Here is a 72,089-nt window from a genome sequence, read left to right on the forward strand (position 1 = left end):
AAGGAGAGTTTATTTCATTTAACAGGTCCCTGTCAGATCCATCATGAAGGGAAGTCAGGGCAGGAACTCAAGGCAAAACCTGGAGGCAGAAATTGAAGCAGAGGCCATGGAGGGGCGCTGACTCCTAACTTGCTCCCATTGCTTCTTCAGCCCACTCTCACAGCTTCCAGGACCATTAGCCCAGGGGTGGCACTACCCGAGTGAGCTAGGCCCACGTGCACCAATTATGAACCAAAAACTGCACTGTAAGCCAATCTGATAGTCATGCTTTCTCAGTTGACATTCCCCCTTCCAAAATGATTTGAGTTTGTGTCATGTTGACACAACAGTCTTCACTATAGTTTATTTGTATCGTGCTCATTCGTGTTACATGATGTAGATATTGATTTTCTTTATTCTACTTGTTTGTTTCTTTGTTTGTTTGTTTGGGACAAGATCACATTATGTAGTGTTATCAGCCTGGAACTTGCTATGGAGACCAAGATACCGCCATACATGTGATGATACTCCTACATTTGCATTCCTAATGCTAGGATTATAGGTATGTGATACCTTGACCATTAGAGTAAGACACATCTGAAATATAAAATGTTGGGCTTAAGTTTATATATAAATATTAGAATTATAATTTCAATCTGATGTAATTGGGGTGATTAGCAACCAGGACACAAATCATTATATCAGGTCATATAATGTGTTTGTCAGTGATTAACGTGTGTTCAATGGTGTGTATCACATAGGCAGACGATGAGCAGTAAACTCCATTAAGGATATTCTTTGATATCCACATGATGATTAAGTTGCCTGGGAATTTATTTCTCAGAATGAATCTGAGACATTAAATGGATATTACTATCATACTATACGTCTTGTCTTTATTCGGAAATACTTTTTTAAGTATTTATAAATTTACACTGAATATTCAATTCCTTTCCCAAAAGAACCTAGTTATAAACTAGTTATATATGCATTCCAGTATTAAGAATTTCTACAAGGGATTTTGCAACATTCATACAAACCCATCTGTGCAATTGCCCGAGTAAAGTAACAGCTAATTACTAAAAAATGATTTGCTTTCTTATTAAAGTTTACTCATCTCCTGACTTAAAATCTCATATTGTAGCCAGCTCTTTATATTTTGCAGATGACACATTTCATGCACTTAATCAACCTCTCTTTTGACAATCCTAATATAGTTTTTTTCCACTAATAAACATTTGTATAAAGCATCTGTCCGGTTGCTATGCTGACAAGTGAAAGTGGCTTACAGCTTTGAGTGTGTTGAAAAGTCATATGTGGATAAAAGATGAGCAACAGAGAAAGACAGAGCCAATGTCCCCCTGCAGTCTGAGAGCAGCATGTGAGGACATTGTGCCCAGCAGTACCCTAGGCCACTGTGTCCAGCATCACATGAGGTCACTGTGCCCAACACCATGCTAGACCACTGTACCCAGCACTACTTTAGGCTACTGTGTCCAACACCATGGTAGGTCACTCTGTCCAGCACCAAGCTAGGTCACTATGCCCAGCAGTAGGGTACTATGTTTATCACTACACTAGCCCACTATGTCCAACACCATACTAGGCCACTGTATCCAGCACTAAGTTAGGCCATGTGCCCAACACCATGCTAGGCTACTATGTTCAGCACCATGCTAGGCTACTATGTTCAGCACCGTGCTAGGCTACTATGTTCAGCACTATACTTGGCCACTGTGTCTAACACCACACTAGGCCACTGTGTTCAGCACCATGCTAGGTTACTGTGTCAACAAGAAGCTGGACATCAAGTAAGAATATGAGTTGAGTTTGATATTCAGTTTTAGCTTTTGTCTTAGTTAGGTTTTATGGCTGGGAAGAGACATCATGACCAAAGCAATTTTTATAAAGGAAAACCTTTAATTGGGGCTGGCTTAGAGTTTCAGAGGTTTAGCCCATTATCATCATGGTAGGAAGCATGGCAGCATTCAGGCAGACATGGTGTTAGAGAAGGAACTGAGAGTTCTACATCTTGATCTGCAGGCTGTAGGAGACTGTGTACCACACCAGGCATCCTGCCCCCACAGTGACACACTTCTTCCAACAATGTCATATACATCTACTCCAACAATGCTATACCTAACAAGTACTCCCCTTAGGCCTACCCATGGGCCAAGCATTCAAAGACATGAGATTCTGGGGGCCAAACCTATTCAAACTACCACAGGTTCCAAGTCATTAATGCCATCAATAAATTCTGGAAGCTATCTCTGCCTATAGAATATATATGAATGATAGTCATCAGAATCTAAGGACAACCACATTCAATCAGTAACCTGTGTTCAGACCATTCTGCCCCATGTCACTTGCCATCAGAGAACAGAGGAGGAATCAGTGCCTAGAATATTCTCACAGCAAGTGATTAGCTTACCCTCTCGTTGAACTCAGACACCATCTCCTGCCCCACTCCTTGACAAGCAGCAGGCTGTGGAAACAGAGTGGTGTTTTTCCGAGATAAACAACCCTGATGGATACTCTGTGATGGAAGGCTGCCCATTTACGTCCTGCCAGCTCCCATCCCCAAAGAACTCACAGAAAGGTTGTCTGGCTTTTCCTCACTTCACCCCAAGGCATCATATTACTCAAGAAGCAATAAATGCAGCTCTTCCTTGTTTTCATGTATTCCCTAAGCTCCTTCATGGGGAGCTGTGAAATAGAGGTCAGCTCCTGACACAGCCTCAGGTCCCAGGCAGCTGAGCCCTGTTAGGTCATATGCTAAGTTTCATTTAGGAGTACTGAATCCCAGTGTGCTAGACTCAGGGTGGGGGTTGGGGGATGGAAAAGATTGACAAGCTCCCGCTCCTTCTCATATTATTTGAGAATAGAAGTAACTACAGCCAAGAAGCATGAAGCTTCTGTCAAAAATCAGTGATGATGTATTTGGGCCTACCGTTGCTGAAAGATGAGAATACAGCAAGTTGTAACAAATTCATTCTTCCAGAACGAGGTACGTACACAAAGCACCACACTTTCCACAGCCAGGGTATGAAAGGGAGACCCAGTGTTTAATGCAAAACAACAACAACCACAGCTTACGTCTACATAAACCAGGTCTCTGATAAGAAAACTAAAATGCTAAGTGCCTTCAAACCACAGCATAAATGGAGCCTATAAACATAAATATAATTGTCAACTCTTCTAAAAGTTACCTGTTGCCTGTAAACCTCATGATATATAAATCGCTCAGCCTCACTTGAAAACTGACCTAAAAGTTGAAAGAAACTCTAAAGATAAACAAAATTTCTGATCAGCACATTTGTGTGGCCACTGGAGTAGACTTGATCTGGTGCTCACACAACAGTTGATGGAGAAGTGAATGGTGTGGCTGGTGGGAATTGGCGTGGGTCAGCATGTGGCTGCATGTGCCAAACACCTATTTCTGCAGGGTGAATAGACCGTAAGTGAAGCTATCTTTTTCCAAGTCTTTGCGAGCCATAAACAATTAAGATGCAGGTTTTAACATGCTGTCTGCATTTCACCCCTAGAGAAAGTTTTGCCTTGCTTCGTTTTGTTTGTTTGTATATCTTCCTTAGAATCTTACCAAGAAATGCTAATGATTTGCATGCAAGGTAATTACTTAAATAAGAGGACTCAGTACAACATATTTCCAAACGCCATGCCCAATGCTCTAGGGCTTGACCTGCTAGCTTTTGAAAGGTTACGCCGCCCTGAACAATTGAATACGGAACAAACATTAGAGTCACAATCCATGTCTCAGTGAGAACAGGTTTAATGTCTCAGACAATACTACCTATCATTCCATTAGGTTGTGGAGTATATTAGTCTGTGATGATTACTTTTATACACTGAATGTGTATGGCTATTATTCTTCTATTCTCTCTCTCTCTCTCTCTCTCTCTCTCTCTCTCTCTCTTTTTCTCTCTCTTCCCCCCAACCCCGTGTGTGTGTGTGTGTGTGTGTGTGTGTGTGTGTGTGTGTGTGTGTGTGTGTTGGGAGAAGTATTTCTGGATCAAATTAGCATCTGAATTGGTGGGTAGGTATAATCTAGTCCATTGAGAGAAATTATGAAATAGAGGGTGGAGGAAGAGAAAAGCTACCCTCTAACTCTTAGTGTTGGAACTGGTTAAGCATCTTCATCAGCTCCCTGGACATCTGGCTCTTAGGTGTTGACTGGGAATGAAAGCACACACAAGGGCACCAGCATGTAGAGAGCAGATCATGAGAATTCTTAGCATCCATAGTCACCTGAGCCAATTCCACCTAGCAAAGCTACCATAAGGAATTGTGGGCACACATCCTGTGTTCTGTTTCTCTGGAGAACTCTGATACAGAATGTGATGACAGGAGTGAGATGGTCCTCTAGCAAATACCTGAAAAGTGTACACAAAGACATGGAATGAGTACCTGAGTAAACGCTGGAAGAGTTTTTACATGTGGACTAGAGAAGGGACTGCAGAACAGATCATAGTGAGGGCTCAGAAGAGAGGAGATCTGCAGAGAACACTAGCGTTTTCTTGGGGAATACATAAATAAAATGTAGAGGTTACAGGCAGGATATAGACATTAAGCACATTTCTGATGTGGTTTCTGACAGAAATGAGAAACACGCTGTTGGGAAACAGAGAAAAAGTGACCTTGTTATAAAGCGGCAAAGAATGTGACTGAATTATGTTTGCACCCTCATATTTTCTAGAAAAGGATTTGACAGTGATTAAACCAGATCCTTAGCTGGGTAGGTGTCCCGAGGAAAGTACTGAGGGGCTTGATTGCCCCTGGCTGCTTGTAAGACGTGAGGGGATCACTAAGCCAAACAGAAGCAGAACTGCACAAACTTGGAGTTCTCAGCATGTCCACACTGTAAGAAGTGAGAAAGGATGTTTGGAGCAGGATACAACACCGAGGAAGGCTGACTCACCACTTGATAAGACAATTGGTCCAGACATGAGCTATCAACATAATCACCCATTTCAGCAGAGGCCAGGAATAAACATGGGAATTTTACCAATAGAAACTTTGCCACACAGAACTAAAGCAAACAACACGGAATGAATGAAGTCTGAAAAAGATTTTATTTCACACACAAAAAAAGTGAGTAGCAATGAGGGTGGCAATTCAGAGGCCTTCAGGTCTGCCGCTCTCATTCTTGCCACAGGCGAACGGAGTAGGGCTAGTCTCTCCACACACTGTCGAAGGTACCCAGGATTCGTGTGGCACATTCCGTATTAGCTCCTGCTACAGTTGGGCACGTACCTCTGTGCAACGAAATGGAAAAAAATAAATACAAATCTGAGGAGTTCTAAACGTCTCTCACATAGCTACTCCATGGAAGAAAACAAGATTGAGTTTGGGAAATGTGGGTATATTAAGGAAACTACAGAGATGCCTTAGGATCCTGGGATACGCCAGCCCTCATCTCGCCAGCCCTCGTCTCTAGTATCTTCACATATTCATTCATTTCCTCCCTAAGACATTCATTCATACAGACTGACAGAAACTGTGCTAGTTGTCAGTATAAAAGATATGATTAACCTAGTAAGAGCACCAGTGGAAGGGGAAGCCCTGGGTCCTGCTAAGACTGAACCCCCAGTGAACTAGATTGTTGGGGGGAGGGCGGCAATGGGGGGAGGGTGGGGAGGGGAACACCAATAAAGAAGGGGAGGGGGGAGGGGATGTTTGCCCGGAAACCGGGAAAGGGAATAACACTCAAAATGTATATAAGAAATACTCAAGTTAATAAAAAAAAAGATATGATTAAAACCGAGCCTAGTCTCCAGGGACTAAGCCACTACCTAAAGACTATACATGGACTTATCCTGGACTCTGATCTCATAGCTAGCAATGAATATCCTAGTAAGATCACCAGTGGAAGGGGAAGCCCTTGGTCCTGCTAAGACTGAACCCCCAGTGAACGTGATTGTTGGGGGGAGGGCGGCAATAGGGGGAGGATGAGGAGGGGAACACCCATAAAGAAGGGGAGGGAGAGGGATTAGGGGGATGTTTGCCCAAAACCGGGAAAGGTAATAACATTCGAAATGTAAATAAGAAATACTCAAGTTAATAAAAAAAAAGAGCCTAGTCGTGAGAAAGTCTATATATCTAGCATGCAAATAAACACATGTGTAAATATCACTATAGCAAAATTTCACTGAAAAACTAGGTAGAAAAGAAATGTGTATTTTTTTCTTTTTTTTAACATTTGGACTTTTTTATTTACATTTCAAATGTTATTCCCTTTCATGGTTTCTCGTCCATAAACTCTCTATCCCATCCCCCACCCCCTTCTTCTAGGAGAGTGTTCCCCCTCTGCAACAACCAACTGCTTCCCACCTCCCCACCCTGACATCCCCCTACAATGGGAGTCCAGTCTTGGCAAGACCAAAGGCTTCTCCTCCCATTGATGCCCAACAAGGCCATCCTCTGCTACATATGCAGCTGGAGCCATGGGTCTGTCCATGTGTACTCTGGTTTGTCCATGTGTACTCTTTGGATGGTGGTTTAGTCCCTGGGAGCTCTGGCTGGTTGGTGTTGTTGTTCTTATGGGGTTGCAAACCTCTTCAACTCCACCAATCCTTTCTCTAAACCTCAAATGAGGACCTCATTCTCAGTTCAATGGTTGGCTGTGAGCATCTTTCTCTGTATTTACCATGCTCTGGCAGAGCCTCTCAGGAGACAGCTCTATCAGGTTCCTGTCAGCATGCACTTCTTGGCATCAGTAATATTATCTGAGTTTGGTAGCTATATGTATATGGGCTGGATCCCCAGGTGGAGCAGGCTCTGAATGGCCATTCCTTCAGTCTCAGTTCCAAACTTTATCTCCATATCTCCTCCTAAGAATATATTTATACCCCCTTTTAAGAAGGATTGAAGCATCCACACTTTGGTTGTTCTTCTTGAGCTTCATGTGGTCTGTGGATTGTATCTGAGCTCTTGAGCTAATATCCACATATCAGTGAGTGCCTATCATGTGTGGTGTTTTTTTGTGATTGGGTTACCTCAAGATGATATTTTCTAGTTCCATCCATTTTGCCTATGAATTTCATGAAGTCATTATTTTTAATAGCTGAGTAATACTCCATTGTGTAGATGTACCACATTTCCTGTATCCATTCCTCTGTTAATGAAGTCTGGGTTCTTTCCAGCTTCTGACTATTATAAATAAGACTGCTATGAACATAGTGGAGCATGTGTCCTTGTTATATGTTGGGGCATCTTTTTGGTATATGCCTAGGAGTATATAGCTGGGTCCTCAGGTAGTACTATGTCCAATTTTCTGAAGAACCTCCAGACTGATTTCCAGAGTGGTTGTACCAGCTTGCGATCCCACCAACAATGGAGGAGTGTTCCTCTTTCTCCACATCCTCACCAGCACCTGTTGTCACCTGAGTTTTTGATCTTAGCCATACTGAATGGTGTGAGGTGGAGTCTCGGGGTTGTTTTGATTTGCATTTCCCTGATGACTAAGGATGCTGAACATTTCTTTAGGTGCTTCTCAGCCATTTGATATTCTTCAGTTAAGAATTCTTTGTTTAGCTGTGTATCCCAGCTAAACATGAAGCGGTATTGAATTTTGTCAAATGCTTTCTCAGCATCTAATGAGATGATCATGTGGGTTTTTCTTTGAGTTTGTTTATATAGTGGATTGCATTGGCGGATTCCCACATATTGACCCATGCCTGCATTCCTGGGATGAAGCCTACTTCATCATGATGGATGATCATTCTGATGTGTTCTTAGATTTGGTTTGGTAGAATTTTATTGAGTCATTTTGCATCAATATTCATAAGGGAAATTGGTCTGAAGTTTCCTTTCTTTGTTGGGTATTTATGTGGTTTAGGTATAACTGTAATTGTGGCTTCATAGAAAGAATTGGGTAGTGTTTCTTCTGTTTCTATTTTGTGGAATAATTTGGACAGTATTGCTATGAGGTCTTCTATGAAGGTGTGATAGAATTCTGCAGTAAAGCCATCTGGTTCTCAGCTTTTTTGGGGGGGGTTAATGATTGCTTCTATTTCTTTAGGTATTCTGGGACTGTTTAGATGGTTTATCTGATCCTGATTTAACTTTTGTACCTGATATCTGTCTAAGAAATTGTCCATTTTATCTAGATTTTTCAGATTTGTTGACTATAGGCCTTTGTAGTAGGATCTGATCATTCTTTTAATTGCCTCCGTTTCTGTTCTTATGTCTCCATTTTCATTTCTGATTTTGTTAATTTAGATGCACTCTCTGTGCCCTCTGATTAGTCTGACTAAGGGTTTATCTATCTTGTTAATTTTCTCAAATAAGCACCTCCTGGTTTTGTTGATTCTTTATATGGTTCTTTTTGTTTCTACTTAGTTGATTTCAGCCCTGAGTTTGATTATTTCCTGCCATGTACTCTTCTTAGGTATATGCTTCTTTTTTTTCCTAGAGCTTTTAGGTGTACCGTCAAGCTGCTAGTGTATGCTCTCTCCAGTTTCTTTCTTCAGGCACTCAGAGCTATGAGTTTTCCTCTTAGCACTGCTTTCATTGTGTCCCATAAGTTTGGGTGTGCTGTGCCTTCATTTTCATTAAGTTCTAAAATGTCTTTAATTTCTTTCTTTATTTCTTCCTTGACCAAGTTATCATTGAGTAGAACATTGTTCAATTACCATGTGTATGTGATAGGTGGTCTGATAGAATGCAGGGGATTATTTCAATCTTCTTGTATCTGTTGAGACCTGTTTTCTGACTGATTGTATGGTCAATTTTGAGCTGCTGAGAGGAAGGTATATTCTTTTGATTTGGGATAAAATGTTCTATAAATATCTGTTATATCCATTTGGTTCATATCATCTGTTTGTTTCTCTGTTTTTCTGTTTAGTTTCTGTCTCCATGATCTGTCCATTGCTGAGAGTGGGTTGTAGAAGTCTCCACTATTATTGTGTGAGGTGCAATGTGTGCTTTGAGCTTTAGTAAGGTTTCATTTATGTATGTAGGTGCCCCTGCATTTGGAGAATAGATATTTAGGATTGAGAGTTCATCTTGGTGGATTTTTCCTTTGATGGATATGAAGTGTACTTCCTTATCTTTTTTGATAACTTTTGGTTAAAAGTTGATTTTATTAGATATTCGAATGGCTAGTCCAGATTGTTTCTTGGGACCCTTTGCTTGGAAAATTGTTTTTCAACCTTTTACTCTGAGGTAGTTTCTGGCTTTGTCTCTGAGGTGTGTTTCCTGTATGCAGCAAAATGCTGGATCCTCTTCACATAGCCAGTCTGTTAGTCTATGTCTTTTTACTAGGGAATTGAGTCCATTGATGTTAAGAGATATTAAGGACCAGTGATTGTTGTTTCTTGTTATTTTTGTTGTTTAGAGGTGGGATTATTTTTGTGTGTCTCTCTTCTTTTGGGTTTAGTGCAAGAAGATTACTTCTTGCTTTTTCTAGGGTGTAGTCTCCCTCCTTATGTTGGAGTTTTCCATCTAAAATCCTTTGTAGTGCTGGATTTGTAGAAAGATATTGTGTAAATTTGGTTTTGTCATGGAATATTTTGGTTTCTCCATCTATGTTAATTGAGAGTTTTGCTGGGTATAGTAGCCTGGAGTGGCATTTGTGTTGTCTTAGGGTCTGAATGACATCTTCCCAGGATCTTCCGGCTTTCATTTTCTCTGGTGAGAAGTCTGGTGTAATTCTGATAAATCTTCCTTTATATGTTACTTGACTTTTTCCCTTACTGCTTTTAATGTTCTTTCTTTGTTTTGTGCATTTGGTGCTTTGATTAATATGTGACAGGAGGAATTTCTTTTCTGGTCCGTTCTATTTGGAGTTCTGTATGCTTCTTGTATGTTTATGGGCATCTCTTTCTTTAGGTTAGCAAAATTTTCTTCTATAATTTTGACGAAGATATTCACTGGCCCTTTAAGTTGGGAATTGTTGCTCTCTTCTATACCTATTACACTTAGGTTTGATCTTATTGTGTCTTGATTTCTTGGATGTTTGTGGTAAGTTGCTTTTTGCATTTTACATTTTCTTTAGCGGTTGTGTCGATGTTTTCTATGGAGAACATTTTATGCCCCTGAGATTCTCTCTTCTGTCTCTTCTATTCTGTTTGTGATGCTTGCGTCTATGACTCCTGATCTCTTTTCTAGGTTTTCTATCTCCAGCACTGTCTCTCTTTGTGATTTCTTTATTGTTTCTATTTCTATTTTTAGATCCTGGATGGTTTTGTTCAATTCCTTCCCCTGTTTGATTGTGTTTTCCTGTAAGGGATTTTTGTGTTTCCTCTTTAAGGGCTTCTATTTGTTTACCTGTGTTGTCCTGTATTTCTTTAAGGGAGTTATTTATGTCCTTCTTAAAGTCCTCTACCATCATCATGAGATGTGATTTTAAATCCAAATCTTGCTTTCCTGGTGTGCTGGGATATCCAGTATTTGCTTTGGTGGGAGAACTGGGCTCTGATGATGCCATGTAGTCTTGGTTTCTGTTGCTTAGGTTGCTATCCTTGCCTCTTGCCATCTGGTTGTCTCTGGTGTTAGCTGGTCTTGCTCTCTCTGACAGTGACTTGACCCTCCGGTAAACCTGTGTGTCAGCACTCCTGTAAACCAGCTTTCTTCCAGCAGGATCTGGGTACAGAAAGCTGTGTCACAGAGTCAGCTCTGGGCACAGGCAGAAACCTGAAGTATCCTGTCCCAGACTGCTCCTGTGTCCTGCGGTCTCCAAGCAGGTCCCTGGAGCAGAAGTGGTGGTCTTACTTCTGCTCTCAGGTATGTCAGAGTTCCTGGAGACTGGCTTTCATCTCTTTGTTCAGGCAGAAATTGAAAGGATCCTGTCCCTGTCTGTTCCTAGGTCAGTGTGTCCAGAGGTCTCTAGGCAGGTTCTTCTTGTACCAAGAATGTGAGCAGAAGTAGTGGTCTACCCTGAACTCTCAGGATTCTCCATACTTCTGAGAATCCAGCTCTTTCCCCATGGGATTTGAGTATAGAGAGCTGTGGTATAGAGAGCTGTGGGACCGGGTCAGCTCTGGGCGCAGGCAGAAACTGGAAGGATCTTGTCCCAGACTGTTCCTTGGTTCCTGTGTCCTGAGGGCTCCAGGTGGGTCCCTCAGAGCAGAAGTAGTGGTCTTACCTCTGTTCTCAGGTGTGTCAGAGCTCCTGGAGACTGACTTTCAGCTCTGGGCTCAGGCAGAGGCCAAAGAATGTGTTTTTCAAGTAATAGTTTTAGTAATTCTTTGAGAATGTCATACAATTCTCAAAGGTATGTCCCATAATACCTGTATTAAGAAGTGTAACTACATGTACCTATTTATACCACACTAGGGCACTACCTCTCTTGGCCTTTGTGTTTTAATCCAGACTATACCAACTTTTAAGTTTTGGGTGTATCTACATCAAGAAGGTGATGAGCCAACATAATAACCAACCTTAATGCACATGTTTTATTTGAGATGCACAATGAGGAAGAAATCCATTGGGGAATTCATGAGTTAAGTATGGCAATGGTTATAGTTTTTCTTCCTCATATGAGGTAATGTTTTCCTAGGGATATTTAGCAATATTTAACCATCAATCACCTGGTATCATACCAAAATAGCACCTGCGTTGCCACTAATCCCTCATGGTGTCATAATCACATTAGCAAGGCACTAAAACAGCACACAGCATGAGATAAGAGAAAATTGAAGAAATCTTCCCTTACATGGCTATTTAGCAGGACTGTCGTTTCACTTGTATTTAAATTGAAACCACAATTACAAAATAAAAATCCATTATTCGAGACTTGAATCAATAGGAGCTCAAATATATAATACTTTGGGGACAAAGGACTTTACTCAGAAAAAGAGATATCATTTAATGAGGTAATAATTTTCCAGGAAGATGTTAAGGCAGTGTATGAGAACCTGAAGTTCTCTCATACCCAGAGTATAACATTTGATTTTTAATTAATATCTCATGTACCTACAAGCCTTTCATGACTAGAGAAGGAAGATGAACACATGTTGGTGTTGCTGCCTGTGATGGGCACAGGAACCATACAGCTTAGGGAGATCAAGAATATAAGACAAGCTCAGTAGATTTGTTAAGCCAGTTGTCCTTTTCTCCCTTTAATTGGCTATTTGTAGCTATGTCTCTTTACTTAAATATCTTGTTAGTAATTTCACTCTCAGCTTCATCTATTAGAGTATTTTAAATCTTGTAACATAAAATGAATTTATGAAATTGTCCATGTCTTTTAACATGCTCAATTAAAATATAAATAAAATATATAGCTTTTAATATGCTCAATTAAAATATAAAATGTATCGTGTCATGTTCAATTAAAATCTAAGTTATGTATTGATAACAGTGCAGAGTTCGTGACAGATCCTCCCTGACCAGGAAAAGATTTATTTTGGTGTGTGGTGTCAAGGGGATTTTGGTTCTTCATACCTAAAAATGCATGTAGCAGTGGGTCTGTTGTGGCAAGTGGAAGATGAGGAATACACCTTCTGACTGCATCCGGGTAACGCTCCAAACTGAATGAGAGTCCTTGTAAATGTCCTAGAATAAAACATCTATTCAAGAGAAAGAGTGCAGAAGGTAGTTGCTAGTGACCAGAACGTTAGAGTGCGGCAGAGCCAAGAATCTTGTACAGGCCTATGTTACAAGCTGAATGTGAAGAATGCAGATGACAAGAGGCACACATTCTTCAGGGACTAAAATGCCTTTATTCTGTGTGGCTGCATAAAAGGAAATCTATGTAGGAGCAGTGTCCCCAGCAGGTGACTCAGCAGTCCTGGCAGCCCCCGTGAGATAGAATGGAGAAGAGCAGCGCCTTTCAGATAGATCGCAATCACTTTGTCTCAAATAACCTCTCCCTGCTTCTTGGCTGAGCTTCCAAAACTTGTGTGGGTGTTTCTAGGACTGAAGCCAAAATCCTGCTGCTAGCAAGGTAGCCCCAGGCAGATCCCCACCCCAGCCTTGTCACTTTCCTATGTTAAATTGTATTTTTCAACAAGAGAGTGTCTGGTTATCAGTATCAGATGCAGACTTCCTTGCCTTCCTGTACAGATCCTCTATTAGCTGACAGATCCCTCAGCCTTGTTTATTTTTTGAAGCTGGGGGACTTCAGAATGAGAAAGCAGGTTGTGTCTTTCAATGTGAAATGGCGTCTGGCTTGAGATGAACAGCTTAATATTCCTCTGAAATTAATGGGTGTACTGCTTAGTTTTTGTAAGTCTGAGACAAACTGGTGTCATCTGGGAAAAGGGGGCCTCAGTTGAGAAAATGCCTCTATCAGACTGGCCAGTAGGCAGTCTTGGTTAAGGATTGATGTTGAAGGAGTGGGCAACCTATTGTGGCATTTCTGGACAGGTGGTACTGGGTTGTGTTGAGTGAGCTGCAAGATTCATGGAGAGCAAGTCCATGAATGGAGTCCCTCCATGGCCTCTACAACAGGCCTGCTTCCAGGATTCTGCCCTTACCTACCTTTATTTTCCTGAGTGATGGACTGGGACATGAAAGTATAAGACTTCCTTTCCTCCTCAAGATGCTTTTGGTCATGATATTTATCCCAATAGAAAACAAATTAGGACAATGAGTAAGGCAGGGAATGGAATAGACACCTGCCCAGCTGCTTGCTCTGGATGGGATTTGGGGGAACTCAGAAAAGTCTCATTTTATGACAGGCAACATTAGTGTGATTTGCAATTTACAAAGTGATTCTGAGAAGTCAATGAGATGAACTCTTTGGAAATGAAGAAGAGCAGTAAAGCTCTTAATGGGCATGCATTCTCATTATTTCCTTCTGTATGTGTCTCTAATTCCGTGTAACTCTCACCACAGTCTGCTTTGACCATAGAAAGTAACTAAGACGTTCTTTCTTCCCAGAAACAGAAAGCTACATGAAGCTATTTTCATCATTCGCCTCCCAGAGAACAAAGCCTCGGATTTCACATATTCTTCAGTCAATGACTGTTGGGGTGAGCTGATGGTCTGATGTGATAACAGGCGCTTATTGTAGTTTGTAGACACACACACACACACACACACACACATACACACACACACACACACACACACACACACACACCCCTCTGAAAGGAAAATAACTTGATTCCTTCTTGGATGTAAACATTTTTCTAGATTATCACATTGCATAGCAGCCTTCATACACAACTTGTGCGCCCAAATAACCGCGTTATTTACCTTAATACGTGCTCTTCTCTGCTCCCAGTGTCGTCTGCTCGCAGTATCTGAGGTCCTTCCTTGTTCGTCTTCCTTAAAGCTAGTGTGGTGGCTGTTTCTTCCCTCCAATGAAGCCAGATGGACCTGGAACTTCCCCTTTTGAATGTAACTTACCACCTAGCTGACAGTTCTTCACAGTACATATCTTTCCATGAATGGCTGGTGTGGTTCCTGTCTCCTGCCTGGCCCTGCCCCAGCAGGGTTAGTGCTGACTTGAGATACAGTGTTTCTTCTGCTGCAAAAGAATCCAAAGAGGCTTTTGCCTGGAGAAAGGTATGAAATATCTGCACCAATCATACATGCTGGAGAAAAATATCCATTTTCTAGCACCAGGTCATAATATTTGGCAATACTTTGACCAAGCCTCTTTGGAAATGGAGTGAGATGGGATCTTTACATTTCCTCAACTGAAGGTTCATAATTTTAGTTTGATTTTCTACACCAATTATTCACTAAGTAGAAACGGACTTATTCATACTTCATGAATATAGTTATAAGGCTCAGATATTCACTCATGCTTTAAGTGTACAAGTTGTCTTTCACAACTTTCTGAATGAAATGTGTAAGTCATCCTTACAATTCAGCCAACACTTTGCAGTTGCTTGCTCAAACAGCAACAGATCACCAACAAGCAGAGCTGGGGGGTATTGCAGAAGGGGACCATCCCCGTACACAGGTGAGGAAAGAATGATTTGTGCTTTGATAGGGGATCTTTTAGCCAAAGTTAGGATTCAGTTCAGCATGTGAGCCCTCTGGCTGTTTCACTGTTTTGTTTCAGATTGGGTACCATGTGGTCCTGGTGGACCTGGAGCTCTCTATATGCTGAGCTTGACCCTATTATAGGAATGTTTTACGTTGTGCTGGGTATAAAGCTTGGAGAGTTCTGAACACACTAGACAAGAACTGGACAACATCCTAGCTACTTATCAATCCAAATCACTATCTTATTAAACTGCCTACACCTCTTTATCACTTTATTTATTCATTCATATTTATTTAATATGTGTGTAGGTCAGAGGACGATTTATAGTCATCTGTTTGCTCTCCCCACTGTATGGATCTCAGGGATCAAACTCAGACAATCAAGCTTAGCAGCACATGTCTTTCAGTATGGAAAGACACACTGAGCCATCTTGTCTGCGCTGAGTAAGTTCAGTTTGGGACGGGGCCTTTGTTCCATTTTTCTGAGCATTTCATACACCCTCATACCTTCTCCCCCTCTGCAACTCCTCCTGTGTCTCCTTCATTTCATCTCAAAATCACAACCTTTTACATACTTCATTACATATTACATTATAAGTATTATATAGTACATTAGAAATGGTATATTTTACTATATATTATATATTATACATTACATATTATTATATATTGTATTATACATAATATTGTTTATATCATATATTTTATGTATCATATATTACATTATACATGATATTATATATTATATAATGCATTAAATATTAAATACATTATAATTTATAAAATAGGATACAGAATATAGGATATTGGATATAATATATACTACCACATATGATAAAATATATGATATATGATGTATGATGTATAATATATAATGCATAATATGTAATATTATGATTATATAATATAATTATATATAACTATATAATATATACCATATATCATATTGCATACTATATATAATATATATTATTGTCACAGGGATGGGACATATATATGAATAAATTATATATACGGCTATATATAAATATATAATTACATTATTTGTTATATATTAATTATATACTAATATGTATTAATTATATTTTATACATTATATAATTTACTATATATAACATATGTATTATAAACTATATATATGTGGTGTACGATGTATGATGTATGGTATATTGTATATGGTATATGGTATATGATATATGGTATTATATGTAATGTGTGATATATCACATATAATGTTAATTATTTGATTGAATTAATGTATTATTAATAAAAAATTATAATATAGTATATATCATATATAATTACATATTGTATAATATGTAAAATGTAATATATTATACATTATATAGTATTCATAATATAGTTTATATATTTACTATATTTTACATTATGTATTATATATAAATATAATGCTATATATATTATATATAATATGTTATGAAATATATATAGCATTATACAGATTACATCATATATAGTATATATTATATATGCAATATATATTAGCTATATAATATAATAGGTAATAACTATGTACATATATATAACCTACAGAGTATATCTAATATTGTTTCTATGTGCATGTGTTTAGGGCTGTGCACTGGGATTATGTAACCTAATATGGGCAATAACTCTGGAGAGAACTGGTTCTTCTTTCCTCTGTACCAAGTGACTGCCTGTGGCTCTTTATTTAGGAGTAGAACTCTGTAAAATATGCCCCATTCCTGTTACAGGTCAGCTGGGTACTGCCCATCAATGCAAGTCTTGTTTGGGCAACCATAATGTGCAGATTTTACGTGAGCAGGTTCTATGTCATATTTAGAAGACATTAGCTGATACTAAATATAAGAAGATTACTTTAAAACAATAAAAATTAACTATCTAATAGAAATGAAAATTAAGAATATGACTGGTGAATTATATTGCAGATCAAAAATTGCTGTGCGCACACACGTGTGCTTATGCACACACATACATAAAGAAGGCAAGTTTGGCCTTGTCGAGTTCGGTGGCTGCTGTGGAGTGCAATTGTCCCTTCGGAATTACATGCTAAACCTAATCTCTAAGGTGATGATATTACAACCCAGGGCTTGGGAAATCTTGCTCATTAAAGCTCCACACTCAAAAGATAGGATTAATTTCCTTAGAGAAAAGCCTTCAGAAGGCTCCATGCCCCATTTGACCTTTGACCTATCTACTATGCAAGTTCACCTGTCCAGTGTCTTGTGAGGAGCAAACCTTTACCCATTACCAAACATGTCAGTGTCTTCCTCTTGGGCTTCTTTCTCGGCCTGCAGAACTACCACACCAAATAAGTTTTTATCATTTATAAATTCTCTAATCTGTAAAATTTTATTGTTATAGCATAGATTGATTTCAATAGCAAAAACAATACGAAATATACAATACACTTGACAAGTGTAAAGTTATTGGTTGAGAATAATAATATAAATAATCATATTCAACATAAAATATGGAATATTATATTCAGAAGCCTACAAAAAATAAGAATTCTCATATTCCAGCATCAATAATACTTTGTCACAATTCTAGATGGTACATAAATATACATGTATGAATTTCTCAACAATGAATTCAAATCTTTAAAAATTTCAATTGCTCAGTAATGCTATAAATATAAAAATGTACACACAGATGAGCATACAGTGTTTACTATGGTGCTTGTTTATAAACCAAAGAAGACGATTCATGATGGCAACAGAAGAAAAGCAAGCTTAAGTGGTCATCAGCAGAGGGCAGGGAACACAAACCTCAGTGATTGACAGCACGGCCTGGTGCCACAGCCCCAAAGCAAGGAAAACCTTAGCAGGCATCCCACACACTTCACCAAAACCTCCCCACGTGGGAAAGTTTCCAGGAAGGTTGTTTTGTTTGTTTTTATTTTAATAATGTTAGTCTACTTTAGCATTCTGGAATGTTATGAATTTATAGAAAATGCAGTAGATGAGAGAATATTCGTCTAAATGCCAATAACACTGCTCTGATGAAAAATGGGAAGAGGACTTTTACATTTTTACTATTTACAATTCTCTAGTTATAATTTTTCATGATTTGTTACATTATTTTTTATAAAAAAAATGAATCTCTGGAAGGCATAAAATTGGACCAAATTATGCTTGCTAGATATGGTGTGGCAGTTAATTGTGCCCTGGCACTCAGCACAATGGCTTTCAGATAGCAGACATCTAGAAATATTCTCCTGAAAGGAAGATGGATGAGATAAATGAGGGTTGACATTTGAGGCAGGGAGGCAGGCAAACATGTTTTTCTTTTCTTACTACATTATAGTTGCTTACTCTTTTTAAATTTAAGAAAAGCCTATTCTCACAGTAAAAACTTACTTATCCACATACTTTAAAGAAAAATGTAATTCTTCAATCCTAGCCTTTGTGTAATATATGTAGATATATGTATGTGTGTGTGTCTGTGTGTGCCGGTATGTGCCTCTGTATGTATGTGTGTGTGTTTGCATGTGTGAGTATATCTGTGTATGTGTTTGCATGTGTGTGTGTGTGTGTGTGTGTGTGTGTGTGTGTGTGTGTGTGTGTGTGTGTTCATTCTCTAGACTCCCCTTTTCCAGAATCCATGTAAATATATGCTCAGACTTTCTGGGAGACAGATCCTAAATAAACAGAAGTCCTTAGCAAATCTCTGCAGAAACAAAATTTGAGGGACAAAGAAGACTCAGAGAAAAAAAAAACATCATTCTGTGTCTATATCAGTGCAGAGAACCCAGAGAGAGCATATGGCCAGTGAGAGGCTGGGCCTGTCCAGTGTTCGCCTTTCTTTGAAGGAGGCAATTGTAATCCAAGAGGTGGAAATCAGCATAATATAGGGTGATCCTGACTTCAGTGTTTGCCCAAGTCAGGAAATAGTGAGCTGATTGTGACATCAAACTGCAGAGGAAGCCAGTGAGTCACTTGTTTGTCTTGGTCAGGCACATGGCTGCAGAGATGAACTTTCTTGCCCCCATTCTCTTCAGGGCACTAGACATGGCCTTTCCTCACCTGTAAACAGAATCAGGATGTGTCCTGAAGTTCAGCCAAGTGTCTGGCCTTGGGTAAGACACATAGATGGTGAGGGAGCTTGGGAGGGAAAGGGAACAAAGGCACTGATATCTTGCTGCTGATAGATTATATCAGATACCTGTGAAGCTGATTCTATCAGTGTTCTGGTGAAGCACAGGGGAAAAGAAACAGGTACACCCCCTCAAGCATTGATCGTTCATATTGTAAGCAGCCTCAGAAGTGCAATTCAGGCTATGCCAAGAGAGAGAAGAGGAAGCAATTTCAAAGGAATGGGCCCCAAGTACAACAGAAGACCTCCCAGATGTTGGTGTTATGAAACAAAGAGGGAGAGGAAAATTTTATGACACTCGTGAGGAAGACTGAGAGCCCTGTTATGCTCCAAGTGCCCCTTTGTGTCCTGGTCTTTTTATCCACAAGATAGGTATCAATGTATTTATATATCTTAAAAATAGAAACTCCTTTTGAGTATGACTTTTCCCCAGGCATTGCCCAGCACACTTAGTAAAAAAGAAACGTGGATAATTATAATAACAGACATTGTAGCTCTCTCCTGATTTTCTAAAATAAAAAAAATTATACTTCTAAAAGGTGGAAAAAAATTGTCATATTGAACAACAGTTTCAAGAGAAAGGACAGCAAAGCTATGTGGACAAATGCCAGTGACTTTGGCCAACGGCAAGGTGATGCCCCATTTCTGTCAGAGAATAGACCATTTGTACTATACAAGGAGAGCCAAAGACTCAATTAGAAGAAGTAACCTTGGGCATTAGTCGATGATCTGGCAGACTTTTCCTCTGGCCTGGGTGAAATGACCATGCAGTACAGTCATGGACACCAAGTGATCTCTGCTTCAACTGTACACTAGACAGAGAGGAGCATGACCTGGGGGACAGCCCACACCATACCTTTCACATTACGTATCCACTCAGCTTCATGGTACTGCTTCCTGCCACAAGTTTGAAACACAATGGCTGGGAAAGCTGGCATAGGTAAGGACTGGAGTCTGGAATCACTGAGCAATAGAAAGCCTAGAATCTGAATTTTCTGACCTTTATGGAACTAACCAAGGAATTTATCAGAGACCCACGAAGACTTGAGAAAGGCAAAGGAACAGAGAAGTTTTGCCACTAAAGAAGTGTGGGGATGTACTGAAAAATAGTCTGGGGAGCCAAGGTCCTGATTTCTGTCTGCATTCCAGAACTGGCTACCAGTTATCCCTAGGGGTATGAGTCAAAGGCTACTGGGACTTCCTGACTTGGAAAACATTCCACTGTGCAAAGAGTAGAATGGGGAAACCCAGCCCCTGGACTTGAAGGAGCACATTGATCAGAGCCACAGAGGACACTGGTCAGGAGAAATACAGTTTCTTTGTGCTCAGTGCTTTGGGACAGATATTCTAGCATATTGATATGAACTCAATGACAGGTGGCAACAATTCATTTCTTTGTTCTTGATCAAACTCTAGCCAGGCTCTCGAACTTTCTTCTCAACTACACTTCAGTCCTACCTTTATAAAAGCTATGAACACTGAACCTTATGGGGTTTGGGGGACTGAAATGAATGTCTTAGAGCTGGGTACTCAGTTATTTCATCCTCAATACTATGTGCAGGCATGGGTCTCTATATTTACCACTGTTCACTGGACAGAAAAGGCTTCTCTGATTAAGGCTAGGAGTATAATTTTCTGGAGGTATAAACAAGAAATATTCAAATGGTGGCTTGATGCTATGTCAATAGTATGCAGTATGTCTCTTAGGTCTGTGATCTCCTCTGTCACATGTGTTTGTTTGTTTGCTTGTTTTTACCAGCTGTCTAGTACCACAGTACTGTTAGACATGAATTCTTCCCTGCAGAGTAGGTCTTGAATTCAATAAGAGAATAGTCCATTATACCCATAACAATCAAGCCACCATTGCCCAATCTTCTCTGGCAAATTGGTCTTGTAGATCTTAGGAGTCAGAGCTGGATAAGATCATCGATTCATTTTGTGCCAAGTCTCTCCTTCAGGAGATTTTATAGCACCTTTGAGAACTATTTAAAATAGCCAGGAGGGAGACAGTTTCCAACTCAGTTCTAGCATTATTTATCAATATATCCAGAGTATGTGATATCTTCAACAATAAGGTATTATCATCTAGTTCTGATGGGTAACCAAGATGAATAGGAAGAGTCTATATTGTTTTGGGGTATCTCTTGAATCTCAACTGGCAAGGGAGTCTCTTACCTCCATCACTGGGGCTTTTGTTTAACTCACAGCCTCTGGGAGCATTTTTTAAAGCATTCAGCACATGCATATTGGCAGTTTTCCAGATGGCCTTTTTTATAACTTCTTTATTTTGGTTAAACCTCCTCACCCATTTTCTTGAATTCCTTACCCTAATTCCCACCCAAAGCCCTCACCCCACTCTGTTACCGTGAGAAAGACACTGCTATTATAATCATGAACTTATAGCACTCGGCGGCATAAGAATGGGCCCCTAACAACAGAGGTATGGGTGGAGGAGGGGCTCGGGCCCTAGCCCTCACTGCTGAAATATTTGTTACTGACAGATTCAAGGAGAGTGGGAGCCATACATTCAATTGTATATACAATGATGGCCATACCATGTTTTAATGAATTATTTCATACAATGGTCACACAGATGGACTTAGTTAAAATAAATGGACTAAATATAACACAAACCCAAAAGTTAGGAAGCTCTGATGAGGTGAGATTGTAGTGGGAGGAAGATAAGAGGCTATAGGGAGAAGAGTAACCAGAACACCCTATATACAAGTGAAACCTGTCAAACAAAATTAGTCCATTAAAAAAAACCCTATAGGAGAGAGAGACCCAACCGCCTGCTCAGGTGGGCACTCCTGAGGCTGCAGAGCGGAAGAGACCACCAACACTGCTCACCCCTGCCCACATCCCTGGCCCAAGAGGAAACTGTATAAGGCCTCTGGGCTCCCGTGGGGGAGGGCCCAGGAGCAGCAGGACACCTGCCAGAGACACCGCCAGACCCTGAAGGAAACAGACCGGATAAACAGTTCTCTGCACCCAAATCCCGTGGGAGGGAGAGCTAAACCTTCAGAGAGGCAGACAAGCCTGGGAAACCAGAAGAGACTGCTCCCTGCACACACATCTCGGACGCCAGAGGAAAAAGCCAAAGACCATCTGGAACCCTGGTGCACTGAAGCTCCCGGAAGGGGCAGCACAGGTCTTCCTGGTTGCTGCCGCTGCAGAGAGCCCCTGGGCAGCACCCCACGAGCGAACCTGAGCCTCGGGACCACAGGTAAGACCAAATTTTCTGCTGCAAGAAAGCTGCCTGGTGAACTCAAGACACAGGCCCACAGGAACAGCTGAAGACCTGTAGAGAGGAAAAACTACACGCCCGAAAGCAGAACACTCTGTCCCCATAACTGACTGAAAGAGAGGAAAACAGGTCTACAGCACTCCTGACACACAGGCTTATAGGACAGTCTAGCCACTGTCAGAAATAGCAGAACAAAGTAACACTAGAGATAATCTGATGGCGAGAGGCAAGCGCAGGAACCCAAGCAACAGAAACCAAGACTACATGCCATCATCGGAGCCCAATTCTCCCACCAAAACAAACATGGAATATCCAAACACACCAGAAAAGCAAGATCTAGTTTCAAAATCATATTTGATCATGATGCTGGAGGACTTCAAGAAAGACATGAACACACTTAGGGAAGCACAGGAAAACATTAATAAACAAGTAAAAGCCTACAGAGAGGAATCGCAAAAATCCCTGAAAGAATTCCAGGAAAACACAATCAAACAGTTGAAGGAATTAAAAATGGAAATAGAAGCAATCAAGAAAGAACACATGGAAACAACCCTGGATATAGAAAACCAAAAGAAGAGACAAGGAGCTGTAGATACAAGCTTCACCAACAGAATACAAGAGATGGAAGAGAGAATCTCAGGAGCAGAAGATTCCATAGAAATCATTGACTCAACTGTCAAAGATAATGTAAAGCGGAAAAAGCTACTGGTCCAAAACATACAGGAAATCCAGGACTCAATGAGAAGATCAAACCTAAGGATAATAGGTATAGAAGAGAGTGAAGACTACCAGCTCAAAGGACCAGTAAATATCTGCAACAAAATCATAGAAGAAAACTTCCCTAACCTAAAAAAACAGATACCCATAGACATACAAGAAGCCTACAGAACTCCAAACAGATTGGACCAGAAAAGAAACACCTCCCGTCACATAATTGTCAAAACACCAAACGCACAAAATAAAGAAAGAATATTAAAAGCAGTAAGGGAAAAAGGTCAAGTAATATATAAAGGGAGACCTATCAGAATCACACCAGACTTCTCGCCAGAAACTATGAAGGCCAGAAGATCCTGGACTGATGTTATACAGACCCTAAGAGAACACAAATGCCCAGGTTACTGTATCCAGCAAAACTCTCAATTAACATTGATGGAGAAACCAAGATATTCCATGACAAAACCAAATTTACACAATATCTTTCTACAAATCCAGCACTACAAAGGATAATAAATGGTAAAGCCCAACATAAGGAGGCAAGCTATACCCTAGAAGAAGCAAGAAACTAATCGTCTTGGCAACAAAACAAAGAGAATGAAAGCACACAAACATAACCTCACATCCAAATATGAATATAACGGGAAGCAATAATCACTATTCCTTAATATCTCTCAATATCAATGGCCTCAACTCCCCAATAAAAAGACATAGATTAACAAACTGGATACGCAACGAGGACCCTGCATTCTGCTACCTACAGGAAACACACCTCAGAGACAAAGACAGACACTACCTCAGAGTGAAAGGCTGGAAAACAACTTTCCAAGCAAATGGTCAGAAGAAGCAAGCTGGAGTAGCCATTCTAATATCAAATAAAATCAATTTCCAACTAAAAGTCATCAAAAAAGATAAGGAAGGACACTTCATATTCATCAAAGGAAAAATCCACCAAGATGAACTCTCAATCCTAAATATCTATGCCCCAAATACAAGGGCACCTACATACGTAAAAGAAACCTTACTAAAGCTCAAAACACACATTGCACCTCACACAATAATAGTGGGAGATTTCAACACCCCACTCTCATCAATGGACAGATCATGGAAACAGAAATTAAACAGTGATGTGGACAGACTAAGAGAAGTCATGAGCCAAATGGACTTAACTGATATTTATAGAACATTCTATCCTAAAGCAAAAGGATATACCTTCTTCTCAGCTCCTCATGGTACTTTCTCCAAAATTGACCATATAATTGGTCAAAAAACGGGCCTCAACAGGTACAGAAAGATAGAAATAATCCCATGCGTGCTATCAGACCACCACGGCCTAAAACTGGTCTTCAATAACAATAAGGGAAGAATGCCCACATATACGTGGAAATTGAACAATGCTCTACTCAATGATAACCTGGTCAAGGAAGAAATAAAGAAAGAAATTAAAAACTTTTTAGAATTTAATGAAAATGAAGATACAACATACTCAAACTTATGGGACACAATGAAAGCTGTGCTAAGAGGAAAACTCATAGCGCTGAGTGCCTGCAGAAAGAAACAGGAAAGAGCATATGTCAGCAGCTTGACAGCACACCTAAAAGCTCTAGAACAAAAAGAAGCAATTACACCCAGGAGGAGTAGAAGGCAGGAAATAATCAAACTCAGAGCTGAAATCAACCAAGTAGAAACAAAAAGGACCATAGAAAGAATCAACAGAACCAAAAGTTGGTTCTTTGAGAAAATCAACAAGATAGATAAACCCTTAGCCAGACTAACGAGAGGACACAGAGAGTGTGTCCAAATTAACAAAATCAGAAATGAAAAGGGAGACATAACTACAGATTCGGAGGAAATTCAAAAAATCATCAGATCTTACTATAAAAACCTATATTCAACAAAATTTGAAAATCTTCAGGAAATGGACAATTTCCTAGACAGATACCAGGTATCGAGGTTAAATCAGGAACAGATAAACCAGTTAAACAACCCCATAACTCCTAAGGAAATAGAAGCAGTCATTAAAGGTCTCCCAACCAAAAAGAGCCCAGGTCCAGACGGGTTTAGTGCAGAATTCTATCAAACCTTCATAGAAGACCTCATACCAATATTATCCAAACTATTCCACAAAATTGAAACAGATGGAGCCCTACCGAATTCCTTCTACGAAGCCACAATTACTCATATACCTAAACCACACAAAGACACAACAAAGAAAGAGAACTTCAGACCAATTTCCCTTATGAATATCGACGCAAAAATACTCAATAAAATTCTGGCAAACCGAATTCAAGAGCACATCAAAACAATCATCCACCATGATCAAGTAGGCTTCATCCCAGGCATGCAGGGATGGTTTAATATACGGAAAACCATCAACGTGATCCATCATATAAACAAACTGAAAGAACAGAACCACATGATCATTTCATTAGATGCTGAGAAAGCATTTGACAAAATTCAACACCCCTTCATGATAAAAGTCCTGGAAAGAATAGGAATTCAAGGCCCATACCTAAACATAGTAAAAGCCATATACAGCAAACCAGTTGCTAACATTAAACTAAATGGAGAGAAACTTGAAGCAATCCCACTAAAATCAGGGACTAGACAAGGCTGCCCACTCTCTCCCTACTTATTCAATATAGTTCTTGAAGTTCTAGCCAGAGCAATTAGACAACAAAAGGAGATCAAAGGGATACAGATCGGAAAAGAAGAGGTCAAAATATCACTATTTGCAGATGACATGATAGTATATGTAAGTGATCCCAAAAGTTCCACCAGAGAACTACTAAAGCTGATAAACAACTTCAGCAAAGTGGCTGGGTATAAAATTAACTCAAATAAATCAGTTGCCTTCCTCTATACAAAAGAGAAACAAGCCGAGAAAGAAATTAGGGAAACGACACCCTTCATAATAGACCCAAATAATATAAAGTACCTCGGTGTGACTTTAACCAAGCAAGTAAAAGATCTGTACAATAAGAACTTCAAGACACTGAGGAAAGAAATTGAAGAAGACCTCAGAAGATGGAAAGATCTCCCATGCTCATGGATTGGCAGGATTAATATAGTAAAAATGGCCATTTTACCAAAAGCGATCTACAGATTCAATGCAATCCCCATCAAAATACCAATCCAATTCTTCAAAGAGTTAGACAGAACAATTTGCAAATTCATCTGGAATAACAAAAAACCCAGGATAGCTAAAGCTATCCTCAACAATAAAAGGACTTCAGGGGGAATCACTATCCCTGAACTCAAGCAGTATTACAGAGCAATAGTGATAAAAACTGCATGGTATTGGTACAGAGACAGACAGATAGACCAATGGAATAGAATTGAAGACCCAGAAATGAACCCACACACCTATGGTCACTTGATTTTTGACAAAGGAGCCAAAACCATCCAATGGAAAAAAGATAGCATTTTCAGCAAATGGTGCTGGTTCAACTGGAGGTCAACATGTAGAAGAATGCAGATCGATCCATGCTTATCACCCTGTACAAAGCTTAAGTCCAAGTGGATCAAGGACCTCCACATCAAACCAGACACACTCAAACTTATAGAAGAAAAACTAGGGAAGCATCTGGAACACATGGGCACTGGAAAAAAATTCCTGAACAAAACACCAATGGCTCATGCTCTAAGATCAAGAATCGACAAATGGGATCTCATAAAACTGCAAAGCTTCTGTAAGGCAAAGGACACTGTGGTTAGGACAAAATGGCAACCAACAGATTGGGAAAAGATCTTTACCAATCCTACAACAGATAGAGGCCTTATATCCAAAATATACAAAGAACTCAAGAAGTTAGACCACAGGGAAACAAATAACCCTATTAAAAAATGGGGTTCAGAGCTAAACAAAGAATTCACAGCTGAGGAATGCCGAATGGCTGAGAAACACCTAAAGAAATGTTCAACATCTTTAGTCATAAGGGAAATGCAAATCAAAACAACCCTGAGATTTCACCTCACACCAGTACGATTGGCTAAGATCAAAAACTCAGGTGACAGCAGATGCTGGCGAGGATGTGGAGAAAGAGGAACACTCCTCCATTGTTGGTGGGATTGCAGACTGGTAAAACCATTCTGGAAATCAGTCTGGAGGTTCCTCAGAAAATTGGACATTGAACTGCCTGAGGATCCAGCTATACCTCTCTTGGGCATATACCCAAAAGATGCCTCAACATATAAAAGAGACACGTGCTCCACTATGTTCATCGCAGCCTTATTTATAATAGCCAGAAACTGGAAAGAACCCAGATGCCCTTCAACAGAGGAATGGATACAGAAAATGTGGTACATCTACACAATGGAATATTACTCAGCTATCAAAAACAACGAGTTTATGAAATTCGTAGGCAAATGGTTGGAACTGGAAAATATCATCCTGAGTGAGCTAACCCAATCACAGAAAGACATACATGGTATGCACTCATTGATAAGTGGCTATTAGCCCAAATGCTTGAATTACCCTAGATCCCTAGAACAAACGAAACTCAAGACGGATGATCAAAATGTGAATGCTTCACTCCTTCTTTAAATGAGGAAAAAGAATACCCTTGGCAGGGAAGGGAGAGGCAAAGATTAAAACAGAGACTGAAGGAACACCCATTCAGAGCCTGCCCCACATGTGGCCCATACATATACAGCCACCCAATTAGACAAGATGGATGAAGCAAAGAAGTGCAGACCGACAGGAGCCGGATGTAGATCGCTCCTGAGAGACACAGCCAGAATACAGCAAATATAGAGGCGAATGCCAGCAGCAAACCACTGAACTGAGAATAGGTCCCCTATTGAAGGAATCAGAGAAAGAACTGGAAGAGCTTGAAGGGGCTTGAGACCCCAAAAGTACAACAATGCCAAGCAACCAGAGCTTCCAGGGACTAAGCCACTATCTAAAGACTATACATGGACTGACCCTGGACTCTGACCCCATAGGTAGCAATGAATATCCTAGTAAGAGCACCAGTGGAAGGGGAAGCCCTGGGTCCTGCTAAGACTGAACCCCCAGTGAACTAGTCTATGGGGGGAGGGCGGCAATGGGGGGAGGGTTGGGAGGGGAACACCCATAAGGAAGGGGAGGGGGGAGGGGGGATGTTTGCCCGGAAACCGGGAAAGGGAATAACACTCGAAATGTATATAAGAAATACTCCCCCTATTGAAGGAATCAGAGAAAGAACTGGAAGAGCTTGAAGGGGCTCGAGACCCCAAAAGTACAACAATGCCAAGCAACCAGAGCGTCCAGGGAATAAGCCACTACCTAAAGACTATACATGGACTGACCCTGGACTCTGACCCCATAGGTAGCAATGAATATCCTAGTAAGAGCACCAGTGGAAGGGGAAGCCCTGGGTCCTGCTAAGACTGAACCCCCAGTGAACTAGTCTATGGGGGGAGGGCGGCAATGGTGGGAGGGTTGGGAGGGGAACACCCATAAGGAAGGGGAGGGGGGAGGGGGATGTTTGCCCGGAAACCGGGAAAGGGAATAACACTCGAAATGTATATAAGAAATACTCAAGTTAATAAAAAAAAAATAAATAAATAAAAAATAAAAAATAAAAAAAAAAAAGAAATACTCAAGTTAATAAAAAAAAAAAAAAAAAACAAAAAACCCTATAGGTTCTCAGTCTTAGCATACACATACACACAGCTTAATACTACCACAGTTCCTAATAATTCAAAGCTATATTCTCAGCATGATGATTTAGCTCACCTCATTAAATTCCTGTTGGGAGACCTTGCTACTTAAGGTCAAAGTCTACCATGTCTGGGTAGTTTCCCTGAGCTTGATACTGAATGGAGGACTCTTTCTCAGCAGAGCTTCCTCTTCTCTACCCTATCTGAAGAGCCCAACTCCTACACTCTCCCTGGGGAATGTCACGTAACTTCCTGGAACACCTTTCCATGCAAATGAGGTATCTCCAGAACCTTAAACCTCAGCCAATAAAAATTCACCCTAAGAAAAACCCCTTCCCATTTTCCAAGGTTTATGGAGTCCTCGTTCAGCCCAAATAAGGAGGTATTTTCTACAAGAGCTGTAGCACTGACAAAAAACAAAGCAAAACAAAACAACAAAAACAGCAACAACAAAACCAGAACCACAAAGTCCAACTTAATAGAAGCTCAAAGCTGTCAAGTGAATTTGCTGTCTTCTCCAGAAAACGTCTAAAGATGGGGCCCCTTTTCCTAATATAATTTAGGTGACAAGAGCCTGCCTTCCCTAGGTCAAAGAGCCAGAGCCCACTGGTAACCCACACTCCTGATTCCTACCCTTTGTATTTCAGCTTCCTCTGTTCCTCACTTCATTCCCCCTTCCAAATTCCCATTACATCTGTGTAAAGTTGACCTCAGTACCCAACTTGCTTACTTTTTGACAGTATTTGTTCTCATTACTGTTAAAATGTTTGCTAGTTAAGTGTCTAGCTTTCCTTGCCCCTTATAGAGAGAATATCTTGTGTATTGTATGGATGCATCACCTGTCAATTAAACCAAAACCTATGGCCTATAGGAAAGGGTATAATAAAAAGTGGGACCTCTGGAAGGCAGAAAGGATTCTGGGATGGAGCCAGGTATGGGAGATTCAACATGTGAGGAGATGGACGTACAATCATTGAGCACAAGTAACATTCACATGGCAGAATGTATATTAGAATAAATGAGTTATAATAAGTTAGGATCTAGTCATAGAAGAGTGTAGCTATATGACCAGTGAATTTGTAAATACATTTTAAATCTGAGTCTTATTTCTGGGAGCCTGGGGCTGGAAGAAAGAAACAAGACTAACTTACTGTTTTTGGCAGAGATGTTCTAGGAATGAGTGAGGTAAAGTGGATTATTTCACTGTACTACGTAGTTTTGTGTATCAACTTGACACAAGCTGGCGTTATCACAGAAAAAGGAGCCTCAGTTGTGGAAATGCCTTCATGAGACCCAGCTGTAAGGCATTTTCTCAATTAGTGATCAAGGGGGGAGGACCCAGCCCATTGTGAGTGTTGTGGGTCGTGCTGTCCTGGGCTGGTAGGTAGTCTTGGGTTCTATAATAAGAGAGCAAGCTGAGCAAGCCAGGGGAAGCAAGCCAGTAAGTAAAACCCTTCTGCATCAGTTCCTGCTTCCTGAGCTGCTTGTGTTCCAGTCCTGACTTCCTTTGGTGATGAACAGCAACCTGAAAGTGTAAGCTGAATAAACCCTTTCCTCCCCAACTTGCTTCTTGGTTATGATGTGTGTGCAGGAATAAAAACCCTGACTAAGACACTCACCCAGGCAGATGAAAAGAATTAGACTAGAAATTGAGTTGATTTTCATCAAAGACATTCATGTGGTTTTTTCATTTGTTTTTGACACAGATACTTCTATGAACTGATATGTATACCCCAGGCCTCATTGATATAATGAGAAAATAGATGCTAGTTCACTCTGTAGCCGGTAGAAATATTCTAAAGAGGACAATTTAAGAGAATGGGATTAAACTATGAAAATCTAAAAACAAATCTATGATTTCTTCTACTCAAGGTATCCCACTGGTCGGAGGCCAGGCTGGTGAAAGAGTATAAAGTCCCTCATGTATAAAGGGCAGAGAACTCAAAGGTCCACTAAATGGTCAGATGCATGTTCCCTTTGGAGAAAATTCCATTCTGATTAGTTAAGTCCATTCCATTAGACAAAGCCATGTCAAATTGCTCTGGCTAGGACTTCAAGTACTATATTGAATAGGTAGGGAGAGAGTGGGCACCATTATCTAATTCCTGATTTTAGTGGGATTGTTTCAAATTTCTCTCCATTTAGTTTGATGTTGGCTACTGTTTGCTGTATATTGCTTTTACTATGTTTAGGTATGGGCCTTGAATTCCTGATCTTTATAAGGCTTTTAACATGAAGGGGTGTTGAATATTGTCAAATGCTTTCTCAGCATCTAATGAGATGATCATGTGGGTTTTTCTTTGAGTTTGTTTATATAGTGGATTATGTTGATGAATTTCTGTATATTGAACCCTTCATTCCTGGGATGAAGCCTACTTGATCATGATAGAAGATTGTTTTGATGTGTTCTTGGATTCAGTTTGTGAGAATCTTATTGAGTATATTTGCATCAATATTCATAAGGGAAATTGGTCTGGTTTTCTTTCTTTGTTGGGTATTTTTGTGGTTTAGGTATAAGTGTAATTGTGGCTTCATAGAACTAATTGGGTAGTGTTCTTTTGTTTCTATTTTGTGGACTAGTTTGAAGAGTATTTTTATTAGGTCTTCTTTGAAGGTCTGATAGAATTCTGCACTAAACCTATCTGGTCCTGGACTTTTTTTGGTTGGGACACTTTTAATGACTGCTTCCTTTTCTTTAGGTGTTATGGGACTGTTTAGATGGTTTATCTGATCCTGATTTAATTTAGTACCTGATATCTGTCTAAGAAATTGTCCATTTCTTCCAGATTTTCCAGATTTGTTGAGTATAAGCTTTTGTAGTAGGATCTGATAATATTTTGAATTGCCTCAGTTTCTGTTATGTCTCCCTTTTCTCCCTTTTGTTAATTTGGACACATTCTCTGTGCCCTCTTGTTAGTCTGGCTAAGGGTTTATCTCTCTTGTTGATTTTCTCAAAGAAGCAACTCCTGGTTCTGTTGATTCTTTGTATAGTTCTTTTGGTTTCTACTTGGTTGACTTCAGCCCTGAGTTTGATTATTTCCTGCCTTCTACTCCTCTTGGGTGTATTTGCTTCTTTTTGTTCTAGAGCTTTCGGGTGTGCTGTCAAGCTGTTAGTGTATGCTCTCTCCGGTTTCATTTTGGAGGCTCTCAGAGCCATGAGTTTTCCTCTTAGCACTGCTTTCATTGTGTCCCACAAGTTTGGGTATATTATGCCTTCATTTTCATTAAATTCTAAAAAGTATTTTATTTCCTTTTTTATTTCTTCCTCGACCAAGTTATCATGGAGTAGACTGTTGTTCAACTTCCATGTGTATCTGGGCTTTCTGTTGTTTTTGTTGTTATTGAAGACCAGCCTTAGTCCACGGTTATGTTAGGATGCAGGGGATTATTTCAATCTTCTTGTATCTGTTGAGGACTATTTTGTGACCAATTATATGGTCAGTTTTGGAGAAGGTACCATGAGGTGCTGAGAAGAAGGTATATTCTTTTGTTTTAGGATGAAATGTTCTATAGATATTTGTTAAAGCCATTTGGTTCATAACTTCTTTTAGTTTCACTGTGTCACTCGCTGTTCCTTCTAAGGGGGACTACTATACTTTAATAGTGTCTTATTGAATTACAGAATGCTTTCAAGCCATAGGAAGACTACTAAATCACATATTTAAATAAGTACTATATCATATCTTAGAAGTTATTTTGTACCATTAGGAGAGACATTTGAGAAACGTTTAAAATGCCATCAGGACCTTTTCTCTGCAGAGAGAGCTTCAGATTTGAGAACAAGGAAAAAGATTCTCTCTGTCCACCAACCTCACCTTGATAAGGTCTGTGTTCAGCATTCCAGTCAATTGAGGACATTGTAGAAAGCACACGTGACTTCACAATTAAAATATTTTACTTTGAACAAATCAGTTGAGGATTAGACTATCCCTTAAAACCCCACCTTTTACAAATACACCCATTTCAACTTTCCTAGTGCCTTTTTAAAAAGTCTCCTTCCCTGAACAATGAAAGAAGTGAATGGCTTTGAAATAATCAACAAGCAAGGCAATTACTTCCTTTACTATAATTTTTTTTAGTTTCTTAAAATTCCTTGAAAGTTTCATACATGTACATAATGAATCTTGATCATATCCATCCCTCCATACAGACCCCCACTTCACGCTCCCTTCAGGAAGCCACTATCACATCTCTGACTTAACATCATGTTTTCCTTTTTAATATTACTTTTTAAACTCACTGAGTCCAGTTATCACTGCCCATATGTTCATAGCCATGGGGTCATCCACTGGAGCACATAGAGGCTACCAGTGGCTACACTCACAAAGAAACATGAATTTCCCTCCTTTCGAAGTGATCAACTATTAATAGCTTCCCAGCTGTGAAAGGGGCCCCAGTAGCCCCTCCCATACCGTTGCAGGAACCTTTGAATTGCTTGATCTTGCTTGACTTTGTACACGTAACCATAGCTGCTATGAGTTTATATGTGCAAGAGTTATGTCATGTCCAGGAGACAGCATTTATAAGACCCCTTCTCAGAACTCTAATTCTTACAATCTTATTTTTTTCTACCATGTTGTCTGAGTCTTGCAGGGCACAGGGTTGATAATGATATGATATCAAATCCATGGCTGAGCACGCAGTCACTGATCCTCAGAACTTTGAATAGTAATGAGTTTCTGCATTAACTACTACCCACTACTAAAGAAACTTATCCGCCAAGGCTACACGAAGCACATATCTACAGATATGAACACACACACACACACACACACACACACACATACATGCACACACTTATACTCAGACACATTCATACACACACACACACACACACACACTCTCTCTCTCTCTCAGGAAGAGTGAGGAGAAGCCTGATGACTGTTGCAGAGGAAGAACCATTTTTGTGGAAGATCCGTATTTTTTTCTGCATCAATATCATTTCCAGTTTTTCAACTCTTGTAGGGTTTGTAGTCACATTGCTCCTGAAACTGAGGTAATTATATTAGGAAAATAATGTATTTCAAAGTGTGTTGAAATAATGCATACAAGCAACAGGTCCAAATAGCTCAAAACATGCTATGTTTCCATGGTGCACTCAGGCAGAGCAAAACATTTGCTTATGTGCTGCATAATCCATGTTTGCCCCATGTGATCCTCTGAACAGAAGCTGTTGTGCTAAATGTGTTTTTGTCTGAGACAATCATGCTGAAGTAATAATTTCTTCCTGTTCTGTTTCATAAATTTTGGAATAAAAGTCATCATGCTATACAGAATGTTCTTTAAAGATGACATCACTTTCTAAGAGTTATTATGGCCAACCGTTAACTGAATCCAGGTAGGAAGGTGGTGGAGAGTGCAGTCAGCCAAGAGGGTGTGGCCTTCTGCTAAGTCCTTGTACTGAGTCTCACCTGGTTTGACTTCCAACCAAACCAGAGCCAAGGCAAGGAGGCCAGCTGAACCACCTCGAATCTGGGTCTCTATCTTCTCCAGTCCTGGAGAGGTGGCTTCTAGTTCCTCCTCACATTCTTGGCTGGAAGCATGGCTGGAAACAGAAGAGAGCTCTGTCATGTTAAAGCTGAGGAAGTCTTTGGATGCCAAGACAATGATGGTGTTAGATAGAACGAGAAAAGAAAGGTCTGAGCTCTTTATAAGACAAATAAAAACTGAAGCCCTCACAAAAAGATAAAACCTATCAGGAAGCAAAGATTCACACATCCTCAGTTTCCCTCTTACAGCAAGCCCTTCCATGGATTGAGCTAGAGGAAGAGTGTATCCCTGCATGCCCCTGCCTGACAGCCACTTCTATCTCTCTACTTGAGTAACCAACATCCTTAGTGATCCCTGAACCCTCTCTAGCAGTGACACACTTCTGTTCTGTTCTGTTCTGTTCTGTTCTGTTCTGTTCTGTTCTGTTCTGTTCTGTTCTGTTCTGTTCTGTTCTGTTCTCTTCTGTTCTGTTCTGTTCTCTTCTGTTCTGTTCTGTTCTGTTCTGTTCTGTTGTGCTCGGCAGAGAACTCTACAGTAGCATAGTTCCTCTTCCTGTGAGGAACCCTTGTCTCAAGAGACAGGAAGTGGATTATAAGTGTGTTATATATGTGCATAACTATCCTAATTAGCTTATATCTTATTTCACATCCTTGAAGTCTAATACCAACCTCTACTGTATAAATTAAAAGTAAAAATTCTAGAAGAGTTACTTATCTATGGTGCTAAAGACTGAAAGAAATTCTGGCTTTTTGGCATTGAGCCCCACAGACCTAAGCCCCAAACATATTTTTCTATTCCTAGGATCACTATGTACATGATTTTTAGGCCTCTTCTGCAGAAGAATCTAATAACTATATTCTTCAATATTCTGCTGCCATTGACCTTGAACAAATAACAAGGAGGAAAAGGCAAAGCAAATGATGAGAGAGTCGAGATGGCATGACCTCAGGACATGGGGTACATACAAAAAAAGGACAGAGTCATAGGGACAGGTTTATCCCCTAATTGGTCAGGTCACATGGGAGCGAAGGTTGTAACAACTCAATTTTAATAAATCTAATTCTATATAGCCTTTGTCCCTGTTGGATTTGCAAGAGCTCATCTTTACTCCTAGATACACTACTGGGGTTGTAAAATATTCTTCACACACAACTGAAAACCTAATATGCTCACGCCTGGGCTACAGAATGTCCACCTGTGATGGTTGTAATGAGGTAAGCCACAGTCAATCATGTTTGTCCTTTCAATTTTTTTCAACATGATCGCATCTATTTAGCCTAGGAAACTAACCTTGTTGGTATTTTTACAACAGTTTCTATGTGGTTATTTATAATATACACATGAATAATATCCTTTCTTAATTTTTCTACATTCCTTAGAAAACCACACTATTATTACATTAGTCATTGATTTTTCATGGTTATTAAGGCCATGAACAGTGTGTTCTGATGAAGCAGAAACACATGTGGTGTCATTTATCCAAATGTCTCTACGTGTTCACAAGTAAAGACTTCAGAAGGAACAGCAAGATCACAAGCAAATTCTTCACACTTTTTTGAAGAACTGGGTAATATTTATTTTAGAAAATGCATAACATTACCTAGTTCTGGGAGTGTGTTTTTTCTAGAGGACATCTTTTTGTCAAAATAGATAAATATCAGTTTAAAATATGTTGACTATGTACACATATTTGGGGGAGACATACCAAAGTAAAAGTAAAACATTTAGGAAGGCTTTAGTGCTCCAGACTGCCACACCAGTTTTGAGGTATTTTCAGTAATTGAGGGAGCCTCAAGAGAACAGGGTAGGGGTGTACCTGGGGGCCTTGGCAGAAGCTATGTTTGGCTACTGATAAATCCCAAATATTTCAGTCTCACAGTCCCCTTCTTTAAACTCTACCTTTAACTGTGTATTAGATAAGTAAGAGCTGGCCTGTTGTTGTAAAAATATAAAAAAATAGAAAAAGTATTGTTGTCTTTTACCCTGCTAGGTCTTGCACTACGGTGTCCCAAGATATCTGCTAGATATCTTGGCGGAATCACATGCCAACTCTGCGGCGGCCCAGTGTCTCCTGCCACCTCACACTTTCCTACACTCAAACTGTCACATAAAAGTACACACAACACAATAATCTTTGACCCAATTGATAAGATATAATTGCGCACTTAAATATACAAAGCCCGGTACCAACCATCCCTTAGGAACATTAATAACAACCTGTAAATACACAGAGTGGAATCTTTACGTCAGCCTCCATCGTCCTGCCACGGCTTCTCTCTCTCCCTCTCTCCTGTCTCTACCTTTCTGTCCTAGTCTCCTCCTCTTCCTTCAAACTTCTCTCCCGCCCATCCTTCCTTCTCATCCAGTGGCAGTCTTCCTCCTATCTTGTGCCTGCCTCACCTGTGACATTATCCTACACTGGCCATTCTGGGGCTAAAATTCACATTGTATGGGCCAGCAGTGAGAGAACACAGTTCAGAAAACTATCAAATCCCAAGAGTAGGGGACTCCTTGAAAGAGTGAAACGTGGATGGGGTGGCTGGGACTAAATAATGGGTAATAGAAATCTCACCAGGTTTTAAAGATGGCACCCAGGCTGCTGCCACAAATGTTGGCTTTTTTTTTTTTTTCAGTTTTTTTCAGGCACACCATTTGATTTCTTTTCTTTTCTTTCCTTTCCTTCTCTTTTATTTCTTCCTTCCTTCATTTCCCTTTTGTTAAACTTTCTGTTTCCTACTCACTAATCATTTATTGCAAAAATATGTGTAAAACATTCTTAAACGTACAGTTCTGGACTGCTCACACTGTTTGCTTGACTTTCATCATTATCTGCCCCCAGAATTTCTCATTTTCTCTCACCAAAACCCTAAATTCACTGAATAATAACTCTTTGTTTACCTCTATACTGAGCTCCTAGTAAACACCAGTCCACAATCTGCAAGTGACCATCACCTTCAAGTGGATCTTGTGGAAATTAAGAAATGCCTAGAAAAGAACTAGAAACATTCTTTCTGGAGGTAGCATTTCTTGCTAATGCTGCTAATATTGTTATTAACTTATGAATTATTTTTAAAGAACACACACACACACACACACTAGTGTGCATACTCTTAGGAAAACCATTGACACCCTAAATAATAAAGTATCATTATGCAGTTTTAACACAAAAAGAAATTAGTAGACTTTTGAGTCTAGAAACTTCTCTAGAGAGAATATCAGATGACCACTAACCAAGTTAAATGGCCTCATAAAACTCGACTAAGTATCTATAGAGTGCTATTAAATAAATTATCAAAAAGAACTAAAGAGTTAATTCACCTTTTCTTCTTTCTTTCTTTCTGAGTAAACATGTTTTTTTTACAAAAAAAAAAATTCAGGTAAGCACGCAGAAGACTATCCACAGCTTGCCTGCACCTTTGACTTGGGAAGCAACAGAATGTATTTATCATAGCATACATAGACTCCTCTTTTAGTCCAATCAACAACAAAAACAAAAGCAACAACAACAAAGCAAGTTGGCAATTATAAGTGCTCTGAATGAGAACCTGAACTCAACCATCTGGTTATATTGAGATCAGACTCAGAAGAGTCTTTCTGAAGGACGTCTGTCTTGGGAATAAGAAGCTGCTTAAGAATACCAATATGGTTCCTAGTCTCCCATGGCTCCTTGTGGTTATGGAGATCAATGAGTCCTCAATCATGTTGATTCAGGGCATGAAATAAAAGAGAAAACAAGACAGAAAAACCTCTCAGGGCAGAAATTTCCAGGGCTCGGTAGAATCTTGCACACAGTCATCTTTCTCCCCTTGACAAGGTATCTATATGTGCCCACTCATGCTCTTTCGTCTTCTTTCTGTAGTTAGGTAGAGTCTTGGTTCATCGAAGTTGTTATAACAGAATTCCATGACTGGGTGACTTACACCATAATGCTTTCTCTCCCTCACAGTCTAACAACAAGGCCATCAGATGCGTCTGGCAAAAGTTTTTATCTTGGTTCACAGATAGTTAAAGCAGCTGACCTTTATTGAGTTAGCATTGTCATGCACTATGTCAAATAATTCTTATTTGTATTATATGTCAGAAGAAAAGCTATCGAGATAGAGTAATCTATTCAGTCTGACAGTAAGCCTGAGTCTACCTTCCCACAAGTCATGTGCACATTACATCATACCTTAGGACTCCTTTCTTCTCTGAGTGGCAGCTGTGGGCACATTTCTGTTTGTCCTCAGTAAGACAAGTTTCCTAGGTAAGACATCGCCCTATTAAATATATGATCTCATTCTGTGTGCACTAAGAGAGCTGCCTGGGTAACTAGAACAGAGGGAGTAGGGGCAACGATATTTCCTTGATGTTCCTGAAGCCAGCTCAGCCAGGCTTCACAGAGTGAAGGAAAACATCCTGCCTTCTGCAAAATAGTCGATGATGGCCCAAGATAAAGGTAAACATTTGGGTTGGCACCAGTCAAATGACTCCTCATGGGCAATGCTATCAGACAGCAGGAGGAATTATTTTCATAATCATTTGGAGAGGGGGGGCATGGTGGTAGTGGTTGATGTAGCTTGGTTATGTTTTCCATGCTTTGTTTCCCCTCATACCCACAAGAATCTGTTGGTCTATTGCTTGACCAGTCTAAATCTTCTGACAACTATAACTCCTAAAAGCCAATAATGAGCTCATGGGGTGGGATGCACCCGATGTAGTTGACTTCCTCACAGTCTTTCATCACACCTGTTCTAACGGGTGTACATAAACGACTCCTAAAAGCACACAGACTCCTGAAGCCACTCATGCATTGCCAAGGCAGATAGACTTCATAAGAAATAACTCACTTTCTCTATTTTCATATGATTGTCTTTCAACAAGAAGATCTTAGTAAGTGGCCTTTTTTTTTTTCTGTCTCAAAATTCAGGAGGCTAACAAAGAGGAAATGTCTCTGGCCTTCCATGTGACCCTTTCAGCCCCCAATTTAACTAGATCTACCCAAGAGCAGAGGAAAATGTAAGCTCCCGTAGTCAATTTTTGTCAAAAATAGCCATATTGAAAGAAAAGTACCAAAGTTCTGAGAAACCATGCTTTCTCCACCACATGAGCCAATTGACTGATCCACTTTATGTGACAATGCCCTCATTATTCTTCCTAGCCTCTAACTAGGTAATAAAGCTTTATTATATACCTCCTCAGTAAATGCCAGGGTTATATCGGTTCTTGGTGGATTTGAGACATCTAATTAAAACAAATTCTAGAGCTTGTCATGATCCTGGTACACAGCTATAATCCCAATACTTAGAGATTGAGGCAGGAAACCTGTCTAAGATAGAACCTATGGGCATCCTGGACTACTTGCCACAACCTTAGCTGTAAAAGACAGGGAAGAGGTGGCTGAAGAGATGGTTCACCAGTTAAAAGCATTTTCTGTTTCTTCAGAGGATCTAGACTGGGCTCCCAGCATACAGTTCAGACAGCTCACAGCCTCCTGTAACTCCAGCTCCAAGAAATCTGATGCTCTCTTCCAGCTTCCACAGATATCCTGCACACTGGTGGCATATGCTCACACAGACATGTGAACATAAATGTTTTCAAATTAATTTTTAAAAGCAACAACAAAAAGTTAATATCTCCAGACCTAAGTCAATGTGCCCGTTTACTGCACAGCAAATCACTTAAGTCAACTGACAAGGCATAGAAGATTGCTTTATTAGAAAATCTAACCTCTGAGTAGATACAGAACACTTGTCCATGCCACAAAGCCGCCTTAGGAATAGCTTGCATGGGTGGGGGATGGGTGGGCCCCCTCTCATGGCGGGTGAGGTTGGAGGGCAGATGCCACACAGCTAACTGCACGGTCGCAGCCATGTTCTCAGTTCTTCAACTCCCACGAAGAGCAGTGATTGTTCTTATTGACCTGTTAGTCTGCATATCTTCAACTCCCAGGATACTCACACTATTTAAGCCAGAGCAGGGCACCCGACTAGAGAAGAAAAGCAAGGGTCAGGTGAACTTAAACATGGAGTCCTTCATGCTTGGCTTCACTTAGACATGGATTCAGGAAAGTTTTTCATTTGTTACAGAATGGTGGCTTAATAAAGAACAGAAATGGCTACTACTCTGATGTTATAATGAAAACTTTAAGAACTACCAGTAATGAGGATGGAAGCCTTAGCATGTTAAGGGTCCTGAATTCTAGACTCTGTGATTGTTTGCTTTAGCACATAGCGAAGATTGCGAAGATTCCTGTGTGCTAGAAGCAGCCACTAGTGGTGCCCTCCATTAAACTATCTCAAACTTAACACTTTCAGAGTTTAGATGAGTGACAATAATAAGCCTGCTTGAGCTCCCGCAACCGAGGTTCTCTTCACTCTCAGGGGAACCTTTTGTAGGAGAACATTGATAAGAGTCCCCCTCTATGAGATGGGGTGAGACTTAGAGTTGCAGAAGCACCAGGACAATTGATTTTATCCAGCGCTCTGAAGAGAAGCTAATCTCACCCTAGGGTTAAGTGATCACAATAGCCCGCACGTGTTTCTATATCATATATGACTCATTCACACACATATGCATGCCCTCAGGCTTCATCACATTAATGGTGCCATGTTCCCCTATTATTTGCAAAGTTAGTTACATTTCATAGAAATTATTACCTCATTTGAATACGTTTAAAACCTTGCCCCTTTAGCTGATGGATCTGCCAAGCTTGTGGCTGTTAGAAGATTCACTTTCTTCATCAATTTTCATGTGACCTTACTATCTTCAAGCTAGCAATGGTGAATTGAATTCCAGTTTTGACCTAACGACTGACGTGTTCTGAATTTCCCTGTTTTATTACCGTCTATATTTTCTGACTTTCTAGTCTATATTCATTGTTCAAAAGGATGGTTTTATGACTACAGTCTCATGTGAATACTTCCTATATTTCAGATCTTTCTCAGCTTGCCTACTGTTCCCATTCAAGGAAAATTCTATGGTTTTAAAGAAGTCATATGATTGGTTCTATGTACCTGGATTTCCCAGTCATCATAAAATCATGGAAATCACAGTAAGAACAGTGTACTTTGAAAGTAACCTTCAAATTCTGTCAACCACAGTCATAACTATGACATTATCAACCAAATATGTCTAAATTATCTCACTCTTTTGACTATAACACATGTATGGTTTTCTAAAAATATTCTAAAAATGTTTAGAATACTTTCAAATGTTTCCTGTGGTCCTGAAGCAATTAGAGAATTATAGATTGAAGCAGAGTCACTCTGTGGTCTTGACTTCAGAGGAAGGGTATGCTAACCAAATGAGAAAACTGGCCTCAGTAAGGACTGAGCAAATAATGACAGAGGTGGCCCTCATTTCAGAGGCAGAATGAGATGCCAGGGACTGCATCAGGGTAATTCATTGTCCACTAAAGTAAGGTCATAACCACCATTTGAGTTGGAAACTCAGCCATCTACAGTTAACACACAATGTCCGTCATTTCTGAAAAGCCAAGAGTCTGTCAGCGGAACATGGTTAAGGTGCTTTCTTCATTGCCAGGACATCCAGTTTCAGTGATTTCCATGCATTTCCTGTTTACTGGTACTGAAGTGTTGTGGCTATAACAGCTGCAATGCTGTCAACATGCTCTATAACATACAGTTTCTCACAACAAATGGCAAATCGACCCTAGGTAATTTGACTGGGCTCTTTCATAATCTTGCTGAGAAGGGACCAGAAGGAGCTGGAAGAAATTAGCCCCATGTGTTTATACATCGGCCATAAGGAAAACAAGGAGGGACAGGGAAGCCAGGGAAGAAAAAGAAGACACATCTTAAGCTCTCGCTACCAGCCTGGCAAGGTCAGTGTCTTTGAGTGAGTCCTTTGAACGAAGCTAACCTGTTTCTTCATTTAGTTCTCTCCTACAAACAAAGCCTGATTTTAAGGAGATGAAAGATGAACGTCCTTATCTGACTACTATACCTTGTATGCATCTTGTATGCACTACACTATTATGCCCCGTCAACATTTACAGTGATTATGTGTTACGCTTTTGAGGTCAAGGAGATAGAGATGTTAACTACCTTGATTTGGTTGTTACACATTGCAAACATGTATCAAATTATCGCACTTCGTTCTATAAAGGTATACATTTAAAATAATAATTGGGGCTAGGTAAAGTGTATATTATACAAGAATGAGGACCTAAGTTTGGATCTCCAACATCTATGTTTAAAAAATACAACAAGATAGCACATACTTTTAATCTTAGGAGTCAAGAGAGGACAGAGACAAGCAGGGATTCTAGGGTCTCACAGGCAGGCTAGTCAATGGTTAACTTGGGATTCACGTCTGAAACTTGACACCTAGTGGAGACCTCTGGCCTCTGGATACACAGACACAGACAGACACACACACACTCACACACACACAGATAGACACACACACTCACACACACACTCACTCACACACTCACACACACATATCAGAAGATCATACTCATTAGATTTAAATAAATTTAAAATGAAAATAATTAATTTTAAAAGCTTCACTAAGCATTTCAATAGTGAAAATTGACAGGAAAATGTTTTAAATCCTTCAAAGCCATATTGGGATGAACATAATTTGTAGTGCCATTAAAAACCATGATGTAAATATTACCTTTTAAATAGCCAACTTACTAAACTATATGTCCCAAATATTCTTTTAAGTGTTTTAATATTTTAAATATTAAACGATATCCAATGCAGGGTATGTTGGCTCTTCGGAAGTCAGATTGTAAACTGTGTTTGTTTTTGTTTGTTTGTTTGTTTGTTTTCTTCCTTAAGTTTTCTCAAAAATTTTTGAATTTTCTTCCTTTGTGATCAAGTTTGAAAGAAATACCAGTATTTTAAGAGAAAAAGGAAATGTATGAAGCTTAAATTGCAAGCTGATGCTTTCACTGGGACATAGGTGAGTCTTTGCCCCACACAGCACATCACTTCCTTCCTGTGCCATTCACAGGCAGACATGGAGTCTTCCCAGCCAAGAAGACACAGTGGAAGGGCCGGGCTTACACCCAGCCCCAAGTCTTGCACCAGTGGATTGTCAGTTGAAGCATCTGAGGATCCAAAACTCAAGGAACAAAACAGGTTCTGTGTTCTACTCACAAGTCTATGTCGTGGCTGATGAGCTACAAGGCTTGAAAAACCAGTCTTCCTCAGCTCCGTTGGCAGGAAGGCATCTTCAGCAAAAGGATAAAGGGCAAGATTCATTAGCCCAAAATATTTCAGATTAGATTTTAGATTTTAGTGGAAGTCCCCACTCACGGATCTTCCCTGTTGGGTTAGAACTCAAGGTTGAAGCCACAGCCCAGGACTGATAAACAGCAAAGACAGAGACATTCTTGGATTTCGGCAGCTCCCACGCGCTCCTTTGCCTGTTTTACCCCCCCTTCAACTTGTCTGGTTTTGTCTGTAACTCTTAGAAAGAGTGTCATTGAAACAAGTGGGTTCCTGACTTTGTGTTTTTTCACACGATTGTAAACAGTGTTCTAATGTAGTCTGTCTGTGAGCCTGGAACCTGCACACTCTTCATGGTGGGGTGGACTGCCAGCTCCCTGCTCTCTGCTCACCTTCTGGGCTCTGCTGTTCTGTTCTAAGAGCTACTTGGCAGAACACAATGTGTTCTCATGGCCCTATGACCTTGTAACCCTGTCTCCTCTTCCTCTCAGCCCTCAAGAGAATACCCTAAATTCTCACGACACTATTCTTGTGAATTGCTTTTCAAAATGGACAGGAGGTAGCTCAGATCCCAGCTGTCTGATGTTCTTCTCTAAGGACAACCAGGTTTCATTTTAAAGTCTGTATCCATATGATCTGTTCTGTAGATGGTGACCATTGAGGAAAAGGATTCTATGTGTATCTCTGTATTTGTTTCTTGTTCTTTTTCTTGCTTCTGTCTTTGCTACTTGTTTTGTCTTGTTCAGGTTGGTTTGGTTTTATTTTATCTTATTTTACTATTATTTTCTTCCTTCCTTCCTTTCATTCTTTCTTAAATACTTGTTTTCTAATGAGGGGGAGAGGGAGGGAGGGAGGGAGGGAGAGAGAGAGAGAGAGAGAGAGAGAGAGAGAGAGAGCGAGCGAGCAGGTAAGATATGAACTTGGGAGAGTGAGAAGAATCTGGAAGGAGCTGGGGGACTGGCAACCCTAATCAGAACATATTGCATGAAAAATATCTATTTTCAATAAAAAAAATAAATAAAAATAACATTTGTGCCCATGACATGACTGAACTGGAACAGTGCTTGCTGTGTAGGCCTGATGACCTTAGTTCAGTTCCCAGAACCCACTTAGGAAAGCCAACCGCAGTGGTATACATCTCTAATTCCATTGCTCCTCTGGTGAGATGGACAGCAAGGCGGAAACTCTGGGATTGCCTAGAAGTCAGTGTGCCTGAGGAAGGCAGTACAACCAAAACAGCAAATATCCTGTCAATAGTTGGAAGAAGAGAATCAACCCCTGACAGCTGTCTGCTGGCCTCCACAGGCATACTGACATGAGTGCATGTATATGCGTGCACTTGCATGTACATGTACATACACTGATGATGATGATGATGATGATGATGATGATGATGATAAATGTAAATTTTTAAGTGGTCATTTAGTTATACTTTAAGATAATGTGTATTTTACTTTTTTAAAAAGGCCACATTTTTCAAAACTAAACCCCATTAGTGGGTGGGTCGATGACATTGTTTCCCATTCTTCCTGATCTGAGTGAGACTTACTGGAAGATGGTTACATGGGTCACTTCTGCAGTTCTCTCTGTCCTGTAGCCTCTGTGACCTCACTCTCTATTGTCCCTGGCCTAAGGATGGAAAGATCAAACAACCTCCTGATACTGTTTTGAAAAAGTGTTGTCTCCTGGACTTCTTCCCTAATCTCAGCCTTGGACCTCCAGGAAATTTGAAATTACCTGCCTACTCTTTTGGCTTTGTCTAAAAGTTCAAGTGTACAAATAGATCTCCTCTTCCTCTTCTCTAGTTATTAAAACATTCCTGAACTTCTAATAACGTTTTTGTCAAAACACTTCTCATACCTATAATCAGAATCATTTTGTGTAGAAGAGAAATGAAGAGACAAGAGAGATAAAGTGGCCATTAGACTACATCAGGATCCTGCAGCCATAGGTCCTTAGAGACAGAGAGTAGGAGAGAGAGGCAGCTGACAGACAGCCACAGAAGAGCCTGAGAAGGGACCACAGAGACCATGGTTGAGAGGCCAGGTGCTGACCTCTATCAGCAGCACTCAGCAGCATCCTTTGACACCTATTCCTTCGCAAGGGCTCTCTTAAGGCTACATCAGAAAACACAACAAAGAGGTCCCAGTCTTAAGGAGCTGGAATACAAAATGCTCGAATTACACTATAAATACTCGAATTACCCTAAATGCACAGAACACATGAAACTCAAGAAGGATGACCAAAATGCGAATGCTTCAGGAACACTCATTCAGAGCCTGCCCCTCATGTGGCCCATACATATAAAGCCACCAAACTAGATAAGATGGATGAAGCAAAGAAGTGCAGGCTGGCAGGAACTGGATTAGATCTCTCCTGAGAGACACAGCCAGAATACAGCAAATACATAGGCGAATGCCAGCAGCAAACCGCTGAACTGAGAACAGGATTCCAGTTGAAGGATTCAGAGAAAGGACTGAAAGAGCTTGAAGGGGCTCGAGACCCCTTATGAACAACAATGCCAAGCAACTAGAGTTTCCAGGGACTAAGCCACTACCCAAAGACTATACATGGACTGACCCTGGGCTCCAACTGCATAGGTAGAAATGAATAGCCTAGTAAGAGCAGCAATGGAAGGGAAAGCCCTTGGTCCTGCCAAGACTGAACCCCCAGTGAACGTGATTGTTGGGGGGAGGGCAGTAATGGGGGGAGGATGGGGAAGGGAACACATATATAGAAGGGGAGGGGGAAGGGCTAGGGAGATGTTGACCTGGAAACTGGGAAAGGGAATAACAATTGAAATGTAAATAAGAAATACCCAATTTAATAAAGATGGAGAAAAAAAAAAGAATAGTGTCCCATAAAAGTGACCTAAGACTGGGTTTTGCTTATTTTGTTCTATTTATGTTAATCACTTACAGGAAAAAAAAAAAAGGACCTGGGATACAGACCTGAACACTCCCCCAAGTCCTACCACTTCACAGGGGGTTGCTTGGACTAAATTACTTCTTTTCCAAGTGTTTCATTTCTTCTTCTGAAAATTACAAATACACTTTGAAAGGGTTTTGGTAATAATTAAATGACAGAGTGTCTGAATTGTGCCTACATTTAGTGAGTAGCATCCTTGTTCATAATCCCTGTTCCAAAGTGGACCCCTTATTAAGAAGTCATTCACAGGATACCACTGGGTAGTTGAACGTGAGGCCTGGTTGGACTTTGCACAGGACTCATGAGAGCTGTAGTATTGTCCTGTAAAGAACCAGGCACCCTGCTCTTTCTGTTCCCCAGAAAGTACCTAGGTATTTTTTAAGCTGTTGGACATTGTTGAAAAATAAAACAATACAAGGACTTTAAATAAAACTACACATGGAATGTTCAAGTAGACTCCCAGGAATTGACCCTCAGAATTCCACTAAGCGTATGAGGCCATTTTATAAAAGACACTCTACAGCATGGCCATCTACTATGTACATTTTTCATGTGTCCAGGTTGACAGAGTTTCCACCAACACCCCTTCTGAGAAACAGTAACCGTACTTTCAAAACAGAATTTCCTGGCTAGAAATGAATCTTTGATAGGCCTATTTTATTGCCTTTGGTGTCTTCTCTTGGTAGCTTCTCTGTCACTAGTACCATATTAGGGGATTGGTAGGAAAAGGAGAGAAACAAAGAAAACAGACATCAGCTCATTGTGTGGAGAGCCACCAGTCTGCTGAACACATTTGGAACCGGAGAACATGCAACATGAATGAGGTTTGGGAGAAACTTGTGTGGGTTTTATTTCCTCAGACTTGCCTACTGCTCCTTAGAAGGAAATAGTCAGAATCCACTATCCAGAACATAACTCTTCTATAAGTCATGTGGGTTTAAAAAGAGATTTGACTCCATGGCTACCCTCCCTGATCGGGCCGACTGCTCCTCAAGTAACACACATGGCTTTGACTATTTTGAGAGGATACTCATCAACCCAAAAGATGATCCCTGGAATTGATATCCATTACTGGCAAGCAGAGCGACAAGAGAGCCCAGAGGACTATGCTTGCAAAAAAAAAAAAACCTGTCTGTGGCTAACTGTTGCCCTAGCTTGATCTTAAAGTCATCATCTGGGATAATCCTTTCAAATCTGTTCCCCTGCTTAAGAGGCATCAGGCATGCAAACAAATTCCCTTCCAGGATCCTTTACATCAGTCAGTCAGAGTCAGCTCTCTGCAAACATAGACATCACATCAAACCTTCCAACAGATGTCCCTTTCACAGAAGTTGGAGCAAAACCAACACGATGGAGAAATTGTAACAAGGTAACAGTCAAGCATTCCCAGTGGATAGGCAGAGCCCTCTCACAGAAAACCTGCTCTAGGGTAGAAAGTGAGTTTTACAGAGTGTTTGAATCACCTCTCCCAACTCCTTTCCCACCCTGCAGGCCCTACACTGCCTGATAGGAAGTGTAGGACACTGTGTCCTCAATGACGTGTTGGTCAGCATTACAGGTTAATGAAACAATTTAATAAGCAGCATAAGAAGGTTTAGAAGCCGGGAGTCAGCATCCAGCCCCTAACTCCTCTCTGGTGGGATAGTATAGAAGTTTCTGATTCGTGTTCTGATTTCCCCTCTTCCTGGCATCGGTGCCTTGCAGGAAAACTAATATGTGAGTCATGCCAGGCACTAACTGAGAGCATTCCACACGCATTCCAGGCCACCAAGAGGTTCAGGGTCACTGAGTCAGACGAGGAATTTGAACAGTTGATGACTTTTGCAGGGCCTGGGTGAACAAAGGGAAGCCCAGGAGATGCATAAAGGTGGGAAGCTGGCTCCCTTTTCCTAACTATTCAGCAGGCCTTGCTTGGGTAGCTCTGCAGACAAAGAGCTGCAGGCCCTCGGGTAGTGTGAAATAAAGCTAGTGAGCTTAGAGTTGAGAATCTCACTAGAATGGAGGATTTGCTTAGTATTCATTTGTGAGGCACCGAGCCAAAATCTCAGCTCCTGGCAGAATATTTTTCTTGTTCCTATTGTGAGTAAGGTTAGGCAATTGCTACTATTTAGAAAATAAAGCCACCAGTCCAATGTTGCCTGCTTTTTAATTAATGTGGGTGTTTGTGTGTTTGTGTGTGGTGTGTAAGTATACATATGGCACATTCATAAGAAGATGTATGGGTATGGTATATGTATGTAGTGTGTGTGTATATATGTGTGTTATGCATGTATATGTGAATGTATATGTGTGTGCATATGTATATGAGTGTAGTATGTATATATGTGTATTATTTATGTATGGTGTGTAATATATATGAAGTATATAATATATACACACACGTGTGTGTGTGTATGTGGTGTATATGTCTACATAATATATATGTATATATATACTCATATATATACATGGTATATATGTGTGTGTGTGCGTGTGTGCATGTGTGTGTGTGTGTCCTTAAATACTCATGTGTGCAGAAATGTACATAAATGAGTGGGCATTCTTGTGGTGGCCACACTATGGCCATCAGTTGCTCACCACATTACCAGTATGTGGTATCTCTTTTTCAAGAAAGCTCTCTTCGTGGGAACTAGAACATTGTTTGGACTAGGATGTCTGTCTAGTGAGCTCTGGGGATTCTCTTATGTTTACAGTCCTGTATTAGATTCGCATGTAGCAAGGTTGGGCTTTTTGCATAGGTGCAGGGTGTAAAACTTCAGGTCCTTATGTTTGTACAGCAAGCACTAGTCTATCAAACTTTTTTTCAATCCCTTGCTTTGATATTTATTCTAGCCTAGAATAAAGGTACCATCACTGAGAATATTAAAATCAGTGAGACTTGGATGTGGAAGAAACCTTGACATTGAGGAACAATTGTACCACAAGTAAGGTTGTTATATTCACCAGAGCACTTAGGAGAGATCTGAGGAAGACTTCACAAAGGCATGACTAGCCAGAATAGTAAAGGGTGTTAGGATAAAAGAGACATTTTAAAAAATGCCTAGATAGTGGTACCCAGTGAGTGCCTGAGCCCTCTTCACACTTTACTATTGAAGGGTGAACTCCAGAACTTGTATTTTTCTGGATTGTATTTCCTCTTTAATCTCTGGCCAACATTGCTCCACTCTCCCCTAAATCTTCACCCCGACCCCACCCACCAATGAACATAGATCTATGTATAGTTCTAAGTGTAGAATAAGAATGTTGAACAAGAAGAGTCATCTCTAAGCCCTGCCATGTTGCCATTGGGGTTAACCCACTCCTTGCCTGGTTGTGGCACTTCAGCTCAGCCCAACAGAGAGCTGAAGCATAACAGAGCCCAGATTCCCATGTCCTTACATTCACTGTTGACAGTCACACAATGCCCGAGCACTGCCAGGAACCAGTAAAAGCCACAAACCAAATCACAAATTAGATTCATGAGTGGCTGATGTGACAGACGCAGTCTGAGAAAAATGTGAAATCCCCATGTTAAGAACTTCCTGTGTATTTGGCCATGCAAACTTTGAGTACACGCTGGTCACCATTCCATGCTTGACTTTATAGAATTTTTTTTATTTAGGTCATATGTTACATGCTCCCTGTGTCTGGCTTATTTAACTTAACACAATGTTCTCAAGATTCATCTGCATTGTTGGAAATGACAGAAGCCCCAATTTTCATCATATTCAATGCTACTTCATCGTATGTATATATTGCATTCGCCACATACCATATTCATGCTTTGATAGACACATTAGGTTGATCCTGTGTCTTGGCTATTATGAAAGATCACTGTATAAATGTGGCCACACAGACAACCTTCACACAGTTATTTCATTCTGGTTCCTAAATACTCAGAAGTGGCTGGTTAGATGGGAGAAAGGTGGATATGGAAAGGAAATCATTGCTCAATGGGTAGAATGTTCTAGTTAGGGAGAATGAGTTCTAATGCTTTATTGCAAAATGTTGCTGTCAACAGCAATAAGGTGGCATATATTTTAAAATAGCTCAAAAATAGGAAGTAAGTGTCTCTACCCTCCAATAAAAGGTAAGTATTTAGGGTTACAGGTATATTGATTATTCTGTTTCTATGTGTGTGTGTGTGTGTGTGTGTGTGTGTGTGTGTGTGTGTGTGTATCATAGGTATATTTGAAATATCACACCATATCCCCCAAAATAACAATTACTTATCATATAATTTAAACAACATATTTCTTAATTTACTGGTGAAGCATAGTCAGCGTGAACAAGGCACCCAGACACCAAAAGTTGCATCAGCTGCTCTTCCAAAGATGCTTTTCCCCATCCCAGCCAAGACTTCTCACCTTTTCCTACTCACACCCCTCGCTCCCTTCACTAGTTCTCAACCCAAAGAAAAACCATCTAGGAAGTGATAATACTTGATCCAGAAATGCTACAGAAACTTGAATAAACAAACATATGACCTGCATGTTGTGTTTGCCTGCATCACTAACCAAAACTTCTTCACATAATTAACTACAGTGAATGATAAATCCTTTTGACTCAGGTTTTAGAGAATTCATTCATGCTTAGATTGCTCCACACACTTGGGTGAAACATCATGGCAGTGAGGTCAGATGGTGGAAGAGCTTCTATAACCTTCAGTGTCAGAAGTAAACTTCTGCCTCCAGCTCAGCCTTCTCAAAGTTTTCATCCCCTCCCCAAATAGGGAGGTTGGGACTAAGTGCTCAACGTATGATAAGGGAGGTTTAATAGTCAACTCATAACAGACATGGAAATCTAAGTGAGTAGCTTTTAACTGGCATATGAAATTGAATTCACCACTTAACCTTCATATTTCCATATTCTGTGGAGTGAATTGTGTCTCAAAAAAAAGTATGATAAAGCTTCACTTCCTCTCAATGTGGCTATGGTTGAAGACAGGTCTTTTAGAAGCTAGTAATGAATAAATGAGGTAAATATAGGAGTCCTAACCTGGTAAGATGAGTGACTTTATACAAAGACAGTAAGGACATAGTGTACAGGTGGCCCTCTTGGAGTCAGAGCCCAGCCAGAATAGCTCCTTGTTCCTGGACTTACAGCCTCAAGAACCATGAGAAAATAAATGTCTGTAGTTTAATCCACAGAGCCATGGAATATTGCTATAGAAACTCAAGCAGATTAATGCACTCTATAATCTACAGACCCTGGTGTATACAAGACTCAAGAGGTCACTTCACCATGTAGTCGGTAAAGTTGATTATCCTGGGAATTGGCTTGCTAGATCCAATGAATGCCTATTTTACAAAGAGGTTCAGAAAATAAAGATTAAGCAAACTCAAGAGGTGCCATAGTCAAGTACTTGGACATGTGCATGAGCTCTGTGGTTGGTGAGAAATACCACCTGCTGGTGGCCCATCATTCTAATCCCGCCTGTTCCTCCCCCTGGGAACAGCCACAGACATTTCCACAGCAGGTGCGTGGCCTCCCTGTACAGTTTCCACAGACGTAGCTCTGCGATGTTTTCACTGACTCACTCTTTCTGCTACAAGTAAGTTGAAACAACTGCCCAGCGAGCTGAACTTGGAAAGGAGGACAGACTGATGATCCCAGTCAATTTCTTCTGGGGTGCTCGAGTGTGTGCTATGCAGGGAGTGGAGAAACAGAAAAACTACCAAAAGCTGGAGGTAGCATGTCTCCCAACCCATTCCTAATTGCTGAACTTGTCCTTTTGGTTTGAGTGTGTAGTTCTTGAATCATAGACTCAGAAAAAAATCTGTTTCTCTTCAAATGCATGTGTTGTTAGGAAGAGCATTTGAAGACCAGAACTTGCAAGAATGGACCAACTGTGGTTATGGTTTGGAGGTCTGGCTCGCTCGAGGGGCACCCTTCAAAGCTGTGCCATGCTGTAGTTCTTCTCTTGGATTTTATCTTTGATGACAGCCATTGTCTTGTTCACTGCCATGTTTCTGGCATGTGTCATGGCCCCTCACTGGAGGTTGTCTAGCTGGGCTCTGTGCTGCCATCAGCCATCTTCCACATGATTTTATTGGAAAACATCTACACTAGTCTAAAGCCTGGATTGGAAATAGGTACACAGTAAACATGTTCTTTCACAAACATTGAAGCTAAAATACTTCAAATTAGATAAACGTTCAGTCACTAAAGGGAGTGACACTCTTGTTTACTTTTCCAAATCTTTAATAAAAAGAATTTGGTTAGCGATTTTCCAAATATGGAATTCTTGGATTGAGAAAATCTTTCCTTCATGTCATCCATAGTCTCCTGACATGAGTTTGTTTCCTGCTCATGAGTCACAAACAATTCTTATTCTTAGTCTTCAACGTTTTTCCCAAGCCCATCACATGCTCATTTTAAAATCTGACAACCGTTTTCACTGGTGATAAATTTTTACTTTTATTTTGTGCATTTTATTTAATATTTCTAGGAATTGATGTGTGTGCTATGATTCTCAATGGTACAAATCTGTGATAGATTGAATTACAAAATAGCTATCACTACACTCCTTTGGTACAGATGGTCTGAAAAAGCACTAATGGAGTCTTTCTCTTCTTCTACTTTGGACCATTTTCAAGATCCTACCCTCTCCCCAAATCAGCATGTACAATTCCTGAACTACACATGTCCAGGATTCCTTCATCGCTTGCCTTGACTTGAGGATACCACTCAGGAAGTTAAAATGGAGTTTAAATGGAGTTAAAATCAGATACTCAAATGTTTACATAAAAACACATTCATTTTAGTGCATTGAGAAATAATTAAGGTGTTTACTGTCCACAAGACTTGTCTAAGCAAATGTGTCTGTAAGCCAGATTTCACCAGCACTGGGGACTAATGGGGCAAAACTGTTGCAGACAGGAGAGTAAGACCGACACATGAAAAGGTCCCAGTCAGATTCTCTACGAAGGTGACTTTGATTTTGTTTGGGGGCAGGAGTCCCACCAACACTCTTTCCAGAGATGGGAGAGAGCCAATGACATGATCTAAGCTTATAGGATCATTCTACGCGCTCTAGTCAAGCAAAGGTTCAACCGTAACAGGCCAGAGATACCAACATAGGCAAAGAGCAGATGCCTTACAGAGAATCTCCACTGGAAGTGCTCGCCTAGAGGCTACTCATCTGAAATGGAAGTAAAAATAGGCCTCAGTACAGAGGGGAGTGCTTCTGGGGAACATTTCTTTGAGGGAACTTGGAGCGAGCCTCTCAGCCTCACTGTGCAGAGGACGGAGGTTCTGTCCATTTCCTCAGTCCTAGGCGGAGATTGATTTTCTGCAGGAAAACTCAGAGAACATTCCTGACAAGGGACTTCCAGTGGAGTGGGGTTTGGTTCACACATGAGAAAAATCCACATAGTAAGTTGGACCATGTTGAGGGGTCCCAGTTGAGTAGGGTAAGGGATGCCTAAGTGTTTCCTGCCAGACACATATAGCTGTATTGATAATTTCTGTCAGAGAGAGGGAGAGACAAATCTGCATCTGCTCCTCAGGGACAGCCTATGACTTACCAGCTCACAGTTGTAAGAATTTGAAATGCCCCATGAGGACTGAATGGCCTGCTTCTTTCACAGGGCTTTCCCTATAAGACAAAGGAGAGGAGTCCCCTCTCTGCCTCCCAGGGCCTTTCCCAGCCCCTTCTCCTTTTGTCTGCTCCATCCGGGAACTATAAGGTATCTGCCCTGAGATCCTGAGATGGCCTTTCCCATTAAGCCCCATTCTTATTTATCTTCTATGGAGAGAGCTCACTCTAGGTCTGAGTCTACAAACTGAGGGAGTGTCCAATAAAACCCAGTCCAGGGGAGCACTGATCTCATTATCTAGGGATGGTTTCATTTAAAGAACTGCTTTATCCACTGATGAATGAGGCAGTAGGGTGAGAGGCTGCGATTTGCATCCATTGTGCTCTTAGTGTCTGAAACGCTGAATTGTGTTTCTGCACTGGACTCTGCCTCTCCTTTTAGCATCCAGCAGCTCCCAGGTCTGTATCCATAAGATCTCCAAACCTGAACAATAGAGCCCTCAACTTGGAAACCGAAACTCTGGTTTCAGGAAACAAAGCCAACTCCCGAACCCTCCCTGACTTTGCCCAGCACTTGCTGCTTGTGTCATAATTTTGGCACTTGTGTTCAATTTAGCGCATAATTATATTCCTGCTCGCTAATGTTTTTCTTTCATTGCTTGTAATTGTTGGGGTATTTTTGTACCAATAATATTGAAAGCTCCTGAACAGCAGAAATAACTTCTTGCCAGAGATCCACATGCCTAGCAGGGCTGGGCTCAGAGCAGGCACCCAATACACACCACTAACCTGTACAGAGTACATCAAGCACCTGGATTCACCTTTAACCTACCATCTAGTTAATAAGGAGGAAATTCAGACCTGACTGGGCCTTTCACTCACCATGTCCTGTTCCTTGCTGGAAAATCCTAAGTATTGCTACTGGGATCCTGATGAAAAAGGCCTGAAAGTCTGAGACTTCAGTGGTTCATGTCCCAAGGGATACCCTTCTTATGCGAAGCCTGACTCTGAGAGGATAGCAACCATGACTCACTGTCGAGTCTGCGTGGGAGACTCCATGACCACAATTCTATGTAGAAAGCATTTCCAATACATCCTACTTGTTCCCACACACAAACTTCCTGGACTACAGTGTTGTCATGGCATTTGTCCTGTGACTGTGAACAAATTTCACTACTAACTGAACCTTGGACCTTTGCAATCATAAAAATGGAATATTGACCACATCTCCATTTTAATGAATTAGTCCCATGCACAGAGAAGTCTGAGAACCACCTACTCTAAAGATGACCTTATCATGTCTCTCCGTAGAGAGATACTTAAATTTTTGAGCTAACACTGGAGCGCTGTCCCAAGTTCTATATGATTCTCTGTACCTCCAGAGAAGTAGAGTCATACACCAGTGATAACATACGTTATTGCAAACCCTATGTAATTATAGCAATTAAGAGAAGCTAAGCCCAGACACAGGGTAAGCAAGCAGAATAGCATTAATAAGAACTGCTGTAGGTGAAAACACTGTCCTCAGAGAATGTAGAGCTAGTTCAACATCTGGACCAGTTGTTGAAGTTAGAAGGACAATATTCCAGTGACAGTCTAAAACCCCACTGGCCTTCAAGGCTCAAACAGCATCTCAGCCCATCAATAAATGTATAGAACTTACTGTAACAGCTCTAGCTTCCTGCCATGAGCCTCAGATTTGATTCAAGCTACTGCAAACTGTTATCATGCATAACTTGTCCTGCCCACCCCAACACACAGACATCTGCTATACAGGCTTCAAATCAAATTTCACTTTCACCAAAGCATCTCCCTTGTCACAGCAAACTAGTCCTATTACCCTTTCGTGGACACTCTTTCTCTACAAGTCTGTATATCTATGGAATGAAAAATAAAGTATCCTATACAATCCTGCACCTACACTATTCCCCTGACTATTATAGACGTACACACCATCAGCACAGTATAACAATCTTCAAACACTTCTGCTGGCGTGGCCAAGATCCTTCCAGGCAGTACCCTGAATGAGTCTATTAACGTCAGATCCTCCTCTTCAATCCTAAAAGCTCAGCCTCTTTCATACCTAATCAGTCCAACTTGGTAGGCTATCTTCCCTTTGGTGACACAGAAAACTCTAAGAAAAACCCAGATTATATTGCTGTATGAACTTGGCTAGGGAAGGATCTCAATATGGAAATAGTAAGACATGTACGCACCCAGCATCCGATGAAGCAATTCCATCTATTTTTCTTTGATAAACAAGAATTTTCTTGAGAATCCTGAGTTGTTAAGCCACAGGGGAAATGACAGCAAGAGTTCAAAGAACACAACATGACAATTCATAGTTTGCACTAAAAATTATACTCTAAGCAAACTATTGTTCCAACTTTTACTGCTAAATACCTGTACTTTGTAAGTCACCCTTGCTGTCTTCTTGTATCTAGGAGAGGATGACTTGAGAAATTGATCAAAGGTCTGAGCTGGAGTTTGCTTCTAGTAATATTACTACCAGAAAAAGAAATGATGTCTGTTATCAGAACATGCTTCTAACCAGTACATCAACTATTCCTCCTAAGTGGATCAGATGAAACAATTAGATTATTACTGTTGTTAAAAGGGCAGTCACCTAAGATTATGGACAAATGTCACAGAAGATGGAGACAAGACATGAGATTGCCAAAGCCTGTCATAGCCCAGATCATGTTAAGTGAATCCCAGACACTGGACACTGTTTTCACATTGTTGCATTTCCTTTTGCTCTGATCTGATTATAACTGTGATCTGGTACTTCCCTTTTAGAATATACGAGACTTATTTTGGATTTTGCTGGAACCCACAGCCAAAGAAACTGTTTTAAAGGAGTTTTTTTTTTATTTTTAAAGTGTTAAATTTTTTAAAGAATGTAGAACTTTTAAAGTTGGACTATTTTATATTGTGATAATGACATGAGATTTGGGGGCATAATTAAAAATATTTTAAATATGGCTTCATTGACAAGAGGTCAATTGTGCTGGTTAGTTTTTGTCAACTTGACACAAATTGTGACACCTGAGAAGGAGCCTCCGTTGAGGAACTGGCTCCATCAGATTGGCCTGTGGACATATACTGTCTTAATTGGTGGTTAATAATTAATGTAGGAGGGCCCAACCCACCATGGGTAGTGTTACCCTTGGGCAAGTGGTCCTGTATAAGAAGGGTGACCAAGTAGACACAGAAGAAGAAAACCAGTAAGCAGCATTCCTCACTTCAATAGCTGCATGCAAGATGCAATTTTGAGTTCTTGCCTTGGCAATGATGAAGAGATCAAATACACTCTTCATTCCCTAACTTTCTCTGGGTCATGATGTTTATCAAAGTACTAAACATGCCTACTAGAACAGCAGGGATAGGCAGTAGATTCACCACCGCTACATACAGTTAGCATAAAAAGGCCAATCTGCCTCACCCACCTCAGGATCACCCACCTCAGGATCACCCACCTCAGGATCACCTACCTCAGGATCACCCACCTCAGATCACCTACCTCAGATCACCCACCTCAGCATCACCCACCTCAGATCACCTACCTCAGCATCACCCACCTCAGCATCACCCACCTCAGATCACCCACCTCAGGATCACCCACCTCAGGATCACCCACCTCAGAATCACCCACCTCAGAATCACCCACCTCAGATCACCCACCTCAGAATCACCCACCTCAGAATCACCCACTTCAGATCACCCACCTCAGGATAACCCACCTCAGCATCACCCACCTCAGAATCACCCATCTTAAGGTCACTTACCTCAGGATCATGCACCTCAGGGTTGCCCAAGATTAAGTTCTACGGAATGAGGCTCACATCTGACTTTCAGCAATGGTGATTTGTGGTCCTTCAGTACAAAGTCTGCCTGTTGAACCCAGCAGGTCAAAGCCTTCCATTTCACACAATCTATTATTCCTTCTTAGAGTATGAAAATATATCTGACACTCTTGGATACTATGAGCAAACTTGAAACAAGCAAAATTAAATACCATTTTTATTGAGTCTAAATTTACTATTGCAAAGAAATGCACCGTCGATAGGAATCTTCAGGGGTCATTAAATCATTGCAGAATATGATTTCTCCACATCCTGAAATAAATCTTTTCCTTAAAAAGCAAACAATACCTCCCCAAATTGAAAAAAAATTCTAAAGAGGACTTTCTAAAATTCCACTGGATGACACATCCTCCTAGAAATCACTTCCTGGTAGATAACTCCCTGATACCACTTTCTGTTAAAAAAAAAATCCATGGAGAAACATTATGTTTTGAGCACACTTAAAAAATAAATTTTGCGGCCCAGGAGCGGCAGGACCCCTGCCTGAGACACCGCAGGAACCTGAAGGAAACAGACTGGATAAACAGTTCTCTGCACCCAAATCCCGTGGGAGGGAGAGCTAAACCTTCAGAGAGGCAGACAAGCCTGGGAAACCAGAAGAGACTGCTCTCTGCACACACATCTCTGATGCCAGAGGAAAAAGCCAAAGACCATCTGGAACCCTGGTGCACTGAAGCTCCCGGAAGGGGCGGCACAGGTCTTCCTGGTTGCTGCCGCTGCAGAGAGCCCGTGGGCAGCACCCCACGAGCGAACTTGAGCCTCGGGACCACAGGTAAGACCAAATTTTCTGCTGCAAGAAGGCTGCCTGGTGAAATCGGGACACAGGCCCACAGGAACAGCTGAAGACCTGTAGAGAGGAAAAACTACACGCCCGAACGCAGAACACTCTGTCCCCATAACTGACTGAAAGAGAAGAAAACAGGTCTACAGCACTCCTGACACACAGGCTTATAGGACAGTCTAGCCACTGTCAGAAATAGCAGAACAAAGTAACACTAGAGATAATCTGATGGCGAGAGGCAAGCGCAGGAACCCAAGCAACAGAAACCAAGACTACATGGCACCATCGGAGCCCAATTCTCCCATCAAAACAAACATGGAATATCCAAACACACCAGAAAAGCAAGATCTAGTTTCAAAATCATTTTTGACCATGATGCTGGAAGACTTCAAGAAAGACGTGAAGAACTCCCTTAGAGAACAAGTAGAAGCCTACAGAGAGGAATCGCAAAAATGCCTGAAAGAATTCCAGGAAAACATAAATAAATAAGTAGAAGCCCATAGAGAAGAGACACAAAAATCCCTGAAAGAATTCCAGGAAAACACAATCAAACAGTTGAAGGAATTAAAAATGGAAATAGAAGCAATCAAGAAAGAACACATGGAAACAACCCTGGATATAGAAAACCAAAAGAAGAGACAAGGAGCTGTAGATACAAGCTTCACCAACAGGATACAAGAGATGGAAGAGAGAATCTCAGGAGCAGAAGATTCCATAGAAATCATTGACTCAACTGTCAAAGATAATGTAAAGCGGAAAAAGCTACTGGTCCAAAACATACAGGAAATCCAGGACTCAATGAGAAGATCAAACCTAAGGATAATAGGTATAGAAGAGAGTGAAGACTCCCAGCTCAAAGGACCAGTAAATATCTTCAACAAAATCATAGAAGAAAACTTCCCTAACCTAAAAAAGAGATACCCATAGACATACAAGAAGCCTACAGAACACCAAATAGATTGGACCAGAAAAGAAACACCTCCTGTCACATAATTGTCAAAACACCAAACGCACAAAATAAAGAAAGAATATTAAAAGCAGTAAGGGAAAAAGGTCAAGTAACATATAAAGGCAGACCTATCAAAATCACACCAGACTTCTCGCCAGAAACTATGAAGGCCAGAAGATCCTGGACTGATGTCATACAGACCCTAAGAGAACACAAATGCCAGCCCAGGTTACTGTATCCAGCAAAACTCTCAATTAACATTGATGGAGAAACCAAGATATTCCATGACAAAACCAAATTTACACAATATCTTTCTACAAATCCAGCACTACAAAGGATAATAAATGGTAAAGCCCAACATAAGGAGGCAAGCTATACCCTAGAAGAAGCAAGAAACTAATCACCTTCGCAACAAAACAAAGAGAATAAAAGCACACAAACATAACCTCACATCCAAATATGAATATAACGGGAAGCAATAATCACTATTCCTTAATATCTCTCAATATCAATGGCCTCAACTCCCCAATAAAAAGACATAGATTAACAAACTGGATACGCAACGAGGACCCTGCATTCTGCTGCCTACAGGAAACACACCTCAGAGACAAAGACAGACACTACCTCAGAGTGAAAGGCTGGAAAACAACTTTCCAAGCAAATGGTCAGAAGAAGCAAGCTGGAGTAGCCATTCTAATATCAAATAAAATCAATTTCCAACTAAAAGTCATCAAAAAAGATAAGGAAGGACACTTCATATTCATCAAAGGAAAAATCCACCAAGATGAACTCTCAATCCTACATATCTATGCCCCAAATACAAGGGCACCTACATACGTAAAAGAAACCTTACTAAAGCTCAAAACACACATTGCACCTCACACAATAATAGTGGGAGATTTCAACACCCCACTCTCATCAATGGACAGATCATGGAAACAGAAATTAAACAGTGATGTCGACAGACTAAGAGAAGTCATGAGCCAAATGGACTTAACGGATATTTATAGAACATTCTATCCTAAAGCAAAAGGATATACCTTCTTCTCAGCTCCTCATGGTACTTTCTCCAAAATTGACCATATAATTGGTCAAAAAACGGGCCTCAACAGGTACAGAAAGATAGAAATAATCCCATGCGTGCTATCGGACCACCACGGCCTAAAACTGGTCTTCAATAACAATAAGGGAAGAATGCCCACATATACGTGGAAATTGAACAATGCTCTACTCAATGATAACCTGGTCAAGGAAGAAATAAAGAAAGAAATTAAAAACTTTTTAGAATTTAATGAAAATGAAGGTACAACATACCCAAACTTATGGGACACAATGAAAGCTGTGCTAAGAGGAAAACTCATAGCGCTGAGTGCCTGCAGAAAGAAACAGGAAAGAGCATATGTCAGCAGCTTGACAGCACACCTAAAAGCTCTAGAACAAAAAGAAGCAAATACACCCAGGAGGAGTAGAAGGCAGGAAATAATCAAACTCAGAGCTGAAATCAATCAAGTAGAAACAAAAAGGACCATAGAAAGAATCAACAGAACCAAAAGTTGGTTCTTTGAGAAAATCAACAAGATAGATAAACCCTTAGCCAGACTAACGAGAGGACACAGAGAGTGTGTCCAAATTAACAAAATCAGAAATGAAAATGGAGACATAACTACAGATTCAGAGGAAATTCAAAAAATCATCAGACCTTACTATAAAAACCTATATTCAACAAAACTTGAAAATCTTCAGGAAATGGACAATTTCCTAGACAGATACCAGGTATCGAAGTTAAATCAGGAACAGATAAACCAGTTAAACAACCCCATAACTCCTAAGGAAATAGAAGCAGTCATTAAAGGTCTCCCAACCAAAAAGAGCCCAGGTCCAGACGGGTTTAGTGCAGAATTCTATCAAACCTTCATAGAAGACCTCATACCAATATTGTCCAAACTGTTCCACAAAATTGAAACAGATGGAGCCCTACCGAATTCCTTCTACGAAGCCACAATTACTCTTATACCTAAACCACACAAAGACACAACAAAGAAAGAGAACTTCAGACCAATTTCCCTTATGAATATCGACGCAAAAATACTCAATAAAATTCTGGCAAACCGAATTCAAGAGCACATCAAAACAATCATCCACCATGATCAAGTAGGCTTCATCCCAGGCATGCAGGGATGGTTTAATATACGGAAAACCATCAACGTGATCCATTATATAAACAAACTGAAAGAACAGAACCACATGATCATTTCATTAGATGCTGAGAAAGCATTTGACAAAATTCAACACCCCTTCATGATAAAAGTCCTGGAAAGAATAGGAATTCAAGGCCCATACCTAAACATAGTTAAAGCCATATACAGCAAACCAGTTGCTAACATTAAACTAAATGGAGAGAAACTTGAAGCAATCCCACTAAAATCAGGGACTAGACAAGGCTGCCCACTCTCTCCCTACTTATTCAATATAGTTCTTGAAGTTCTAGCCAGAGCAATCAGACAACAAAAGGAGATCAAGGGGATACAGATCGGAAAAGAAGAGGTCAAAATATCACTATTTGCAGATGATATGATAGTATATTTAAGTGATCCCAAAAGTTCCACCAGAGAACTACTAAAGCTGATAAACAACTTCAGCAATGTGGCTGGGTATAAAATTAACTCAAATAAATCAGTTGCCTTCCTCTATACAAAAGAGAAACAAGCCGAGAAAGAAATTAGGGAAACGACACCCTTCATAATAGACCCAAATAATATAAAGTACCTCGGTGTGACTTTAACCAAGCAAGTAAAAGATCTGTACAATAAGAACTTCAAGACACTGAGGAAAGAAATTGAAGAAGACCTCAGAAGATGGAAAGATCTCCCATGCTCATGGATTGGCAGGATTAATATAGTAAAAATGGCCATTTTACCAAAAGCGATCTACAGATTCAATGCAATCCCCATCAAAATACCAATCCAATTCTTCAAAGAGTTAGACAGAACAATTTGCAAATTCATCTGGAATAACAAAAAACCCAGGATAGCTAAAGCTATCCTCAACAATAAAAGGACTTCAGGGGGAATCACTATCCCTGAACTCAAGCAGTATTACAGAGCAATAGTGATAAAAACTGCATGGTATTGGTACAGAGACAGACAGATAGACCAATGGAATAGAATTGAAGACCCAGAAATGAACCCACACACCTATGGTCACTTGATTTTTGACAAAGGAGCCAAAACCTTCCAATGGAAAAAAGATAGCATTTTCAGCAAATGGTGCTGGTTCAACTGGAGGGCAACATGTAGAAGAATGCAGATCGATCCATGCTTATCACCCTCTACAAAGCTTAAGTCCAAGTGGATCAAGGACCTCCACATCAAACCAGACACACTCAAACTAATAGAAGAAAAACTAGGGAAGCATCTGGAACACATGGGCACTGGAAAAAATTTCCTGAACAAAACACCAATGGCTTATGCTATAAGATCAAGAATCGACAAATGGGATCTCATAAAACTGCAAAGCTTCTGTAAGGCAAAGGACACTGTGGTTAGGACAAAACGGCAACCAACAGATTGGGAAAAGATCTTTACCAATCCTACAACAGATAGAGGCCTTATATCCAAAATATACAAAGAACTCAAGAAGTTAGACCGCAGGGAAACAAATAACCCTATTAAAAAATGGGGTTCAGAGCTAAACAAAGAATTCACAGCTGAGGAATGCCGAATGGCTGAGAAACACCTAAAGAAATGTTCAACATCTTTAGTCATAAGGGAAATGCAAATCAAAACAACCCTGAGATTTCACCTCACACCAGTGAGAATGGCTAAGATCAAAAACTCAGGTGACAGCAGATGCTGGCGAGGATGTGGAGAAAGAGGAACACTCCTCCATTGTTGGTGGGATTGCAGACTGGTAAAACCACTCTGGAAATCAGTCTGGAGGTTCCTCAGAAAATTGGACATTGAACTGCCTGAGGATCCAGCTATACCTCTCTTGGGCATATACCCAAAAGATGCCTCAACATATAAAAGAGACACGTGCTCCACTATGTTCATCGCAGCCTTATTTATAATAGCCAGAAACTGGAAAGAACCCAGATGCCCTTCAACAGAGGAATGGATACAGAAAATGTGGTACATCTACACAATGGAATATTACTCAGCTATCAAAAACAACGAGTTTATGAAATTCGTAGGCAAATGGTTGGAACTGGAAAATATCATCCTGAGTGAGCTAACCCAATCACAGAAAGACATATATGGTATGCACTCATTGATAAGTGGCTATTAGCCCAAATGCTTGAATTACCCTAGATCCCTAGAACAAACGAAACTCAAGACGGATGATCAAAATGTGAATGCTTCACTCCTTCTTTAAATGAGGAAAAAGAATACCCTTGGCAGGGAAGGGAGAGGCAAAGATTAAAACAGAGACTGAAGGAACACCCATTCAGAGCCTGCCCCACATGTGGCCCATACATATACAGCCTCCAAATTAGACAAGATGGATGAAGCAAAGAAGTGCAGACCAACAGGGGCCGGATGTAGATCGCTCCTGAGAGACACAGCCAGAATACAGCAAATACAGAGGCAAATGCCAGCAGCAAACCACTGAACTGAGAATAGGTCCCCCGTTGAAGGAATCAGAGAAAGAACTGGAAAAGCTTTAAGGGGCTCGAGACCCCAAAAGTACAACAATGTCAAGCAACCAGAGCTTCCAGGGACTAAGCCACTACCTAAAGACTATACATGGACTGACCCTGGACTCTGAACCCATAGGTAGCAATGAATATCCTAGTAAGAGCACCAGTGGAAGGGGAAGCCCTGGGTCCTGCTAAGACTGAACCCCCAGTGAACTAGTCTATGGGGGGAGGGCAGCAATGGGGGGAGGGTTGGGAGGGGAACACCCATAAGGAAGGGGAGGGGGGAGGGGGATGTTTGCCCGGAAACCGGGAAAGGGAATAACACTTGAAATGTATATAAGAAATACTCAAGTTAATAAAAAAAAAAAAGAACAACTTTTAAAAAAAGTGAAAAAAAAATAAATTTTGCCAAACAGGGAAATATTGCTCTTTCTAGGAGCCAAAACCTATTTAAAAAATCAAGGAAATCTTTCTTCAAATCATTGATCAAGTAGGCCCAAGAGTCTCCAAAATAATATAGGCTATTTCAGCTCTTGCCATTGGTTCCTTCCATTGATGGCACACACTTGGGACACAAGACTAGGAGAATGAAGTTGGAACTGTCCTGGAAGTCTCCTCTCTGAGCACTAGCTCTCACAGAGGCAGAGGGTGAGATGGAAGCGACCAAGAGAGAAAAGTAACCCATCATCCTATCAGCTGTAAAGCCTAGGAACCATAATGAATGGCCTAGCAAGAGGTCCCCCACTGTGCAATAATGACACTCGCATCCCTGGGATAACTGTCAGCTAATTGGACTTAAGAACTGCTCAAGAGGAAGGAATTCATAAATGGTTCTATAAACCTAGAACTAGCCGTGGTTGGAGAATCATAGATCCTAAAGGAGAAGGCATTAGTGCCATTCACCAGAATCAACACAGCTTCTAACTGCATTCTAAATACTTATCCTTATACCTGCTTCCATAAAGACACCCTTCACCCTTCATCACAGAGGCTTCTTCCTGCATGCAGTGGGTGCTAAGAGACAGAGATGCATAGCTGGTCAAAATGCAGACAGTAAGTGGTCATGGTCATTTGAATAAGAATGGTCCCCATAAGTTCTTACATTTAAATGCTCAGGGAGTGACACTATTTGAAAGGTTAGGAGGTGTGGCCTTGTTGGAGTGGGTGTGTGGCCTTGTTGGATGAAGTGTGTCCTTGGGGTTTGGGGTAAGGAGTCCCCGAGGTTTCAAAAACTCAAGCCAGGCCCGGTGGCTCTCTCTTTTCCTGATGCTTGCCTATCCAGATGTAGAATTCTCAGCTCTTTCAACAACACTATGTCTGCCTGTGTGTTCTTATACTAACCACCCCCTGAAACTGGAAGCCAGCTCCCAATTAAATGTTTCCCTGTAGAATAATTGTTTCAGCCATAATTTTTTTTACAGCAATAGATCATTGACTAAAACAGGTGCCCAGCCCCAATTAGTTCATCTACAATGTGAAGCCATATATACCTATGGCTTATAAAACATCTCAGAAAAGGAGGCAGAAAGATTGTAAGAGCCCAAGGACCAGAATGTCTGCTATAAGATTCTGTTTTCTAAACAAGACAGGAAAGGGGCACCCATGAAAATCTCCACAGTATCAATGTTTATACAAGACCTATATTAGGACATACATGTCAATACACCAATGGAGATGGAGAACATTTCACAAGACCTCACCCCAGATAAAAACTATAGATAAAGAACAATCAATGGCAGCTGAGGGAAGAAGCTTTTGTCCAGGAACAATTCTCTTGGGCTAACCAGTCCCTAAAGGTCAGTCTTCAGCACGTGTGCATATGATCAAAACTACATGGATTCAGTACATTTTATACACATCCATGTGTGGTAAAGCATAAGTAGCAGTAATAATTAAAGAAAAGATCATGAATCTGAGAGGAAGTGGGTCAGAGAGGAGCTGGAAGGAAGTGAGGGGGTTGAAAATATATACAGTGTACTGTATAAGATTCTAAAAATAGTTCAAAATTAATTAATTTCATTAATTTAAAAAAATAAGAAGAATGGCCTGGAGAGTTTGCTAGTGGCTATGAGCACTTACTGCTCTTTTAGGAAGACCTGAGTTTAGTTCCCAGCACCCATGTCAGATGGCTCATAGCCATTTGTAACTCGAGCTCCAGAAGTAACCAAGTTCTTGGCCTCCATAGGCACCCACATTCACAGCCTTCTTCCCCATCACACACACACACACACACACACACACACACACACACACACACACACTCACTCACTCACTCACTCACTCACACAAAAATAAGTCTCAAAGAAAATAAAACACAGCAGCAGGGAGTCCAGTCAGGCAATGTCAAAGGTCTCAGTGAGTGTCCAGCATCCTCGTATTTCTCAGCGGCAGTCCCCCGGGCACACTGTCCCTAACATTCCTCTCCCTTTGTAATTTCTCATTAAAGTAAGAAAATTCAGGCAGATTTTTCCAGGTTGTGGATTCAGCACATGTTTGTGGTTCGTGTTTGCCAGCTTTTCGTCAGCCTTCTGTGCATCGCCAGTGCAAGCTCACCTGCCTTTAAGCTTTAGAAGTGAGTGAGCCAAGAACTTGACATAAAAGGCAATCCCGTCATCCCAAAGAGCAGGAGTAGGAAATGTGTCTCAAAAGAGGAGGGTGGATATTTAAAAACCAATGAAAGATTTACTGTTTTCCTTTTCCCCTTTCAAAGAAGAAGTCAAGGGCTATTCCTTGTTTGAATGAGAACCAAGACCCTTGGGGATCAAGGAAGAAGGTAAATATTTGAAATAATGTGTCATTGTATTTTCCATAATGGCCTGCAGTCTTTGAAATCTGACAACTCTCCTATCTGCAGGTCTGTTTGTTTTTTTTCTTATTTGCTCTCTTAGACAGTCAGCCACCAAAGAGGCTCATAAACACACAGGCACTGAAAGGCATTCATCCAACATGACCTCAGAAGTATTTACATACTGCGATGGAAACCATGATACAATTCAGTTTCTGTATCACTGTACTTTCTGCCAATTGCTACTCCAGTGTGTCTCTCGGGGATGTGGGGAGTATTGGTTTAAGATAAAAAGCCAAAGGCAAACATTGGTGTATGACATGAGGCATGATTTTCCATGAGGCCATTGTTTCTCAGCCCCCCCTGCTGCCTGAACCTCACCACCTGCAGTTCCGAGCTCCCAGGTCTGCAGGGCATCCTGAGCTACATGTTCAGTGGTTCAACAGAGCCATTACCATCAAGAAACACTACACTTGGGAACGGCAAGGATGCTGTGTGTTCTGTATGGTACACGGTTAAGACCAACCTGATGCGAGACATTAAAAGCTAGTGGGGGGGGGGCAGAAATTCAGACAGGGACTAGAAACACCTGAATGAGACAGACCACAGCACCCCAGGCTGAACTCTGGTAACGTGGAGAAAAAATACACGAATGTGAAAATAAAAGGAAAAGACAGTGAAAGGATCATTGAAATGGGCTCTCAGAATAGAGTACAGAGGCTACCAAGAAACTAGAATTTATGCTGTTTAGAATGAGAATGTTGATTGCTTCGACCCTTTGACCTATGGCATCTAAAAAGATCCAAGTAACTAGCTGATCACTGTGTAGCCAGATGCTCCTAGGACATATCAAGAGGTTATCAGCTGCTGTTTTCTGGACATTTCCATCTGTTTGTATGTTTGCCTTTATTAGTGGCATACCTCTGCTCCTTCTTTATCAGTTACACAGTCTCGGTTTCCTTCCAGTACATAAAGCTCTCATTTTTTTTTGTCTTCCTGGAAAAGTCATTCAGACTAGCTGAACCCATTTTTCCAAAATTGCAACCCCTTAAGACCTAAATCCAATCCTTTTGTTTTTACAGTTTCTAAGTTTGAATCGAATGATACCCACCAATAAAAATATATAACAAGAGATGGGGTCTATATTCCTCCTACCCAGGGGGGAAAAGGTTCTAGCCTACAAGATAAAGAACCAAATGGACCTTAACTGTTTCATGAAAATCTACACCTCTGCTCCATGCATCTGGTAAAATGCCACACATTTGAACACACACATACACGTATATACACACTCACATGCACACACAAGCATACACATACATATGTACACACTTGCACACACAAATGCATGCACACACATACATACACACACTCATATACACATGCACACACATACATGTCCACACATATATACATATACACTCACATGCACACATATATAAGTACATACATATACACGCACACACACACAAACACACACAACTGAGATGCTGGATGCTGTTTTCATGCACTTCTGCTCTCTACTGGGATTCCTTCATCTGTGGGGATTTCCACACTTGCCTGGAGCCCTTGGCAAGGCATCCTGTTACTAGAGAACACAGGGGAGGAAGGACTGTGAAGGACTGTAAGGTATTATGTCAGAGGAGTTTCAGAGGAGCAGGGCAGGTTTCAGACACCCTTTTTGATTCTGTCTACACAAAGACAGGCTCTCCAGGGATTCCCTAAACTCTCTTGATGCAAGTCAGGCTGGTACACCGCAGTCTTGGGGCAATAGATTCAAAAGTGAACTCCCTTGAGATTAACTATCTATCACACTTTCTTTTTAAAATTTATTTATTCTTCTCTCACATATTAGATCTTGACAACAGTTTCCCCTCCCTCTTCTCCTCCCTATTTTTCCCTCCCTCTCCCCATCCACTCTTCCTTATTTCACTTCAGAAAATGGCGGGCCTCCCAGGGCTATCAACCAAACATGGCATATCAAGTTATTATACTAGGCACATCCTGTCATATCAAGGATGGACAAGTAGGAAGACAAGGGGCCCAAAAGCAGGCAAAGTGTCAAAAACATCCCCACTCCCACTGTTTGCAGCTCCACATGAGCACCAAGTCACACAATCATAACATTTATGCATAGCCAAACATTAGGCAGAGGTCAAGGAGTCTTGCAGAAGAGGGGGAGGAAATGTTGTAGGAGCCAAAGGGGTCAAGGATTCCACAAGAAAATGACCCATAGAATCACCAATCACAACTTCTTACTGAAAAAAAAAAAAACAGAGCTTCACTTGTAGTGAAGAGAATGTGGGCTACAGAAGTCTAGCAGATGTGAGCAGAATCCATTCTGCATGTGTCACTATGCAGAATGTCTCGAGCTATGACCAATGTCTTTGCCTTCCTGAGCCTCTGTCAAAATATATCTGCCAGTACAAGATTTCCCAACGTCATAAAAAATCTGCAAGTCTCTTAAAATTTTTAATATAAGAGAAAATTGGCAAAAGCAATCACTTCAGGGTCTGGAAACAAAACAGAGAAAGAGAACAGAGGGAAGTGTTTATCCATGAACAACTGATAACCTAACAAGGGGGGGGTCCATGACCCCCTGGCCCGAGATGCTCCCCGTATCCTCTAGCTCCATTGGTGAGCCATAAACCACCTCTAGCTTACTACTAGGGGAGCTCACCATGCCCATCACTTTTATTGGACTGCCAATAAAAATATTAAGTCTGGCAGGAAAAGATGGGGATTCTCCTATGTGTTATAGTCTGAGGATGTATCGACAGCCAAAGTGTACACCAGAGAGACAGGCTACTCAGATACTATACATAGAAACTCTAGAAATGAAAGAGCTAAAAGGCTCAAATGAGGCCCCATGATGGCTCTGACCCAGCATACTCTCACAGGGGAGACCCATGAGAGTGCAGTAGAACATAAACCCCAGGATGCATTTGAAACCTGCTTGAACTTTGAACTCATGCCTGGTGCACAGCCAGACATGGAGGCTGCACTGGAGGTATGTGAGCACCACCTCAGCTCCCTCACTGGCAGACAGCCAAGCTGTGCAGACCCAGGGCTACTCACTGAAGATGGGCTGTCAAGAGGAAAGTAGGAATGAAAGCAAAACATGGCATTCTCTGTGTCACAGGGACAGGGACTGTGCAGACAGACTCTGAACAATTAGTCAAACAACAGTAACCAGAAACAATGGCAACAAAACAAACAAACAAACAAAAAAAAAAAACCTGGAAGCCCTGATGCTGAATTTAACATGAGCAAATTACCCAAGATAGAGTGGAAAGAAAAGTGATCGAAAGAGGTCTCTGGGAATACCACACCCAGTCATTATGTATGCTCACAGAGCCTCAGAGAAAGACGAGGAAAGAAAATTGAAGGGAGTGGTGAAGAACCAAACATCACATGTACTGGTAAGTTCCAAAAATCTTGAGAAAGCAAATACCCAGAAAACAGATCAGTGAAGCAGACAGGCCCAGCAATAAATGATGGCTGGCTTCACAGAGTGCAGTGACTCCTCCCTGAGACATGAAACCCTCTAGCTCAGAATGTTACAGATCCAAGATCCAGTGCTGTTCTTTGTATTATGTAGGTTGTGCCCTCTGACATCAATTAACCAACGTACAGTTCTCCCCAGGCATAACCAGGCACCAATGTGATCTAGGCAGTTCTTCAAGGATGTTCTTCTCTCGGACGATTCTAGACTGTGTCAAACCAAACCAGGACAGGAAGCATTAAAGTAAAATTAGAAGTAAAAGCAAAAGCTTATTTGGAGGTCTGTAACCGTGTGTGCAGAAGCAAAAGATGCGAAGTAATTGTCAAAAACCGAGGGAGGTGCATGGCGGTACAGTGCTGTGAGCCCCTTGCATTCCATGTGCAACAGTGCTGCAGTCAAGGGAGTTTGGACTAGTCTGCAGAGCAGTTACTGAAGGGGAAAGGAGCAGAGCGAAAGCAGAAGGCAAAAGACTTAAAATAATACATTAAAACACATATGTTTGGCAAAGGATGCATTCAAGCTATATAAAGAACTTCTACCCGGCCGAAGAGATGGTCAAGAACACTTGCAAAGGGCATGGGTTTGGTTCCCAGCATCCACATGGCAGCTTACATCCAGCTATAACTCTAGGGGACTGGACACCCACTTCCGATTTCTGCAGTTACTAGGCATTCACACGCCACACATACATGCATGTAGGGTAATATGTAAATTTTAAGCAAAATTTTCAAAACAATTTAATACACATATATTAGATATACTTTTAAAATATGAAAACAGGATGGCAATAAAGTAGGCTAGTACTCATGTTTTCTGTCAATGTTCTCCTGTTTTAATTGTTGCTAACAATTTTTAGATGAATAAAAGGTCATTTTACCTCCTAAGTACATGTACTTGTGTATATAATCATAACACTAATAAGTTAAGAATGTTTTAAAGACCCAGTGTAAATGGGCAAAAATCTTAGCTATTTCACAAAAGAAGACGTAAAGATGCTTGACGTTGTTACTCATCAGGGGGGTGCAGAGGAAAACCTCAAACAGACGCTGCACAACACCCCCTAGTGTGGTTAAAATTAAAACGACAAATGTTACCCATGATCTTACCATTCCTCTCCTCGGAGATCACCCAAAAGAAATGAAAACACATGTCCACCAAGCATTGTGCACAGGAGTGCTCATTACGGCTTTATTCATAACAGCTAAAAGCACTGTAATGTCTCTCAGGGAAATGGACAAACAAACCGTGGCATCTTTCAGCAATGTAATATGACCAAACAGCGAGGATGAAATGAGGAAACGTGAAAGAGCATGCAAGGGTCCCTACAAATGCGTGTCAGATGGGTAGGATCATGAGACACCAGGGAGCTCCATGAGCATCAATGACGGGAAAATGAGCCAAGCTCGTGAGGATGCACATAAGTCAAAATGAGGCTGACTTTCCCTGGTGATACTGGCTATGAGAGAGCTGTCTAGCATACAGAAATATCTGTGTTCATATGTTATACCTTAATCAAAATGTACAGTTTACAGTGTAAGACTTACACATTTTACTGCAATTTCATTTAGGTAAAGAAATTTTAAATACTTCAGTAACACACACACACACACACACACACACACACACACACACACACACACAACCCATATGCCTTCTCTTCCAACTCACTGAGGTGACTGCCCTCCAAAAGTGTATAGACAGGCTGGTAGACACTTGGTGTCATAAATTCTCCCCAGGTCCCAGCCCTGAACAAGACTTTTGACTCTAGTTTGAGGTCTACACAAACTGACAAAACAAGATTTCCCAAACAAAACTGAGCTTTGTGGTCAACCCATTGCCAGCTGCCATGTTGAC

The 72,089-nt window shown here is 40.7% G+C and overlaps 1 long non-coding RNA gene across 3 annotated transcripts; it reads right to left on the minus strand.

The window, feature by feature from the left end:
* Positions 1-5,050: 5,050 nt before the first annotated feature.
* On the minus strand, positions 5,051-34,412 carry LOC120101634 (uncharacterized). 3 transcript variants are annotated; one of them, XR_015683741.1, is made up of 4 exons: positions 34,325-34,411; positions 34,000-34,133; positions 14,143-14,413; positions 5,051-5,252 (listed from the first exon to the last, which is right to left on the minus strand). It is a non-coding gene; the product is annotated as an uncharacterized LOC120101634 (long non-coding RNA). The 3 variants fall into 3 exon arrangements; XR_015683742.1 differs by having other exon boundaries at positions 14,143-14,416; positions 34,325-34,410; XR_015683740.1 differs by lacking the exons at positions 5,051-5,252; positions 14,143-14,413 and adding an exon at positions 33,490-33,579 and having other exon boundaries at positions 34,325-34,412.
* Positions 34,413-72,089: the final 37,677 nt, after the last annotated feature.

The sequence above is a fragment of the Rattus norvegicus genome, chromosome 3 (assembly GCF_021556685.1).
Source record: "Rattus norvegicus strain SHRSP/BbbUtx chromosome 3, alternate assembly SHRSP_T2T, whole genome shotgun sequence".
In the NCBI taxonomy this organism is placed as follows: domain Eukaryota; kingdom Metazoa; phylum Chordata; class Mammalia; order Rodentia; family Muridae; genus Rattus; species Rattus norvegicus.